The sequence below is a fragment of the Nicotiana tabacum genome, chromosome 20 (assembly GCF_000715075.1).
Source record: "Nicotiana tabacum cultivar K326 chromosome 20, ASM71507v2, whole genome shotgun sequence".
NCBI lineage: Eukaryota > Viridiplantae > Streptophyta > Magnoliopsida > Solanales > Solanaceae > Nicotiana > Nicotiana tabacum.
Genome location: NC_134099.1, coordinates 40,915,804 through 40,987,892, shown reverse-complemented (window position 1 = coordinate 40,987,892; position 72,089 = coordinate 40,915,804). Strand labels below are relative to the sequence as shown.

Here is a 72,089-nt window from a genome sequence, read left to right as displayed (position 1 = left end):
AACTCCAACTATAAAATATTCAGTCTAGCTGAATTGTAACAAAAGAATTTTGCAAGAATGCAAATCTTAAAGGAATAGAAAAATATCAATTAATGTCTATTTAGCTTGTATGATTGCTCTTAGCTTCAGTAAAGAGTGCTCTTCTTGGAATACTGGGTTCAATTTTTGACATTTCCAAAGATGAATTGCCATAACATGCAGTTTGGGACAAATGAGAAGCTTAACAGAAGATGGAGCAGATGAATAATGTACAATAGAATGATTTCACCTTTTTCCTCTTGTTTCTTTTTCTTGTCATAGGTCCCCTCTGCCTTAGCAATACAATCTGACTTTGTTTTAGCATATTGTAACCGCTGCATTATATCAAAAGCTTAGTCACTGACATCCTTCTACTGCTATACACCATATAAAGTGATCAACAGCAAACCTAAAGAACATTATACAAACATATAGTCCCGGAGAAAATTAAAGAAAAAAAAGTGTATCTTTCTAAAGATAGTAGTCCATAAAGTGTCTCATGTGCACTTGTATACAGGTTTTTGAGAGGCAACTAGAGGACACACTTTGTGACCGTACAAACACCAAGCACAGAGACAGTTAGGACATGCTCCAAAATGTTGAATATTAAAACCAAGCAATAAGTTGATACAGCTCTCCAGATAAACTATTCTAAAGGGATGCATATTTGAGACTTCTATTTGTTTTACAAAAGTTAGTAAATTTCCTTCCAATCAAGCATATGGTCATAAGGATTTACACAAAAATGAGGAACAGGTACAGAGCTTTACTCTGTTTAATTATTTCACAACCTCCACCTACCTTTTCCATTTTAACAATTGCTGATAAACCTCGGGTTACACCTAATTAATCTGATATTCTTTTATCACCCTATTAAACAGTTCCTATGTCTTCTTTTGCCTGTAAGGTTAAGCAGATTGTTGTGGAGCTTAGTCCATATTTTCATTTTCCTATCTATGTAGAGCATATAGATGTCTAGACTCCTGAGAAAATCAAACTTAGTGTCCAAAATATCAATAGCAAACTTTCTCATTCTAACTGGTAGGTAAATCCCCTCCACATAAAACACAAGCATACATGTATCTGATTTTTCTAATGGTGTCATTTTAGGTTTAAGTTCATGTCTCCATGGTCCTTAATTAGAGACATAACTCATGAAAGATCTACGGCCAAAGTCCATCAATATTTAGGCAAGCAGCTATATGTTCACTTAGTTATGCCACCACAACCATAATCAGGAGAAAAATAAATTAAAAGATCAATCAAACAAACTGTAGTTAACGTAGAAAAGGGAGGAATAGCCTAGTGGGAAGGGCTCTCCACCTCCAACCACGCAATTGGGAATAAGAGCAACCATTGAAACAAAAATCTTTGGCTTCTGGGAAGGGTAGTCGGGGGGGGGGGGGGGGGGGTGTTTACTATAATTAGCATACCTTTTTGACAAAAACTATTTTTTAGAGTATAGCTCCTCCATTCCAACTTGGTATACCTTTTTGATGATGCACAGGTATTTAGCAAGAAATTGAAATGCTTTAATCTTCTAAGCATAAAGTGGATTCAGAAATATATTTCCAAAATCCATATTTTGATAGATTATATTATTTAGGGACACATTATAAAACCAGAAAGGGCAGTCCAAGCTGAAAGACACATTTTAGAAGACTATAATACAGTACACAGAGTAGTAGCTTTTTCTGATAGGACAAAGGATGTCACAAGACATAACAAGTTGATAAGGATCATATAAACATAACATTAGCATATGCTTCTCAAGGTTCCGGCTCATCAGATACTTCAGCAGATAGCTAGAGAAAATAAGGAAAGAACGAAGCAAGACATATCTGAACAGTTATGCCACAACAGCCATGTGAGTGCAGAAAACACACAAAAGAAAACATACTACAGTCCCAACTGTCATTACACTCACCATAGGTTTGTCATAAAAAGGGAAGTTTTGCATTTGCCGCACAGCATTACTGGCAGCAGTTACTTCACTAAACACAACCCATGCTTGTCCTCTAAGTTTGGGGGTCTTCAGCGCCACTATATCCGCAATCCTCCCATACTGAGAGAACAAGCAATAAAGAGACCTCTTTAGCTCTGCAAAACAAGAAGAAATCATTAGCATAAAGCAAAGGTCATACACCCACCCTTCTGGAAACAGCTGTAGTAATACCCACTAAAAAAACAATGTAAGAACAAATATATATTATTTATTTTAAGGAAAATTGATGGAAGGAGGTAAACATAAGAACTAATAATTGTATTCTTTATTAATTTCTAATATACAAAAGACAAGCCAGAGGATGTTTGGCATTTTCAGTAATTAGAAAAGAGAATCCGTTCAAAATGGCTCCACCATCAGTATACATAACAAACTCCAGGCACACCATAAACAAACAGAAAATAGCATTTGAAAGCATAACGAGCAAAAGAAAAATAGACAATCAATGATGTAATTATTAGAAGACCATTTCTTGATGCAGTATTACATAAGAGTTACATGTTTCATTACTCGATAGAGCACTCACAGAGCAAATCGTGAAGCTTTCTCCTTGATAATTGCATATCTTGCTTGCCAAGTTTAACCCTCAAAGCAGAGATTATAATATAGGCTTTGTGACGAATATGTAAAAAAACTAAAAAAAAAATGATCACCAGAAAGCTGGATGAACATCTAAGAGTATTTTGCCCTGATGTTCATGAAAGGACTTTGGGGAGAAAAAAAAAAAGAGAATATCATGCAGGATTCATGAATGTTGCAAATCAAGTAGAAAACCAATAAGAATAAAAGTAACTACTTATCACACATTTTAAAGCCAAAAGAACCTGTAAATACCAAAAAATTCAATCTAACTACCTCTAAGTATGCATAATCAAATAACAACAGTCAGTGTGATTCCCTCCTAACAAAAACACTTGCATTAACGGCCAAACTTTTTCAGTAAAGCACATGCCAGAGTGTCAAAGTAAACCATACCTACATGCTTTTATATCATCCATCGATAATAGAACACATTACAGTTTGGAGAACCGCAAGTTTCTAATCGTGTAGTCAAGAGACGGCAAATTCATTGAGCATAATTTGATCAAATTACATTGTCTTTCAACTGATGCAACTACTGAACTAATATATTAACATTGTAATTACCGAGTTCTAGTAGTTCACATCTATATAGTGTGTCCTCTAACACATTCTATTCCAATACTGCAGAAATTTGTGTTTTTAAGGCAAAATTGGAGTTCTGTAAACCTCACACTTATCCCCACCGCTAACATACTAGGGTTCAAAATATCAGCTAACAAACAGCTGAAATTTTGCAGCTTTTACAATTACTGATTTCTTAACAAATGTATAATTTTGCTAAACCCTAGCTTCAATCTTGAAATAATAAGAGAAAAAGAAAAAAGTTACCTTCTTTCTTGACTTTCTCATTTAAGTTCTTAATGTAAATAGTTTGATTCGGTGGTATGTCTCCTGTAAGCATCATTACCGGAGTACCTTTCTCTAGCTGTATCACCTGCTGTTTTTGTGAATGTGCGCGAGAAAATTCGAAGAGGTTGGAGCTGCAAGAGAGAATACAATGTGGGTTGTGGATTTATTGGTCTGGATCAAACGTGTGGGCTTGAATTGTAGACCGGCCCAATAGAAAAATCGATTCAGGTGGCCAGGGGAGGAATTTGGACAAATGTCCCTTTTTAGACCACTATTTAAATTATTATATTCCCCTTTAATGTAACAACACAACAACAACAACCCAGTATAATCCCACTTAGTGGGGTCTGGGGAGGGTAGTGTGTACGCAGACCTTACCCCTACCCTAGGACTAGGGTAGAGAAACTGTTTCCAAATAGACCCCCGGCATCCTTCCCTCCCAGAACTTCCCACCTTGCTCTTGTTATATTCCCCTTTAATGTAATAGGCTAAATTGTCAGCAAAAAACAACAGATACCGAACTTCTATTACTCTCTATTTGTATTTGCAAAAGAGTGACATGAAATGAGATTAAATTGAGTAACATGGTCAATAAAAGACTCATAATTGATTTCAAATTATTTGTGATTGAGTCACAGTTGTTATTGGAGTCCAAGGACATAATTTAAAGACTGGCCATAAATAGCCATACAATACAATAATTTGTCAATGGGTACTTCAATCGCATTTTATTACATAAAAACTTTATGTCGATTAACCCAATCGAGTTAAATTAATATATTGATAATGTAAATTGCTTTAACACTAACAATGCAATTTAATCGCTTTAGTAGATTATAATTCTTTTTATTCAAGTTATCATATCAGATGCTTGACATGAAGAGTTATATTTTGTTTTAGGTTATCTTCACCTGACAATATATTCGGAAAAATCTCTCTATCTTCCAGGATAGGGGTAAGATCTGCGTACACATTACCTTCCCTAGATCCCACATAGAGGTGGCAAAATGGTTAAAAGAAACAGATCCACCCATATTATCCATCAAAAATGGATTGAATAATGAACCATTTAAAAACGGGTCGTATATGGATAAAGAACCATATTATCCACTTAGAAAATTGTTAACCAATTGATAACTAATGTGTTTAACTTTTACATTTGTAAAGCCTCAAATTGGGGTTCCTCAAGTTTGGAAGACTAGGAATCCTCTCATAAGTGAACATATTTAAGAAGTTATGGATAATATGGATGTCCATATTATCCACCGGATAAACCCGTTTTTATTCGTCTCAAATATAGGTCGGGTCAGATAATTTATTCATTTTTTAAATTACAAATTTTGACCCACCCATATTCGGTCCGACCCGCCCGTTTGTCACCTCTAATCCCACTTGTGGGATTCCACTGGGTAGGGATTCCACCCGCCCGTCTAGGTAGACTACCACGAACTGATCAAGGTAGGGATGAAAAATCTTGTTCATAAGGGTGCAAAATGTGGCTGGTGCATTGGTTAAGCCGAAGGGCATCACCAACCACTCAAAGGCTCCATATCTCGTCACACATGATGTCTTTGGCTCATCCCCTTCCGCAATGCGAACTTGGTAGTAGCCCTTTCGAAGATCCACCTTGGTAAAGTACTTGGCTTGACCAAGTCTATCAAACAAATCAGCAATAAGCGGGATCAGATACTTATTCTTCATTGTAACCTTATTAAGTGCTTGGTAGTCTATGCACAGGCGCAGCGATCCATCCTTCTTCTTCTAGAACAATACTGGTGCGTCGAAAGGTGCCTTTGATGGGCGAATGTGACCAGTATCTAGCAGCTCCTTCAATTGTTTCCTGAGCTCCTCTAGCTCGGGAGGTGCCATACGATATGGGGCAAATGCGGGTGGCTTAGCCCCTGGCTCCAACTCAATCTTATGATCCACCTCTCGCCTAGGCGGCAGGTGCTTAGGCAACTCCTCAGGCATGACATTTTTGTTTTCCTCAAGCAACTTCTCTATGCAAGGCGGCACTATCTCTTGAAAATTCTTGTCTTCCTCTAGACTTGCAATGGTTGCCACGAACGTCGGCTCCCCCTTCTTGATCCCCTTAACAACTTGCATAGCTGAGAGTTGTGCTTGGATCTGTCCGTGTGGCATAGTCATTGTAGGTACCATGCAAGCTCCTTCTCTCTCCATTACCAAGAGACGTTGGAGGTAGGGGTCGATCAAAGTATGACAATGTCTAAAGAACTATTGCTCCGGTATGATGTCAAAGATATCCATAGCGGTTACGGTAAAGTTTGTCATACCTTTCCAAGCTCCCAATTTGACACCATCTCCATTAGCTACCCCGCAAGCATTTTGTACTTTGGCATTCACGGTCTTGACGCGAGAGTTGGTTGGAGCAAGCTTCAATTCTAGTCTCTTTGTGGCAGCCTCAGTCACGAAATTATGAGTTGCTCCAGTATCCACCATTACACGAACGGGCTTGTTGTTGATGGTGAGATCCACGTACTGATTGTCATTCTCGGTAGGTTGGATCGCTTGCTTTATGACAGCACCACATAATCCGATCATACCCAATTGTGCGGTTCCCAAACTCTCTCCTTGTGGTTGCTCCTTCCGTTTACGGAGCATGGCACTGAGGCTCTTGAGGTCGGGACAATTCCTGAAGCCGTGTGGCCCTCCACCTATGTAGCATCCCTTCTTCTCGGCCTGTGCCTTCTGCTCGGCGTAACCCTGACGACCACTCGACTTTTTGGAATCTTGAGTCTTGGAGTATTGTTGTTGTATCTCCTTTCCTTTGCCACGATATCCCCCACCTTTTACATTGTTAACCTTTGACTCCTTGCAATTTCCTTTGTCGTGCTTGTCATGCCTGAAATCCATCAATGATTCGGCCTCCACCATGGCTTGGTTTATATCAGTGACTTGTCGGTGTTGCAACTCCTGCTTAGCCCAATTTTTCAACCCATCCATGAAGTGGAACAACAAGTCATTGTGAGCACGTGATTTTTGCCCTACATATCAATTACTCCCATAACTTCAAAATAAAATAATTTCTTTCAGTGTTTGCAATTTTGTGAATTTTTGTGGTATTTTCTGTTAATTGTTTGCATTTTTGTTTATGCATTTTAATTAGTGAAAAATACAAAAAAATGCATTGCATGTGCATTTAGGAGTTAATTTTTCATTTTAAGAATTATTTAGTAATTAAATTATTTTATAAAAAGGGAAAATCACAAAAATAGTTTAATTTGCACCTTTGGATTTTTACTTTGATTTTGAGTAGTTTTTCTTTTAGTTTGTTTTTAATTAAATGTGATAATTTTTATTAGTATTTTTCAGGTCAATTGGAATTAATTCAGGTTTTAATTACGAAAAGAAGAAGAAAAAGAAAAGAATTTTGAAGAAAATGAATTAATGAGAAAAGGAAAGAATTGAGAGGAGCTGATTTTGGGCCACTTATATTAATTCTTTCCATGCCTAATGTGAAACCCGTCCAAACCACCCAAAACCCGGCCCAAACCCGCGCCCCAACCCGGTCTGGTTCCCTCTTCACTAGAAACGACGTCGTTTTGTCATCCTTTGATCTCGACCGTCGAGGTTAGTTGATCTGACGGTCCAGAACTAACCTCATCGTGATATATAAGTGTCCAAACAGCCCCCCACCCCCTCTCATCTCCTTCACCAGACCTCATTGCCTCTGCCGGAACCACATGTCGGAAATCATCTCCGCCGACGGCGGTACTCCAATCGACCCCAAATTAACGCCATACACTCCCCTCCTTCTCCTCTTCCCAAATCTCCAAAACCCCTCCCTCGAATCCTAACAGAACTCTTCGAATCTTGAATCGAAGAGTAAGACCAAAACTTCAAACCACCCAAATCACTCCAAAATAACACCCTGTAACCCCCATGACCCCCTCATACCAAATCCACAACTACTTTCCTTCAAATCTGCCGGGAGCTCTGCGAATCTGGAATCTGAGTTCAACCCCCAAAAGTTCAAAGACATTTTTCACATGCACGTTCGGGGAGCGCTATTCTTTCAGACTTTGAGATTTGGACTCGGTGAAACTGATGTCGTTCAGTTGTTCTTGACAAAGATCAAGGGATCGACATAAGTTTGGCTAAGTTCTTTGTCCCCGTTTGGTTTCGAGGTTCGATTTGGTGAGTCCTTTTCCCTCTCCGGTTTCCTTTCTGTCATCCTCATCTGTCCTTTTCTTAAAACTAGTTTTCTTATAATAATTTGGTTGAAAATTCAATTCATCTTCTGAGTCCAATTTGTTATTCCGTTCGTTATTTTCCCTTTTCTCTCTTTTTCTTCGTGAATTCCGTTTTGTGACATTTTTAGTTGTTAAGCATGTTAAGTTTCTGGTTTGTTAAATCACTTAATTAGGTCTTAATTTAGTCGATTTCCTGTTAATTAGCTCATTCATCTTTGTCTTTGCTTGATTGCATTTTAAGGAAGGGGTTCTAGGTTTCTTATAGGGAATCCTTGATGGATTTTAATTGGAATCCAAAAATCAGAATAGCCCAAGAAGGATTTGAATTGGGTCTAGTTCAGACCCATTCACTTGGGTCATTTGGACCCGGGTTCTGCTAGGCTGGGAGGGTAAATAATTAGGGTTCGAGGGGTAGTCTAGGGGATTTGCCTAAGGAATCTTGAGTGTAACTGAATAGGAAGCTTCCAGAAAGCTGGGGGTAGGGATTAAAGTGAATTTCTGGAAATTAAGCTAGGGACACTTAAGCAAAAAAACAAAATTCAAAAGGGGGCAAAGTGCAAAGAATGACACCTTTCAACAGCCTAATGCCTTGCCTATAAAGGCATCGTTACTTGATATTCAAGTCAGATTTTGAAGACAAAAATTCCTAAAAAAAGCTGAAACAGCTGAATTCTTTTAAAAAGTTCCGAAATTCCTATATTCCATTGTGGAGGAACTATCAAAATCCTGCCTGTTTGGATTTCTGATTTCTCTTTATTAGCTAAAGTACTTAAAGTTTGCCCTAGCTACACTTCTGGTTGAGAAATGGCTTGAGCTTTTGGTTTGAAGCTGGTTTTGCATTTGTTATTCCCCTACTGTTCCATCGTTTGTTCTTGAATTGATTCCACTGTTTCATTGACTGAATCTGGGCTCTTTTTCTGCTGTTGCTCTGCTGATTCTGCACTGCTCTTGTTTCCCTTTTTGCCAGGTACACGTTCTTGAATCTTGTACAATGTGGTGCACAAGTTGAGGAATGAAATGGAAATGGAAATTTTGAAGCATAACATTAAGTTTCTTGTCTCTGAAATGTTGGTACTGTTTTTCTTGGAAATCATCAGATGTTATAGATTAGTTTTGATTTTCCCTTCGTCATGTTTACTCTTTGTTGTTTAGCCTTAAGTCTGCTTTGTAATATTGGGCGAACCATGGACTTTAGCCATTTAATGAATTTTAATTCGTGTTAAGGGTTCTTTAAGGCTATAGTTGCAGAAGTTTCATGTCAATTTATTATGTATTTTAGACCCTATTTAGTTTTGGCTGAGATTTGCGTTGCTTTCTAGTGTTAAATTATATTTAAGCTTGTTGTAAATGACAAGTTGTTGGTTCGCTTGTATAGAATAGGTTCTATTAGTATGAGATTTATTTGAGGTTTAAATTCTCGTGTCTTTATTTCGAGTTAATTTAAGGCTTTGAAAGTTGAAGTTGCCTACTGCATAGTTATTAAAATTGGATCTTCAATTGCTCTCCAAATGCATGTCATATAAATTGGAAGCTTAGTTAGTAATTAAAACTCAGAATTGAATGCCCATGTAATTTCATATGTTCATATGGTTTTTTTGTTTGATTGGTATTTAATTGATTTTGCATAAGTTTGGTTCTGAAAATTGGGCTTAAAGTTGGCCCAGTTTTGGCGTTCAAAAAAAAAATCAGAACCGATTTGCATACAACTTGCTCTTGGACGTCCTTTTCACCAAAAGTTGGGCTCATCTTGGGCCCAAGCTTGAAGGCCTCTGCAATCAGACTGCTTACCTCTTGGCTACTTGAGCCCATGGCATTTTGTCAAATTCAGCACTTCATTATCATGTACGTTTGAGTGGTTAGTTAAAATCTCTTTAATTTTTCTCTTAATTGACTAGTCTTCTTAAAATGAATTGAGGTGAGCCATATCATATAACACAAATAGCTTATGGCCTTCCGAAACTTAGTTTGAGCTTCCCTCTAAAATTAGAAATCGAGGCGTGCCATTTAGCGAATTTTTCATGGCCCTCGCAAAGTCGCAAATGCGTAGTTGCTTTAGGCCCGTTATTTTAATAATTTATCTTCCTAAAATCGGGTGCACATTTATGTGACCCAAATCCAAATTTTAACAATGTTAGATAAAATATGTCGAGAGCTGCGGGTACATTTATGTGACGTGATTTGAGACGTATTTTAAACGACGTTGCAATTTTCCTTAAAAATAATTAAAGCGGTTAATAAGTTAAAATATACCATAGTCTAAAACATGTATTAAAATCAGATAATAGGCCAATTATAACAGTTGAGCGACCGTGCTAGAACCACGAAACTCGGGAATGCCTAACACCTTCTCCCGGGTTAACAGAATTCCTTACCCGAATTTTTGTGTTCGCGGACTGTTAAACAGAGTCAATCTTTTCCTCAATTCGGGATTGGAACCGGTGACTTGGGACACCATAAATCTCCCAAGTGGCGACTCTGAATCTTTTAATAACAAATCCCGTTTCGATTGTCCTTTAATTGGAAAAACTCCCTTATACACCCTTTTATCGGGGTGTAGGAAAAAGGAGGTGTGATAGTCGTCATTGGTCAGGTTGGGGATTTGAAGCATAAGGGTAGTGAACTCCTTGACATAGTTACGTATGCTCCCTATTTGCTTCAATTCCCTAAGCTTGCGCCTTTCCTCATACAAGACATTGTTTGGAAAGAACTATCGCTTGAACTCCGCTTTGAACTGATCCCATGTGCTAATAGTATGTATACCTTTATCCACGTCGGCCATCTTCCTTCTCCACCATAGCATGGCAGTCTCTAAGAGGTATAATACTGCAGTGTTGATCTTGGCCTCGTCGTCCCTCACTTTGTCGTACATGAAGTAGTTCTCCAAGTGCCAAAGGAAATTTTCCACTTCTTGTACATCACGAACACCTTTGAACACCGGGGGTTTGGGAGCCTCGATCTTGGCCTCCCTCATCACCACAACATTGCTGGCTACCTCGGTCATGCCAGCATGGACATGCTCCTCTAGTGACTCTATCTTTAACTTCATAGCATCGATAGTACTCAAAGCCTCCATGAGTCTGCACTCTAGGTAGTGATGGTTTGCCTTAGTTCCATCTCAGTTTGTGTACGTCCCTCCAAGTCATTTCGGATACTCTCAATCTCTTCAAGAGTGTGCCCCTCAAGAACGTTAAGGGTGCCTTCCACCTTCCCCAAGCGTTGGCCAAAGACCTCCACGGCGTCCATCCCCGCGTTCATCTTCATCCTCGCTCGCCTCAGTAGCAGATGGTTCTTGGGATGTAAGTGCTTCGTTTGACACAACCTCAGGTGGCACCTCCTGGCTCTTGTTGGTGGCATTCCTCTTTTTGTTACGGCCGCTCTTGCCAGCAACATCCTGGATGACGTTGGCAGCGTTAATTTCTCCGTCGTTTGCCATTCCCTTAGTTGAGACCTTCGCTCTGATACCACGTTGTCACGACCTTAGTCTTAAACTAAGTACACGTGCGGCACTTGGCAACTCGCTCACGATCCTACACAACTTGCTCACGTTCTTGCTACACCAAGTTAGCCTTACTACACTCAAGATCGCTAAGAGAATGGAAGAAAGAACACAAGAGAATTGTTAAAGGAAGCTTTGTATTAGAGAGAACTTGAATTGTGTGCTTGATGAATTACAATTGAATCGCCCCTTTATATACTAGTCTCCTAGGGGCTAGTGTATAAATATTAATTATTACACAAGTCCTTAATATTTACAAGATAAGGGCTTTCTCTAGAATTATCTACAAGCTTAGAAGATTCCAAGGACTTTCCTAGCAAATCCATAAGGATCTAGGTTCTTCCTAAGGAAATGTCCAAATTTCTCTAGAATCCTCTTACAAATGCTAGCCTTTTTCTTATGCAAGCTTCCACATGGCATTCATATATGCCAAATGGTGCCTATGTGGCATGATGACATGGTGGGTCATCACATATACCTCCACAAATAATGCACATAGACAGCATGACTCATGCACAGTTAAGGTCTAAATTCAGATCTTATGCATGGTATCTAAGTGACAACAGCAGAATCATATTTATTATATGACTCAGAAAAGAAGTCCGAATCAGGCTTGCCTATTGATTCTAACAGTTTATAATTAAGCAGCATACATAAAGAAGCATGTTTCCAGTTTTGACAAATTTAGCACCCAAGGCTTGCCTAGGTGTAAAACAGTGTTCCAGCTAGCAAGATTACTTAATGAGGACTATTTGAATTGTATTACTAAACATGTTGTTCTAAATGTTCAGAATTCCTGAATTATTACTAGCTGGGTTAATCTATTTTTTTTAATTAAACTAGAGATGCCTAAGCGGATGTGAATGCAATTCTAAAGGCATGATATCTAATGCACAAAAAATGCAGAGTGATGTATATGCACGACCTGAGCAGGATTTTTTTAGAATATGCAGAAGATATGAAAATGACCTGTTTATTAGCATTGTTTTTATCCTAAGGCAGGATCTCTAAGTGTACATGGCAGTGCATAACATAATGGCAAAGTGCTAGTCATTAGAAGATTTTAACATATGATTTTGTAGGGATACACATGCTGAAACAATAAACATGGGACCTAAGAGCATGATTTCTAATGCATGTATGAATCCTAAGCGTGGTTTCTATTGCGCAATTAGTAATATAAACCTAATAACATATTTTCTACCCTTAACGGCTCTGGCATGCATATTTACCCTACCCCTTTTCACTAGTCAACCCCAATACTTGTTTACAACAGATTATTACAAACTAATACTGAAATTACATAATAAAAGTTACATTATAGAGAGCCTGAAAACATGCTCAAACTTTCAGCACCTGATTAGGACTTCCTCCCTGAGTTATGTAATAAATCACCTCAAGTGCCATAATTATTCCATAGCCTTTCTCATATCTGGGTGTGTCAGAGTTCCCTAAGGACCTCAAGGGATCCCGGGCAGTGATCACACCCAGATTTCATAGCCAAGACATAGTAAGTGCAGTGTGGAAAGGGCAGCTTTTGTGTGTCCAAGTTTAGAGGGAGCTCAAGGGTCCCAAGGCAAGGCTCACACAAAATGGGCAGAACCTAGTGGTCTAAGAGTAAAGTGAGAGTGCTTGACATAAGTTTAAAAGAGTTGAGTTGGAAAAAGTTTTGACAGTGATTAGTTTGAAATAAGTTTTGGAAAAAAGCAATAGAAGAATTTGCCTTAGTGAAAAACCAGTTTGGAGAAGAAAAGAAACAGGGCAATCAGCAACTCAAGACCAAACCAACATACATAGTTCAAACACAAACAGGGAAAGGAGGAATTAGGGACAAGTAGTTCATATGTGAAAGCATATTTGCACACAGATTAGCACCAGAGAAACACTACAGAACTTAAATAGCCACAACAATAGTCTATCACAAAGTGTTCATGCCAGGAGCTTAACAGTATTAGATCAAGGGGTGCTAAACAGAATTACTCATTAGTTTTAGGGGGAAGGGTTCAGGATCACATAGTGATTGGGTGTCACAAACACATGCTTAATGTGCATTGGGGATTAGGGGGTTAGGGTAGAATAGTAGTAGAAAAATATAAGAAGGCAGTAGACATGTTGAATTACAGTGAAGGGGTCTATTACACAGAGTTAGTCATGCTACTTAGTGTTAATCAAGTACATTAGGAGTCTATGATGCTAACATGAGCATACTAGTTAAGGGAAATAAACAAGAACTCAAGTAAACATGCTGGCCCAATATCATACAAGACAAGTGAGACCCACACATGTTGATTACACACTTGAACAAGAAAGGGCAAAACTTAAGCATACTGAATAAAGCAATAAACATGAAGGGCAATTAAATACATAAACCATTAAATTAGTGCAGGAAGGGACATGGATTAACAGACAGGGTGCACATAGAGTTGAGTTTTAGAATTGAACAAGGAACATACTAGTTAAGGAAGCAAAAATGCATAAATTAAAGCAAGTAGAGTTCCACAGTCTAGCCTTGGCTTTTAGCCGGCTAGACAAGCAGTTAGCACAAGTAGCAGAGAAAGAAGAGAGAGTTTGAGTGTGTGTGTGTGTATTCTCAACTATTGTTCGTGTCTTAAGACTGTAGAAGAGAGTCATTTATATAGTAGTTCGAAAACTGGTTAAAATAGGCAAAAATCCATTATTCAGTAATTATAGAACTCAGTATAAAAAATGGTTCGAATCTCCCTTTGATTAAGGGAGTCAATGTAAATGGTAAAGAGTAGGTGACAAGTAAGGAAAGAAATCATACACAGCTGGAGTATAACAAATAAGGAAAGATTTCAAAATACTACCAGTATAGAACAAGTAATTAAGGCTAGGTTCAGAAAGTTTTCAAACTAATGAAACAATTAGTAAGAATTAAGTAGCAATGCAGACAAGGCAAGAGAGAATTAATTAAGGCAAACAACTAATCAAATTAAGTAGAGAGGTAAGAGTCCGGGGGTCCAAAGGAAAATGTTCAAATCACACCAAGTAATAAGGAATTCAGAATCAATCAAAGAGAAAGTCATACAAAAGAGTGAGCATGTTTAACATATAAATAGAGCAAGACATAGGTAGTCAAGAATTGGCACACAACTCCAACAAAACATGAATCAGTGAGAAAGATGCAAGATGAATACAAATACATAGAATTGGTGTAAGCCTAGGCTGAGAAACTTAGTAGAAGCACATCAAGGCAAGGCAGTCACAAGAAATCACAAGAACTCAAAAGAAACATGAGAATCAGTAAGTCATGCTAATACACAGAAAACAAACGAAGAACCCTAAAAATTAGGGTTTTTGACATAGGCTAGTTAGGGTCAAGGAAGAACTCAACAAAATCAGTTAAAACACATAGACGCAGGGGATTAAGCACTTAAAACCAGAAAGCGTTTCGAAGAAAAAGATTTTCAGAAACTCTAGTTTAGGAAGATGACAAGCCACTCGAAAATCAAGAGATTTTCCATAAAATAATAGTAAAAATAAGTTTGACCCTTCTCAGATATGTACAAATCTGAGAATTTGAAGAGACTAAATTAGGGTTTTCAGCAGAATAACTCGAATAGAGGAGAGAACTTAAACAAACGTTTTAAACATACTAAAATCAAAAGAAAGAAGCGTTCTGAAAAGGTGTTTAGGAACCCTAGTTTGAAGACGAAGAGTTACTTTAGAAAATTGGAATAATCTTTGCGGAAAACAACAAAAGTTCATAATATACATAGATCTAAGACAGATCTAAAAGAAATCGGAAAATCTTAAGAGTTAGGGTTTCAGAGAACCTAGAGAAGATGAGAGAACCTTAGAGGGTTACCGGTTTTAGCCGGAAAAGTCATAGATCTTACTCGAACGGCCTGAGCTGGCCGAAAAATGGCATGAAGGGTCATGGGTAGGAGTTGAACCACTCCAGGTTCACCTGAGGACCTTAGGGTAGTGTCAAACCGGCGTGGGATGAAGCAGGGGCCAGGAGATGATGAGAGGCCATGGTTTTCGGCGAGGGTGGTAGCCGGAGAAGGTGGACAAGGTCCATCGGAGAGGAGGGGAGAGGAAAAGGTTCTACAGAAAACAGAGATAGAGAGAGGGAGATAGAGAGACCGGTTGAGAGAGAATGAGAGGGGGGAAATGAGAGATGGGGGTAGTCATTAGGGTTTAATATGGTGTGGGAGGATCTGGACCGTTGATTGGAATTGACCAACGGTCCAGATTGGACTGGGGATTGGGTCGGGTATGGTTTGGGTTTGGGCTTGAGTCTGGTGGGTTATTTAATTGGGTTAGGGTTTCGGTTGGATTTAGGCTAGAATTTAAATAGGGAGTGGCTAATTGTTAAATTCCTAATTAAAATTAGATAAATAATTAATAAAAATAGCTAATAATTAGATAAAAATGAAATTAAAGCTAAATAAGTAAAATTAAGGTAATTAACTAATATTTAAAATACAAAAGGACCGATTATTAAATTAAAACACCATAAAGTGTACAATTAGGCTATAATTGCAAAATTATTGTAATTATAGCCATGTCAAATTGGTTAATCTGTAAAATAATTAAATTTTAATAGTATTAAAAATGATATATTAACTAAGAGATACTTTGAAATTACTTGTAATGTAATTTATGAATAATTATTGGATATAAAATACTGAATAAATTAGAAAATAAATAAATTAATAATATGGAAAATTATGGAAAAATACCAATTATTATAAAAAGTTAGTTTGAAGGTATATATGCAAATTTAAAAAATATTTTGAGAAAAAATTGGGTATCAACAGCTGCCCCTCTTTACCCGGAAAGGATGAAAGAGTTGTCGGGTAAAGATATGATGACCAATTTTGACCGAGCAAAATAGCTTGAAGAGGTTTGTCGCACCTCCTTTTTCCGCCCCCACGAGGGTGCAAGGGAGTTTTCTCCAATTAAAGGACAGTCGAAACGGGATTTGTTTGTTTGTTTCAGAGTCGCCACCTGGGAATTTTAAGGCGTCCCAAGTCACCAATTTTAATCCCTGAATCGAGGAGAATATGACTCTGTTTATTATTCTGCGAACCAGAGATCCGGATAAGGAATTCTGTTAACCCGGGAGAAGGTGTTAGGCATTTTCGAGTTCCGTGGTTCTAGCACGGTCGCTCAACTGTTATATTTGGCTTGATTATTTTGATTTGTTAAATACATTTTTATTGCATGATTTTATTATTACCGCTTCTATTTAGATTGTTTATAATTAAAAACCCTTCTTCGAATCGAATCACGCGTACGTGTATTCGTTTTATATATTAATATTTTTTAACGTGAAAATCGTGTCAGGCGTACGTATACACAATGATAATATAATAATTATTATTTTTTTTCGAAATTTTTTATTATATAAAAAAAGAAGACTTAAGTTCAAAATTGTGCTAAAAATAAAATTAAGAACGTTCGTCGCTCTTGTATAATTAAATATTGAACCGCACATTTCGAGTTATATGAAATTAATATTGATATTCTCCGAAGAGCCCCCTTTTTATTAAATGTTCGTTCGAAGTTGCGCGAACGCATAATCCGAATTGCTTTTAGAAATATAATCAGGTTACGCGAACGCATCCCTAATCACGCAAAAGATTCTTAATAGTAGTATAGATTTTCCATAAATGTTTATTGCATCCATCTATTTTTAAATGTAAGAATCGTGGAGAATTACCGATTGGGATGCCACCAAATTTCTTGACAAAGAATTCAAAATTTATTAGGCGTTGCTACAAGTCTTATTTTACGCGTATGAATTATATACCTCAAAACTATTCAAATTTTAAAGAATTAATGATATGAAAAAGAAACAAACAACATGTAACTAAAAATACTACCATTTTTATCGTGGATACAACATTAACATATCCAAAAATCGAATCGCATATAAAACTGGAAAAAGAATTAATTTGATAAACAAATTAATAGTTTCTGAAGAATTTTGATTGTTATATTTAATGTGAATTCTATTTCTACATATCCTTGACATAAAATGTTGCAATTCGTGCTTGTAAATCCCATATCCTTCTCATATACTTGTTTTTAGTCCAAAGTTATAATTGTTTGGTTAATTTATTTACAAAGATTGAGTTTGAGATAAATAAACCAATTCTTATTCTCTGCCTATGCGACTATTTGCAAACACTTAACTCTATATTTTGTAAAAAATTCATTGACATTATTTCATATATTAAAAGAAATGAGTTGATCGCGTTCCTAAAATAACTAAGCCATTAGTTATTAAGAAAGAGAACTAATCTACTAATTGATTTAATACTATATTAACCAACTAAAACAAAACTGAAATTTAAACTAATAAAATTTAAATGAGTAGAAGACATCCTTATAATTCCAAACTTCATTTACTTGCCATGTTGAAGCTCTTCACAACATGAGTTTAAAAGATATGTACCTGATATTGGAAGCAAAAGAAAATGAAGATGAAAATCAGCAACAGTAATAACAGTGCAACAGCAACAACTGCCCAGCAACAGTAACAAACCGGTAACAGACCGGTGGAGTAGTAATCCCAAAAACAAAAGCTTTAAGCTTTAAATGAAACAACAACCATTAATACTAATTTCAAACAAAGAAAGAAAACAGTAGATTTTTTAGCTTTTATTTTTATTTTGAAAGCTTAAATATTTTTTTTCGGAATTTTTCTCTCTTCTATTCTCTGTCCGTTTTTTTCTCTCTATCTGTGTGTGTATTTTTTCTCGTCTGTATGTGTTCTCTCTCTATTTCTGTTCTCTATATCTTGTCTTGTGTTCAAGACTTCATATATATAATCCCATCCCATAAATCTTTTAATCAATTAAATCAATACTTTTTCTCTACCCAACCTATTATCTTTCCACTCATCCCCATTACATTAAATAAACATATCACACCACCCCATTTCATTTTGTCCCCCATGCTTCATTTAAAATAATGCAAGATTCCCCCTTTAATTTAAATCTTGTCCCCCCTTTATATTAAATAATCATATCACAACCCACCCCATTTCATTTTGTCCCTCATGCTTCAAATAAACAATTACAAAATGTACAATTCCTAAACTACCCCCTCCGACCTTACTGAAATTACCATTCTACCCCCGAATGCAATGCAATTTACCAAATTACCCCTCTGCTCTAAACAATCAATTAATCATAACTCAACCAAAATATAGTCAAGATGACCAATTCTTCAACAATCTTCAACAACAATTTATATGAACATGATGAACAATACAAACTCCAAATTAATGGAAATAAATCAACCATATCGGGAACCAATCCTTGTTAATTTAGATCATCAATGGATGAACAAAGATACAACAATACCAACAACAATATGCATGATTCAAATTAAATCAACAAATCACGAACAAACATAAACTCACATTAAATCACTGGATTTAAACATGAACTTCAAACCAAGACGAACATGAATTAAATCTATCTTTAAGCAACAAAACATGACAGATTCAATGATTCAAACAACATTACTAATTTTCGGAAAATACATAACAACATGAGACAAATTGAAGAGATAATTAATTAAATTCCAATTTGAATCTAACAAACATTAAACTAACAAATATTCACTTAAACAACAATACAAACATGAAATAAACATAAAAAATAACTAATTAATCTTTCATTTGGAATCTGAAAAATTAATTTAACAAACAACACATGAACATGAACTAAAAATTAATTCAAACGATAAACAAAACAAACCTTTGCCGATTTTAGATTCGAAAATATCAAAACGAAATGCGGACAAAATAAAATTCAAAAATCTACTAACCGGAGATGAACGACGAACAAACGACTAAACCAACAACGAACTTGACGAGCCTCGACCAAAGCTCGAACCAACGATGACGAACGCGATTAAGAAGTAACTGAAGAAACGGGACAGTATGCAAAATCTGGACGATGAAGCAGTAGCAAACGGGATGACGAAGGAGGCAGAAGCAGCTAATGACGATGCTGCCATGGCCAGCGAATTCAACTACCAGAAACGCGAGCAGCAGTAGTTCGGAGACTGAAGCAGTTGTTCGTGTGTTTGGCTAGCGACGGAGTAAGCAGCGACGAGCCGCATCCATGGAATCCATGGTGTTTCAGAAACAAGGGCAGCAGCGAGAGACAAAAGCAGTAGCGCGAGCTTGGAGTAGCCATGGACGCTCGTCGCAGCTGGACATGGGCAGCAGCGTGACACAGTGGCGTCGACTTGTTCGGCTTAAGGACATCGAAGGAGAAGGACGCAGCAACCTGAGCAGCTGGTCGACGATGAGCTTGGCCATGGAAGCGACTGGGTGTAACAGTGGAAGGAGGCGACGGAACAGTAGGGTCGACGGGCCAAGCGACTGGGTGTAACAGTGGTGTTTGGTGGTGGTCGACGCGTGGGTGCCGGACTGGACGAAGGGAGCTGGTTTGGGCAGCCATGGATGGGGTGTTTTTGGAGTTTGGAGGAGATGAAAGTAAGGAAGGGGGCGGATGTTTAGTTTAGGGTTTTTTGTTTTTGTTATTTTTGTTTTGTTTTGTAAAATGTAAGACAAAGGGGTTTGGGTCTTTTGGGTTATGGACTGGGTCTACCCAGTTCGAAATGGACTGGGTCGTAGGGAAGATTGGGCCGTTTTTTGGGCCTGTGGCTTGAAATTGAAGAAGAGGCCCAATTCCGACTTTCTTTATATTTTCGCTCTTTTTTCTTCTTTTATTTCTCTAAAACTAAATTATAAAAATACTTAAACTATTATTAAGAACTAAGTTAAGTTATAAAGGCGCAAATTAACTCCCAATAACAATTAACGCACAATTAAGTATTAATTAAGCATAAAATTGTATATTTGGACATTAAATGCTAAAAATGCAAACGATGCCTATTTTTGTAATTTTTAATTTTTGTAAAACAATTTTAATTACTAACAATTGTAGAATTAAATCCTACATGCAAAATGCGACATATTTTTGTATTTTTTATTAATTTAGCGAATAAACACGCACAGACAAATACAAATAATTCTTCAAAATATCACAAAATTGCACATCAAAGAAAAATCATTTTATTTTTGAATTTTTTGGGAGTAATTCTCATATAGGGCAAAAATCACGTGCTTACAAGGTTTAGGTCGCACCCTGGTTTCTGAGCTGCCTACATATCCCTGGTTTCACAGTAATTAGGCTGTATGTAGTTCCAAATCCATCAGCGGAGTATATCGATGGAGTCATTTCAAGAACGGGCGCAACATCTAGGGCTAGGTGAGTGAACGGTTTATGGGAATGATTAGGTTTGATATGGCTTGAGGGAACTGGAGCGGGATCGTTCCTGCTGGGATAGCCGTTGCTTGCCATCTTACCTGCAAATGGAAGTAACACAAGCATATGTTGTGCATAAATTTAAACATGATACAAATTTCCGTCGGACCATGAATGTTGTCTTCGAATGATGAGGATAATATCCTTAGGCCATGATGTCCTGGGCCATAAAGCCTATGATAAGGGATTCGCAGGCCATGGAATAATGTTCTTGGGATATGAGGATGGTGCCTCCGAACCATGACGCCTTTGAATAATGATATGCAAAAGATTGAAAGAGATCCTCAGGCCATGACATGGTGTTCTCGGGATATGAAGATGGTGCCTCCGAACGATGACGCCTTTGGATGAGTTGGCGATGTTTCAGCCCATGAAGGGTGCAGTAGTATGATGCGGACAAGACAGTGCTTAGTCTTGCGAATTGAAGGGCAGAGCTTAGCCCGTAGGAGAAGCGAGATAAATAGTGCTTGGGATAGCGCTTAGTTTCGAAGAAAATTGGAGGCAGAGCTTAGCCTCGAAAGGCAGGAGAGTAGCCTTATGCAAAGATGCGAATGCAGATGGAGGTAGAGCTTAACCTCGGAAGGCAGAATGGTAGCCTTATGCAGATTGGAAGGCAGAATGGTAGCTTTATGCAATGCAGATGCAGATGGAGACAACGTTTAGTCTCGGAAGGCAGAATGGTAGCCTTATGCAATGCAGATGCAGATAGAGACAGCGTTTAGTCTCAGAAGGCAGAATGGTAGCCTTATGCAATGCAAATGCAGATGGAGGTAGAGCTTAACCTCGGAAGGCATAATGATAGCCTTATGCAGATTGGAAGGTAGAATAGTAGCCTTATACAATGCAGATGCAGATGGAGACAACATTTAGTCTCGGAAGGCAGAATGGTAGCCTTATGCAATAAAAATGCAGATGGAGGTAGAGCTTAACCTCGAAAGGAATAATGGTAGCCTTATACAGATTGGAAGGTAGAATAGTAGCCTTATGCAATGCAAATGCAGATGGAGACAACGTTTAGTCTCGGAAGGCAGAATGGTAGCCTTATACGAGAAATAAGATAACAAATGACATTAGAGTTTTCTTAGCTGATAGCAGATTGCGGCGTTGTGATTATTGGGAGCATTGTGACATACGGAACATCACTAGTGTGTGCTGATAGCAAATGTTGGTAAGTGCAACGGTTCTGAGAATCATATTTTTTGAACAATGTTTGTCCCTTGGGCGTACAGTATGTTTAAGTATTTCTCAATCCTAGTGCCTGCATCCAAAGAAAAATCATAAGTTTTGTAAGGGGGAGGTTAGTTTGTATCCCCGTCGGCTTTTCTTGACTCGTTTGGCTTTGATCTGGTGATACTGTCTGTATTATTGGGGTAGCGTTGCTAAACAAAGCAGTCTTAACAATAAACATGCATGATTTTGTAAAAGTATGACATAAATGTATAGTTAAAAATAACTTTTAGATGAACTGACGACTGTGACGTAGTTCAGGACATTGCAACCACTCTTGCTAACAAAATTTTGAGGGTCCTCCTTAAAATTCTGCCCCAGTTTGATGGGTCGATATTTCTGACTGCTGCTCATGCGACGATTGTCTGAAATTACTTCGGAATTTTGAGGGTCCTCCTCAAAATTCTGCCCCAGTTTCCAATAACGGGGAGAAATGAAATTTTTATTGAATTGTGATCGAACCCATAGGGCTGCCTACATATGCTCTCTTAAATGGGAATCATGTCAGGCGTAGTTCAAATTACATCATAAAGGAAAGCATAAGGGTTACATATAGTATCGCTTGACTGCATCTGAATTGATCGGCTTTGGTCAGACTTCTCCGTCCATTTCTGCAAGTATAAGGGCTCCTCCTGTCAAACCCCGGTGAACCATGTACGGACCTTTCCAGTTGGGAGAGAACTTCCCTTTGGCTTCATCTTGATGCAGAAAAATTTTCTTCAACACCAGTTGCCCCAGTGTGAACTGTTTTGGCTTGACTCTTTGTTGAAGGCTCTAGACATTCTGTTCTGATAGAGTTGACCATGGCAGACTACATTCATTCTCTTTCCGTCTATAAGGGCTAGTTACTCATAACGACTTTTTACCCACTTTGCGTCGTCAAGCTCAACTTCTTGTATGATTATTAGGGAAGGAATTTCCACCTCATCGGGGATGACAACCTCTGTACTGTAAACCAGCATATAGGGGGTTACCTCGGTTGATGTGCGAACTATGGTGCGATACCCCAGTAGAGCAAATGATAACTTCTCGTGCCACTGTTTATGCTTCCTTATCATTTTCCTCAATATCTTCTTGATATTCTTATTGGCATCTTCTACAACTCCATTCATCTGAGGCATGTAGGCTGTGGAATTCTTGTGTCTGATCTTGAAAGTTCCGAACATAGCTTTCATCAAGTCGATGTTGAGGTTGGAGCCATTATCACTAACGGTTGACTCTGGAATCCCGAATCGACAAACAATGCGGTCGCGGATAAAGTCTGCCACGACTTTCTTAGTCACTGCTTTTTATGATTCTGTTTCAACCCATTTGGTGAAATAGTCTATGGCTACCAGGATAAACCTATGTCCATTGGAAGCAGCAGGCTCGATTGGTCCAATAACATCCATCGTTGTGTTAAGCTCTCTTGGAGGTACCTTTATCATGTCTGCATGTATCTGACAGCGGTGGCATTTTCGGACATACTGGATGTAGTCCATTTCCATAGTCATCCAAAAGTAACCAGCACAGTGTATCTTCTTTACTAAGACAAAACCGTTCATATGCGGACAGCAGGTTCCAGCATGAATTTCCTCTAGTATCCTAGATGCTTCCTTTGTATCGACACATCTTAATAATCCTAAATCGGGAGTCCTCCTATACAAGATTCCTCCGCTATGAAAGAAGTTGTTGGACAATCTCCGAAGTGTGTGTTTTTTGTAGGATTCGCAAGCTCCGGGTACTCTCCTTTTGCCAAATATTCCTTGATATCATGAAACCAAGGCTTTCCGTCTACTTCCTCTTCGACATGGGCACAGTAAGCTGGCTAACTATGGATTTTCACCAGAATAAGATCAATGAAATTATTGTCTGGATGCTGTATCATAGATGATAGGGTAACCAATGCATTGGCAAACTCATTCTGGACTCTGGGAATATACTGGAATTCCGTCTTCGTGAACCTCTTTCTCAATTCCTGTACATGATGTAGATATGGGAATATCTTAGAGTTCTTGGTCGTCCATTCTCCTCGTACCTGATGTATAAGCAAGTCTGAATGTCCAATCACTATCAACTCTTGAACGTTCATGTCAATGACCATTTTGAGTCCTAAGATGCTGGCTTCATACTCGGCCATATTATTGGTACAGGGGAACCTAAGTTTGGAAGACACTGGATATTGCTGACCGGTTTCTAATATTATGACTGCTCCTATGCCACCTCCTTTGAAGTTTGTTGCTCCATCAAAGAACATTCTCCAACTATCATAGGATTCTGCAATGTCTTCTCCTATGCATTATACCTCTTCATCAAGAAAATACGTTTTCAGGGGTTCGTATCCTCCATCCACGGGGTTTTCGGCAAGGTGGTTTGCCAGTGCCTGTCCCTAGACCGCTTTCTGAGTTATGTAAATAATGTCGAACTCTCTTAACAGGATTTGCCACTTGGCTAGCTTGCCGGTGGGCATGGGCTTCTGAAAGATGTACGTCAAGGGATCCATCCTCGATATGAGATATGGAGTATAGGCATAGAAGTAATGTCTCAGCTTTTGAGCTACCCAAGTCAAAGCACAGCAGGTGCGTTCCAATAAAGATTACCGGGCCTCATACGGGGTGAACTTCTTACTGAGATAATAAATGGCTTGTTCCTTCCTCCCTATTTCATCGTGCTGCCTCAGAACGCAGCCGAAAACTCCATTTAACACTGCAAGGTAGAGCAATAAGGGTCTACCTGGCTCGGGCGGGACTAAAACTTGTGGTGTTGACAGGTACTCCTTGTTTTTGTCGAAGGCTTTTTGGTAGTCATCGGCCCATTTGGTGGTGGCGTCCTTCTTTAACATCTTAAATATTGTCTCACAGATAACTGTAGATTGTGCTATGAATTGGCTGATGTAGTTAAGTCTTACCAAGAAACTCATCACATCCTTCTTGTTCTTTGGCGGTGTTAGTTCCTGAATGGCTTTGACTTTTGATGGATCCAGTTCTATTCCTCGATGGCTCACAACAAACCCAAGCAATTTTCCAGCAGGAACCCCAAATGTGCACTTTGTGTGGTTTAGTTTCAGGTTGTATCTCCGCAGTCTATTGAAGAACTTCCTCAGATCTTCTATGTGGTCAGTGGCTTTCTTGGATTTGATAATAACATCATCTATATATACCTCTATTTCCTTTTGTATCATATCATGGAAGATGATAGTCATGACCCTCATGTAGGTGGCCCCTGCATTCTTCAGGCCGAATGACATCATCTTGTAACATTACACTCCCCAGGGTGTAATGAAAACTGTTTTCTCAGCATCTTCCTCATCCATCCAGATCTGATGATAACCAGCGAAGCAATCCACGAATGACTATAGCTCATGCTTGGCGCAATTGTCAATCAGGATGTGTATATTTGGCAAAAGGGAAGTCATCTTTCGGACTGGTCCGATTGAGATCCCGATAGTCGACACAGACTCTGACCTTTCCATCCTTCTTTGGCACTGGCACAATATTGGCTAACCATGTAGGGTATTCTACTACCCTGAGAACCTTAGCGTTGATCTTCTTGGTGACTTCTTCCTCGATTTTCAAACTCATATCAAGCTTGAACTTTTTGAGCTTTTGCTTTACCGGTGGACACATTGGATCGGTTGGCAGTTTGTGAGCCACAATAGACGTACTTAGACCAGTCATGTCATTATATGACCAGGCAAATATGTCCTCATACTCCTTTAGAAATTCTGTATATTCTTTCTTTTTTGATGGCGATAGGTGAATGTTAATTCGTGTTTCCTTGATGTTTTCTGCATCTCCTAGGTTGACAATCTCGGTCTCATCTAGGTTGGACTTAGGTTTGTTCTCAAATTTCTCAACTTTTTTGACAATTTCGTCAGGTATGTCATCTTCTTCTGAATCCATGTCCGTTTGTTGCGTTGTCTTATTGCATGTCATAGTCATTGGTTCATCAAGACAAGTAATAGTAATGTTGTATTGGTAAAGCAAGGAGAGAAAATGATAGCAATAAATATTAATTCATAAGAAAAATCAGAATATTTTTGATAGATTGAGTAACAGTTTTGAACACTGAAGATCTTATTGCGGGAATTGAAAATGCAAAAAGAAAATCATTTAGTAAAAGCATTGAACAATGCTTGTTTTAGCCTTGCTACCCCGAGGCACGTTGGGCTTTAGTTGCCCTAATGGTCCAATTTTTGAGATGTGCCCCTCTACTCACAGCCTGTACGGAAGGGCCTTCCTCCCCATCCTCCTCAAGAATAATGCAATAGTCTATATCATTGTCCTCTAGAAACAAGTTCTTCACTGCTGTAAGTGCCTCTTCTTCATCTGACCCATAAATAATGTCAGCCTGTTGGAAAGTCTGCTTCAGATATGGTATTGGCTGCTCTAGTGGATAGTAAGGGCGCCGCCATGGTGGCGCCCAGTTATTGAATTATTCCCAGGTGTATTCATATCCCAAATCGAAGGTAGTGCCATGTCTCTTGAGTTTTATGGGTTTAGAGATTCCCTAAAGGTTCTTGCCGAGCCTTTTGCCAGGTTTGTACCCACTCCAACTTAGTATACTCTCGATTTTGCCATCCCACCATTTGTCTTTGTCGATAGCATTAACCCGCTCAATGTGGTTGTAAGTTTCTCCACCCAGTTTCCTTCTTCCCTCGATTGCCGGAATGGTCTGGCGACTGTATATAGGGTTGCTACCATCGCCGTGAATGATCACTTCCTGGTGATTCTATTCAACTTTTGCTACCTGATGCAGTGTTGATACTACGGCCCCAGCATCATAGATCCATGGCCGTCCCAGCAGCAAGTTGTAAGATGCTGTTACATCTATCACCTGGAAATCGACCTCAAACCAAGTTGGTCCCATCTACATGTATAGGATAATCTCACCAATGGTTGACCTCTGAGAACCATCGAAGGCTTTCACATTGATTGCTCCATCTTTTATCTTATGCAGCCCTTTATCCAGCTTCTTGAGTGTTACCAGCGGACAAATATTAAGTCTGGAACCTCCATCGATCAGGATTCTGGTGATGAAATAATCTTCGCATTGCACGGTGATGTGCAATGCTTTGTTGTGCCCCAGCCCTTCAGGTGGCAGCTCGTCCTCATGAAAGGTGATCTTATGGCTTTCCAGCACTTGTCCTATCATATTAGCCACTTCCCTGCTAGTGATGTTACTTGGTACGTATGCTTTATTTAGCACCTTTAACAGAGCATTCTTGTACGTCTCAGAATTTTGCAGCAAAGAGAGAATGGATATTTGCATTGCCGTCTTGTTTAACTAGTCGATGACCAAATATTCCTTGTCCTGTATTTTCCTCCAAAGGTCGTCTGGACCTGTCTCAATGAGGGGTAGCCGATTGGAGGCCTGCTTGCTTGATTCAGCTAGATGTTCAGGGGTATAGACTCTACCAATTCTTTCCATACCCTGTGCTGTGACAGTTTCTTCAATCCTGACCTTGCCCTTCCTTCTCGCCTCGGCTGTATAGTCCCAGGGTACAACATTTGTATAGAAGGGTGGCATGGTTGACATCACCACTGGGATCGGCGTAGCTATCCTCACTTCGAATGGAACATGTGCCTTGGGTGGCAAGACTGCAACCTCAAATGGTGTGGTGCATTTGCTGGAGACACAAATTCAACCTCAATTGGTACCGATGTATTTGCGGATGGCGCTGCTTCAAACTCAAGAGGTACAAACATATTCACCTCAACATCCTCGAAGGTTGGATCTGGACTATGATTGGATTGAGAGTAATTGTTAGTTTCTTTGGGTTATCACCTTCTGCTATCAACCCGATTGATCCCTTAGGATCCCAGTCATCTTCTACATCAATCATGTGGATACCTCCACCCTTATGGTCTGGCAGAGGGTTGTTGTGGACGTTTGGAGCGTCATTCATCGATGGTGTGCCCTTTTATGCCGTAGTGGTACGCACAAGACTTGTTTGGGTTAACCCACTGAGAAAGATTCTCAGGGGTTGCAGCAGGGATGGGGGTGACATAACCAGCAGCTTTGAGCCTCTTATATAGCTGGTCGATTGGTTTAGCAATGGCTGTATATTGTTTTGGAGGTCTGCGATCAAAATTAGGTCGGGGTCTAGGGAAATTTTGGCGTACATGCGGTGATTGATAATGGGACGGTTGAGCATTATAGGTTTGGTAGACATGAGCGGGTCGGGAGTATCTGGGTGAAGTAGGTTGATATGTAGGAGGTGGAGATGACTGATAAGTTGGTGGCGGAGCTTGGTATGAGGGTGATGGTGCTTGGTAATTTGGGGTTGGCTGGTAGTATTTGAGGGGAGACTTGGTCCTTTGTGCAACCATCACATCCCCGACGTCCCTTTTCTTGGACACACCACCGGACTGTAAAGCCTTATTTGTAGCTTACAAGGCCTCGAAATTTGTAACCATAACACTTTTAATACCTTCTTCAATTCTTTCACCTAATTTGATAATGTCGGAGAACTTGTGGTTCTCAATCATCATCAATCGTTCATAGTATTGCAGGTCCTGAGCCCGGACAAAGAACTTATTCATTTGCTCCTCTTCTAAGGCGTGTTTGACCTTAACAACTTCGGACCTCCAGCGAGTAGCATACTCGTGAAACGTCTTTGTGGGCTTTTTCTTCAAATTTTGGATATAGAACACGTCTGGTGTGTTCTCTGTATTAAACCTGAATCTGTCCATAAAGTCATATGCCATGCCCACCCAGCTTAACCACTTCTTGGGATCTTGGCTGATGTACCAAGATAATGCATCTCCTTTCAAACTCCTCATGAACAATTTCATACAGATCTTTTCATCCTTCCCTACTCCAACCAGTTTGTCGCAAAATGTCCTCAGATGGACCCTTGGATCACTCGTACCATCAAAAATTTCGAACTTAGGAAGTTGTTACCCCTCGGGCAGCTCGACATCAGGCTGTAAGCAAAGATCCTCATAGTTCAGCCCCTCGATTCCTTTGCTTCCCTCAATGCCCTGAATTTGGCTAGTCAATTTCTTAAGTTCCTCAGCCAAGTTCCTGATAAGCAGATCCTTTTCATCAGACTTAGGTGTGCATGAGATAGGTTGGGTGGGGGTGTGGCATGGTCTCCACGTAGATAGGATTGTTATGCTGGCCTAGTGTATGGGTGTGGAAATGGTCATTTGGGGAGTTCTCAGGTTCTGGGATGAGTAGTGAAGTGTTGTTTGGGGTATGGCAGGTGTTATATTGGTTCTTTGGTGGAGCAGCATGATAATGAGGTGCGGGATGATTCTGCTTTTTTGGGATATTTTGAGGAGGTGTGGGGTTTTGAGTGTTGGGGAAGTTGATATCTAGGGTGTTAAAGGAAAATGACAGGTTTGCCAGATTCCGAACCTGATCGAGCTCTTCCTAGAATTTCAACAGTTTCTGTTCAAACTGTGACACATTCTCGTTAGGAACCCGAATACCCTAGCCATCAGTGGCCTCTACCCATTCAGTTGTGTTCTCCTTCCTGATGTTGTTTAAATCTTCCATTTTGCCTTTGTTTTTGCCTTTAATGAGACTAAGAGGAGGAGTGGTTGGAGGTCCCCTGGATCTTGTGAAATAAGATGATGATGCCAGAGTGCATAAACTAATCTTTGGGGAGGGGAATACTAAAACAAAAATAAAACAAAAGGTAATCAAGTCAGTGAGGATTATAAAATATATTGCAATATTTAAACACATAGTGCGGGAATGTAAAACGTGTCCTAATCTGGGAACCTCTTTTGTGCCCGAGGTAGGCCTAGAGACAAATAGACTTGGAGAACTTAAAATTCTAAATGGCTTATTTTATTGATAAAAAATAAACGAATCCCAAAGTGACACTAAATAAGCAAGAAATAAAAGTCACTAATGGCTATTGGCCTTATTACATTCCTAAAGCGAAAAGGTAAATTCCTATCTATTTGGTCCCAGAAGGACCTTCCCCAGATTCGGCATCCTTGGCTCCGTCGAACAACTTCCCCAATTCACGAAGTCCCAACAACATGTATGCCCTGGCTAGATGTCCACCTTCGGTCCCTTCAGTATTTTGACAGTCTCCAACCCTTTTGAGAAATTTTCCCTCTAGTTCTACTATGCCTCGCTCCAAGTATCCTAGCCTTTTGTTGGCACTGATAGCCATGTCTTTCCATTCCTCAATCAACTTCTTGTTGGACTCTTGTATCTTGCGGTGTTCGCTCTCGCATTCACGGATCCTTTTGCGCAGCTGGTTGTACTTGACCTGTGCCTCGGCCTTTTCATCTATAATTTTGTGACCTTGAACGAACCCTGGCTGGCCCAGACCATCCCAATTGTCTTCCAACCAACCCGAATAGAAAGGGGTACAACCGACATGATATCTGTTTGGCTCGATGGTGTCTTTCCCCATTACGATCTTGCAGTGCCACATATGCTGGGCTTGGCACTTGTGGGGACAATCATCATTTTGAAAGTCAGCTCGAAGATGGCTCATCTTGTCGACCCTGGGTATGACTTGCTTCCTACCTGCTTGCCTCATAACTCAAAGAAGGACGTAAGGGTATGTTCCTCTTAGACCAATCAGTATCAAGAAAAGTGCATCTCTGGATCGGGCGATGAACTCCTCTGTCGGAAACCACTCGAACATCCATTGAACCTGTTCTTCAGTTTGATTATCAAAGAGCTCAACCCATACTTTGGCATTCTTAGGCTGAGCGAACATGTCAGGGATGTAATTCATTTGCTTTGGATGGTGGAAAGCGATGTGATCATCCCAGGCCCTTCGCTGAATTTCTTGTCGGTATTCGCCATTTTGGAGATGTTCCATGAGCCAAAGCTGAAGTAATAGATTGCAACCTTCAAAGTGTCTCGCTCCTCGTTAGCACTTCTTTAAGGCTCAGTATATGTCTGCGATTATCATGGGTACAATACTGAATGTCTGCCCACCAATCCCCTCTATTAGAGTCTTGGTTACCATAGCCAACCTAGTATAGATTCTCCATTTCTTCATGGGAAACACGATTAGACCTAGGAAGTAAAGCATGAAGACGAATACCCTACGATAGATATGTCCTAAGGACGTGATGGCAAACTCGTCATGGTAGGTATGGTATGATTTGTTGTGATCGTACCTTTCATAAAGGTAGTCAAAAGGGATATACGATTCCTTTAGGTATGCTAATTCTGCATTCTTATTCAAACCCATCATTTTTAGGAAACCCTTGCCTATGCGATTCTCAAGCATTAGCAAACCCGAGGTTTCCCACACTAGACCGGTCAGTCCTCATATCCCCTCTAGCAAAAGGGTCATTTCGATGTCCCCAAAGCGGAACATGGCCCTTTCACAATCCCAAAACAAGGTAGCATCTTCTATTATCATGTTGTTAGGGTGGACCTCCAGGAGGGATGTAGATTGCCCAGATATCTTCTGATGAGGGTTTTGTCACTAGAACGTAAATCTTCCCACCAGTTTAGCAATCTTGGGTAGATATTGGTGACCATGCCAATCTGGGGACTTCGTGCCTCATATTTCTGCAAGTTAAACAAGGTTAGGCCCTCACCCTCACCAGACTCAACTATTTAATATTAACAATTAGCATGAAGCATTTAGTTCTCCAAATAAATGCACAGAAATGTGATGATGTCCGTTTGGGTTTAGGGAAACCCAGTGGACCTTTGGACAAGGATATCTTAAAGGATCATTATATGGACAACATAACTGACCCGGCTAGGTTTGACCATGATGCATGCGCAATTTAAGCAGAGTAAGGTTTCTATGGGGTTTTAGACTGGTACCCTTGAGTGGACAATTCAAGGGGGAAGGCACGAAACTATCGACTGCACCGCTGATCGATTAGTTTTACCGCAAATAAGCCTTTCCGAATTTAGGGGTAATGATATAGGAAGGGCGCAACCACTCATCAAGCGTTGCTATAATATTTGTTTGGACGAGTGAAGTATGATGTTGAGCATGATTATGCAATAATTAAAAGCACGTTGACATGTATTGGCACGTTAAAAGAAGCGATAAATACAGCAGTTTCATAATTTAAAGAAGCTATAAAGGAAGAAAACAAGAAAGATATGTCAGTTTCGCTTTTGAAGAAGAAATTAAACGCTTAAAGAAATTAAACAAATAGTTTCACATAGGGAGGGGTACAAATTCACAAAAAATGGTATGAAATGGTAAAAGCCTGAATATCCCCAACAGAGTCGTCATGCTGTGGCGCCCCTTTTTTCCTTCGCGGAATCGGGTTTATGACATTTTGGTATAGGACAACTCTTTCCTTTTGGGAAAAGGGGTTTGCATTTTGGAGAGTCGCCACCTAACGATTTTTAAGGTGCATTAGGGCACCTGTAGGGTTCATTTATAACTATGTTCGATAACTAGAGATAGGGTAAGAGCTTGAAATTATCCTAACGGGAAGGTGTTAGGCACCTCTCAGGATCCACTAGTGTGGTTCCCGGCCAAACAGTTTTTGTGAATTTGTACAATTAGTAAATAAACAAGTATGGCTCAAATAGTATGGGATTTAAGTTTAAATACACAGGTGTAAGAAAACAACTAATAAAAAGCTAGATTTGAAAAGAATTATAATCTAAGCATGTTTATGAATGTAAATGGGGGGGGGTGTCGTAGGTTTGTTTGTAATATGGATCACATCAATACAATACCCGGTATGACACTCCTCAAAGAGGGACTACACGTGGTATTAACGCACCGGTCATCATATCCATAACTACCATTTCCCGCCCCGTGAAGGTAATTAAAGCGAGGGTTGGTTTCGACCCCTATTACATGTTGTTACCCGTCCCTTCCTATCAGCCTCGGAGGAATTTAGGACTCTTATCCTATAAAGGGGGGTGCTACGCAGACCCTCAGGTTTAAAGGCAAAATACTAGGCGACAAATAAGAATACATAGGACTGTATTTATGGGGGGGAAACACAGAAAATAGATAGAAAGCTCATATATACCTCCACAAGTAATGCACATAGACAACATGACTCATACACAGTTAAGGTCTAAATTTAGATCTTATGCATGGTATCTAAGTGACACCAACAGAATCAGATTTATTATATGACTCAGAAAAGAAGTCTGAATCAGGCTTGCCTACTAATTCTAACAATTGATAATTAAACAGCATACATAAAGAAGCATGTTTTCAGTTTTGACAAATTTAGCACCCAAGGCTTGCCTAGGTGTAAAACAGTGTTCCAGCTATCAGAATTATTTGGATAGGGCTGTTTGAATTGTATTACAAAACATGTTGTTCTAAATGTTTAGAATTCCTGAATTATTACCAGCTGGGCTAATCTATTTTTTTAATTAAACTAGAGAAGCCCAAGAGGATGTGAATACAATTCTAAAGGCATGATATCTAATGCACAAAAAATGCAGAGTGATGTATATGCAGACCTGAGCAGGATTTTTTTTAGAATACGCAGAAGATATGGAAATAACCTGTTTATTAGCGTTGTTTTTATCCTAAGCCAGGATCTCTAAGTGTACATGGCAGCGCATAACATAATGGCAAAGTGCTAGTCATTAGCAGATTTTAACACATGATTTTGTAGGGATGCACATGCTGAAACAATAAACATGGGACCTAAGAGCATGATTTCTAATGCATGTATGAATCCTAAGCATAGTCTCTATTGCGCAATTAGTAATATAAACCTAATAACATGGTTTCTACCCTTAACAGCTATGGCATGCATATTTACCCTACTCCTTTTCACTAGCCAACCCCAATACTTGTATACAACAGATTATTACAAACCAATACTGAAATTACATAATAAAAGTTACACTACAGAGAGCCTGAAAACATGCCCAAACTTTTAGCACCTGATTAGGACTTCCTCCCTAAGTAATGTAATAAATCACCTCAAGTACCAAGATTGTTCCATAGCATTTCTCATATCTGTATGTGTCAGAGTTCCTTAAGGACCTCAAGGGATCCCGGATAATGCTTACACCCAGATTTTATAGCCAAGATAGAGTAAGTACAGTGTGGAAAAGCCGTCTTTTGTGTGTCCAAGTTAAGAGGGAGCTCAAGGGTCCCAAGGCAAGGCTCACACAAAAGGAGCAGAACATAATGGTCTAAGAGTAAGGTGAGAGTGTTTGACATAAGTTTAAAAGAGTCGAGTTGGAAACAGTTTTGACAATGAATAGTTTGAAATAAGTTTTGGAAAAAAACAATAGAAGTATTTGCCTTAGTGAAAACCCAGTTTGGAGAAGAAAAGAAATAGGGCAATCAACAACTCAAGACCAAACCAACATACATAGTTCAAACACAAACAAGGAAAGGAGGAATTGTGGACAAGTAGTTCATATGTGAAAGCATATTTGCACACAAGTTAGCACCAGAGAAACACTACAGAACTTAAATCACAGTAATAGTCTATCACAAAGTGTTCATGCTAGGAACTTAACAGTATTAGATCAAGGGAAGCTAAACAGAATTACTCATTAGTTTTAGGGGGAAGGGTTCAGGATCACATAGTGATTGAGTGTCATAAACACATGCTTACAATGTATTAGCGGTTAGGGGGGTAGGGCAGAATAGTAGTAAAAAAATGTAAGAAGTCAGTAAACATGCTGAATTACAGGGAAGGGGTCTATTACACAGAGTTAGTCATGCTACTTAGTGTTAATAAAGTACGTTAGGAGTCTATGATGCTAATATGAGCATAGTAGTTAAGGGAAATAAACAAGAACTCAAGTAAACATGCTGGCCCGGTATCATACAAGACAAGTGATACCCAGACATGCTGATTACACACTTGAACAAGAGAGGGCAAAACTTAAGCATGCTGAATAAAGCAATAAACAAGAAAGGTAATTAAATACATAAGCCATTAAATTAGTGCAGGAGGGGACATGGATTTACAGACAGGGTGCACATAGAGTTGAGTTTCAGAATTGAACTAGGAATATACTAGTTAAGGAAGCAAAAATGTATAAATTAAAGCAAGTAGAGTTCCACAATCTAGTCTTGGCTTTTAGCCGGCTAGACAAGCACTTAGCACAAGTAGCAGAGAAAGAAGAGAGAGTTTGTGTGCATGTGTGTGTGTGTATTCTCAACTATTGTTCGTGTCTTAAGACTATAGAAGAGAGTCATTTATATAGTAGTTTGAAAACTGGTTAAAATAGGCAAGAATCAATTCTTCAGTAATTATAGAACTCCGTATAAAAAATGGTTCGAATCTCCCTTTGATTAAGGGAGTCAATGTAAATGGTAAAGAGTAGGTGACAAGTAAGGAAAGAAATCATACACGGTTGGAGTATAACAAATAAGGAAAGATTTCAAAATAGTACCAGTATAGAACATGTAATTAAGGCTAGGTTCAGAAAGTTTTCAAACTAAGAAAACAATTAGTAAGAATTAAGTAGCAATGCAGACAAGGCAAGGGAGAATTAATTAAGGCAAGTAATAATCAAATTAAGTAGGAAGGTAGGAGTCGGGGGGTCCAAAGGAAAATGTTCAAATCACACCAAGTAATAAGGAATTCAGAATCAATCAAAGAGAAAGTCATGCAAAAGAGTCAGCATGTTTAACATATAAATAGTGCAAGACATGGGTAGTCAAGAATTGGCACATAACTCCAGCAAAACATGAATCAATGAGAAAGATGCAAGATGAATACAAACACATAGAATTGGTGTAAGTCTAGGTTGAGAAACTCAGTAGAAGCACATCAAGGCAAGGCAGTCACAAGAAATCACAAGAACTCAAAAGAAATATGAGAATCAGTAAGTCATGCTAATACACAGAAAACAAACGAAGAACCCTAAAAATTAGGATTTTTGACATAGGCTAGTTAGGGTCAAGGAAGAACTCCACAAAATAAGTCAAAATACATAGACGTAGGGGATTAAGCACTTAAAACCATAAAGCGTTTCGAAGAAAAATATTTTCTGAAACTCTAGTTTAGGAAGATGACAAGGCACTCGAAAATCAAGAGATTTCCCATAAAATAGTAAAAATAAGTTCGACCCTTCTCAGATCTGTACAGATCTGAGAAGTTTAAGAGACGAAATTAGGGTTTTCAGTAGAATAACTCGAATAGAGGAGAAAAATTAGACAAACATTTTAAACATACAAAAATCAAAAGAAAGAAGCGTTCTGAAAAGGCGTTTAGGAACCTTGGTTCGAAGACGAAGAGTTACTTTAGAAATATCGGAAAATACTTTGAGCAAAACAACAAAAGTTCAAAATATACACAGATTTAAGACAGATCTAAAAGAAATCGGAAAATATTAAGAGTTAGGGTTTCAAAGAACCCAGAGAAGATGAGAAAACCTTAAAGGGTTACCGGTTTTAGCCAGAAAGGTCATAGATCTTACTCGAACGACCTGAGGTGGCCAAAAAATGGCATGAAGGGCCATGGGTAGGAGTAAACCACTCCAGGTTCACATGAGGACCTTAGGGTAGTATTAAACCGACGTGGGGTGAAGCAGGGGCCAGGAGATGATGAGAGGCCATGGTTTCCGGCGAGGGAGGTGGCCGGAGAAGGTGAACAAGGTCCATCGGAGAGGAGGGGAGAGGAGAAGGTTCTAGAGAGAATCAGAGATAGAGAAAAAGAGATAGAGAGACTGGTTGAGAGAGAATGAGCGGGGGAAATGAGAGATGGAGGGTAGTCATTAGGGTTTAATATGGTATAGGGAGATCTGGACCGTTGATTGGAATTGATCAATGGTCCAGATTGGACCGGGGATTGGGTCGGGTATGGTTTGGGTTTGGGCTTGGGTTTGGTGGGTTATTTAATTGGGTTAGGGGCCCGGTTGGATTTAGGCTAGAATTTAAATAGGGAGTGACTAATTGTTAAATACCCAATTAAAATTAGATAAATAATTAATAAAAATAGCTAATAATTAGATAAAAATAAAATTAAAGCTAAATAGCTGAAATTAAGGTAATTAACTAATATTTAAAATACAAAAGAATCTATTATTGCATTAAAATAGCATAAAGTGTATAATTAGGCTATAGTTGCAAAATTATTGTAATTATAGTCAAACAATGCCAAATTGACTAATTTGTAAAATAATTAAATCCTAGTAGGATTAAAAATGATATGTTGAGCTAAGAGATACTTTGAAATTACTTGTAATGTAATTTATGAATAATTATTGGATATAAAATACTGAATAAATTAGAAAATAAATAAATTAATAATATGGAAAAATATCAATTATTATAAAAAGTGATTTTGAAGGTATATATGCAAATTTAAAAAATTGTTTGAGGAAAAATTGGGTATCAACAGTAACTGTCGAACTTCAACTCTAGAGCTGAAGTTCTTATTTTTGTAACTGGCGAACTTCAGCTCTAGAGCTGAAGTTTTTGTTTTGTAACTGGCGAACTTCAACTCTAGAGCTTAAGTTTTTGTTTTGTAACTGGCGAACTTAAGCTCTATAGCTGAAGTTATTTAGTTCATTTGTAAAAACTTCAACACTATTTATGTTTGTTTGGGATCTTGGTCATCTGTATTTTGTTTGTAATTATGCAACAAGAAAAGAAAACAAGAGTATGCACAAATCTAATAACTCATCATCATTCACTAATCAGTAAAGTCACCAATTTCAACAAAAATCTTGCAACTGAAACTAACGTGACTCTGAACTAATTGGTTACATCAACAAGTAACGTAGTCTAAATTTACTATTACATAGCTTTGAAAGAAGAAAAAAGGGAATGATAATATAAGGGTCAAAATACAAATGACCAAGATCCCAAACAAACATATACACCAAGAATCTACTAATCTAATATAGTTACAGCTAGTTATTTAGTTCATTTGTAATTATTTATAATTTATTTTTAAATAATTTGATAAACATATTTATGGAAATCATCCCATGAACTGAAGTTCTATAGTAGCACCAACAGCAGCAGAAGAAAGAAGAAAAAGAAGAAAAAGAAGAAGAAAACGAAGGAGGAGGAGTAAGGGGGCTGAAGTTATTTAAAAAGTGAGTACAAGTTAAAAAATTTTAAAAAAAATAGGTATAGATTAAATGGGGGCAACCAAATAGGCCTCCGTGCAATTTTTACATTTTACAATGCTAGCTTAAAGAACATAAACTCGACCAAGCATAAATAGGGTGATGTGCATAGATAACCATTAATAGCATATGTCTTTATTTTTAAGCCTTTATTTTAAATGTATTTAGTCTTTAGCCACTGCTTTAATAAACTTTTACCCGCCTAGACGAAAATACCCTTCTGTTATAAGCTTATACCTACGCTCCTTATTAACGAATGTAAGAGGTAATTCACACTTTTAAACTATGAATGGCTTTCACTTTGTTTTCCATTCAACTCAAGCTCTTTTCTAATGAATAATACAAGCCAATTTTCTAGATATAGTGTCAGATTATTGAACAAATTTTGGGCAGGTTTTCGAAAAAATTGCATTTTGTTTATGCATACTGATTTAGCGAGTTGTCCTATTTGATTGATATGATTTGACTTCTTAATATGATGTTTTCCCTCTGAATGATTGCCCTCTTTTCTTATCTATTTGGTGTTTTTTGTGTTCGTTATTCAAACCATTCTATGCTTTGAAGTTAATAGAATAGTCTTCTAGCCAAATAATTGTTCTGGATTTAATTTACATGTGTTGCCCTTACAACAAGGGCTTGAATCACCAAACTAGAGTAGAGGATGGAAATCAGCAAAAGCACCAATGAAGGTCCTTAACTTAGAGTTCCAAGTTCAAAAATTAAGGACACTTGGTCCTGAACTTCAAGTTTCAAGTTCAAAAGTTAAGGACACTTGGTCCTGAACTTCAAGTTTAAAGTTTTGGTCCTGAACTTTGACTTACAAGTTCAAAAGTTAAGGACGCTTGGTCCTGAAGTTTGAGTTACAAATTCAAAAGTTAAGGACAGTTGGTCCTGAAGTTTGAGTTACAAATTCAAAAGTTAAAGACACTTGGTCCTGAACTTATAGTTACAAGTTCAAAAGTTCAGGACCAAGTGTCCTTAACTTTTGAACTTGTAACTCTAAGTACAGGACTTCAGGACTACATGTCCTTAACTTTTGAACTCTAAGTTCAGGACTTCAGGACTACATGTTCTTAACTTTTGAACTTTAACTTCAGGACTACATGTCCTTAACTTTTGAACTTGTAACTGTAAGTTCAGGACTAAAGTGTCCTTAACTTTTGGCTTCTTAACCTAAGTTCAGAACCTATTGTCCTTAATTTTTGAGCTTGTTAGTCTAAGTTAAGGACTTCAGAACCTATTGTCCTTAACTTTTGAACTTGTAACTGTAAGTTCAGGACCAAGTGTCCTTAACTTTTGAGCTTGTTAGTCTAAGTTTAGGACCTATTGTCCTTAACTTTTGGGCTTCTTAGCCTAAGTTCAGGACTTATTGTCCTTAACTTTTGAGCTTGTTAGTCTAAGTTCAGGACTTCAGAACCTATTGTCCTTAACTTTTGAACTTGTAACTGTAAGTTCAGGATGCAAGTGTATGTTTGGAGAGGCTTGTCGTTCTTAGTTATCATGCTTGACTCATTTTTTATTTGTAACTTGTATAGAGTACTAGAATATAAAAATCAATTACGAAAAATAAAGAGTACTCCATACTGAATGGTACACTCTATATTAGTCTTTATCAAGTAGTACTAATATATTAGAAAATTACTGTGCTAAATGTCCAACATCCAGTCATTTCGACTCTTAATGTATATCCCACAAAATTGACCAAAAAAACCAGGCTTTTTCCGATGCAAAGAATGTGGTTGATATGCTTACTACAAGATTAGCAACAAAGCCTCTCCAAACGCACAATTCACAACCCCTGAATTTTGTCTCCAAAGAAACTAGTGAATGATACAGTCCAGTATTTCCAATGTATTTGATGCAGAGAGAGAAGCGAGGGTTTGGGAAGAAAAGCAAAGGAAGAAAGGGCAACAATATCTTTTCATATTAATTTTAATAGAGTAGTGACTATTTTTGCTCAACATTAAAATTGCTTGATAAAAAATAAATACCACCTTAAATAGTGGCTACCCCATGCCATTTCTACGCATAAACATCTTGTAACGAAAACGTTTATAGCTAATTCGAGCTATTTATCAGCCTATGAGGCCCAGCTCCTAAATGGACCTTAAAATTGGGCTTACCCACACTTTCCTGGCACATGACCAAAATACCCTCATAAAATTTTCAAATTTCCAAAACCCATCAAATGCAACAGCAACACTGAACACACGTGGCTTTCGTCCCCTAAACCCTCAAGCTCCAAAACCCTGAAGAAATGCTCCGATCAATTCTCTGAACAGCCGCTACGGCGGCGAAATCCCACCCCACCACCTCCGACATCCTCATACCCGCTGCAATCGCAGCACCTTCCAAACTCTCTTCTTCTAGAACCTTCGCAAAAGGCCCACACCCGAACAAACCCAATTTTAGACCCGACTTGAAACCCGACAATGCCGCTACCGGAGCCAAAGGCGCTGAATCGCTCAATAAGGATCTTCGTGCACGCGCTCTCAAAGAAGACGAGAAGGATGAATCCCTTAATATCGGTCCAAATGTTCGTCCCTTATTCACTTCCGCAGCTTCTATTTCACAATTCACCAAAAAAGACACGTGTACTTACCTGAAATTCAGGTATATTTAGCTCAAATTGTATACTTTTGATATGTGTTTATACTAAATTGCTTCCAATTATAACAAGGATTTAAGTTATATACACTGCAATTGTTTTTACACTGTAAATGAATTTTAACATGTGATAGCAGGTTAGGTACCATTTAATCATATTACCAATTAATGCTTATGAAGAGATTTACATGTAATTATCTAATAAGTAACCTGATTGTGTTAATATTTTTCACACAGTTGGTGCACAAAATTTAAACTCTTGTAACAAAGGTATAGTAGGTGCAGTGGTACTTGGTACACGTGGAATAAAGCTTTGGATTCACTTTGTTAGTAAGTTGGTTTGTGTTTGTACTAATGAAAATGGTTGTTTTAGGCGGGAGGAACTGGAAAGTGTTTTGCAGAAGGATTACCAAATGGGATGTTGAAGGAATTTGGTGACTCAATGAGAGATGCATTGCTAATACGGTAGAGTTTTCTGGATCTTCGAGATAATTTTAGAAGTATTGTTGATCCTACAATGCAGTCTAATGCTAAAGGTGCCTTATTTATCTTTTTGGTGTAACATATGTTCAAGGGTTTATTATCTGTGTTACTTGAATTATGATTGCGAAGAGTTGTATTTGTAAGGACTGATGCGTAGTTTGGTTTAATAGAGTAAGCACACTTGCTTCTGTAGAGTTATTAGTTTGCTTTAAATATTTAGTTTTGAATTTGGATCAAAAGAGACCAGAATGGTTACACATGATTTATATAGCTGAACCCAACTAGTTTCAGATCGAGGCATAGTTGATTGATTGATGCAAATTTAGGGTTCACGAGTTTGTTAATTTACTGTCACCGTTGCAAAAAATTTGTTGATTTACTTTCAGTACTAAGTGTTTAGTGGAAGCTTTGGTTGAATGAGTATTGCTGAACTGATTGAAGACGGTAAATTGGAGATATCAGCATCAATTTGTAAGGGTACCTTCGGTAATATAAACTCCTTAAGAAATCAGAATCAGATGGTTGCACAAATTGGTTTTATGTGATGGAAATATTCACTTTAAAGTCTTTCTTAACAGTTTCCTTTAGTGTGAAGATTTTTTGATGACTTGATCTACCAAGAACCTAGCTTTCCACATTGCTTTTCATATTTTTCAAATTAAATGCTTTTCATTTTTCTTAATGTAGGAGCAAAATTCAATGTCCTCAAATTTGAAAAACGAGTACACGAGTAGGAATTTACATCACAGTTATCACTCATTCTTTTTCTCTTCCTCAATATCTGCACTAGTCTACAACTAAAGCTGCCATTATGTCCCTTCTTTTGCTTCCTGAAGTGCTTACTGAAGCATCAAAATGTATTTGATTTCTGTCATTTCAGAGCTAAATCTGAGTCTCTGTCATGGAACTCATAGATCATGTTGCAGAATAAAACTGCCCTTATGGTTACCAGATTTCATGATTTCCCTAATAAACTGTACATATTAGCTTCAGTTGCTTTTCTTACTTCTCTATTCCCTGGACATAGTTTCTTCCCCTCTGGAAATCCTCCCTAAAGTTGTCAAAAGACTATGCAGAGACCTGGTGAGAGGAGCGTTGTGTTGCTGACACCCTTCAACTTGTTTATGTATCTGAACAGTGAGTCACCATTAGGAGAAATAATTCACGAAGTTCCTCAACTTGCAGGTCACAAAGCTCGAAAGCAAGTTGTACTAGATGGGCCTGTAAGTTGTGGAAAGAGTATTGCCCTTGCAATGCTTGTTCATTGGGCGCGTGATGAAGGTTGGCTAGTTCTTTACGTTCCAAAAGGCCGAGAATGGACTCATGGAGGCTTTTTCTATAAAAATCCTAAAACAGGATTATGGGATACTCCTGTGCAAGCAGCAAATATTCTCCAGGCAAGAATACTGTACTTTTTCTAATATATGAGACTTATGATTAGATGAATTCCATGTGGTAATTAATATTATCATACCTTGTGGATAGTTAAGTAACTAAAAATGAACCCAAGTTTTTTACGCTCATTGTTTGAAATTTTAGATCACAAAATGCAGAAACAGTTTTACTTGAGTCCATGAGGAAGTGGAAAAGATCTGCTAGTAGGCTATATTTGGAAATTGTTTAACTTGGCACTGCGATGTATATACAGTTGATCTTTATATGCTCTTTATATGCTGCTTTAGAAAAGGAAAGTCATTCTTCAATATCATGTAGCAAATATGGATCACGCCGTCACAATATCTGCATGTTTTCCCGTGACTTTACTATTGCGCTATCTCCTCGATCAAGTGCTTGAGTTGGTTGTGCTAATAATAACTTCCCTATTTGTCCTATTCCATAAACATGAAGGTTGTGAAAAATTAAAGTATAATACATGTGCAGGTCTAGCGCAATTTTCATATTCAATAAAGATACATTTGATAACCAACTCCCTATATTTTTCATATATTATCTTGAACTTGTCGTTTCTGGAGAGAGTAATTTCCTCTATTGACTGAATTCATTTACAAGTCAAAGAATCAAACTTTGGGATACTTAATTCCTTTCTCTTCTCAATTTAGGATTTTTTGAAGTATAATAAGGATCACCTCCAAAAGTTGCCCTGCAAGATTTTTGAACCTATTCCATTGGGAGAAGGAGCTGGTGTTGGATGGATGAAGGGTGCTGATGTGGTACAAATACCAGAAGATTATACTCTGCTTGACCTGGTTCAGGTCGGACTTAGTTCCATGCACGCCGCTGTTGGGGTGGTAGTTCGTTTAAGGGAAGAATTATCACTTGTGAAGGACGTGCCTATTCTTATTGCAGTTGATCAAGTGAGAAAAAAATTCTCTTCACTGTGATTGTGTCTCTTGTTTCTGCCCTTTGAATCATTCCCGGGATAGGGCTAATTTCATTTTTTTAATTGATATTGATCACACCTTCCTTTTTCCTGATTTGTCTTTTGTTAATCGACAGTACAACAGTAGGTTCACGTTCAACGAGTATGAGGAGCCAGTAACTGTTCGGTCTTGCCGACCTATTCATGCTAAGGAACTTGCAACTGTAAGATGTGCTTGAAGTGTTCTTGAATGTTGCTTCATTAATCATTTACACAGTTCTCCTGCCTTCATTTTCTTCGCGATCTTTATGATTTTTGAGCAATGAGACTCTGTGTTTAATATAAAGATGTTAGGCTGCTTAATTGGATCTAGGATGTCCTTGGTTCAAGTTTATATCGTGTAGGCATCCTCTTTCTGATTCCACGTTTTTGGATCATTTTGGTTTGGAAAACTGAGAATATAAAAACTGAATGTTAAGAAAAGTTTGGTGGAATATCTGGGAAATTGTGTTCAATAATATGCACGCTCTATGGAATTATATTGATCTAGAGCAATCCTGTTCTTGTGTCTGGAGCATCCATGGAAGCTTTAATGAAAATCCTAGTGTTGTAACTTATCTTTTGCATAATTTGGGTTGGTTTATAAAGATTATCTGTCACATATAATGATGTGAAATGACATCTAAAAGTATTTATCTATGCTGCCTACCTGGTATTAACCAGACATACTTTTCAACTGATTCACATGCATACAATGTTGATAAATCTGTCGTAAGAAATTATTGCATAAAATTTGAGGGCCTGAGAAACTCTCTCTTTCTTTCTCAAGCATGTTTAATGCTGCTGATATCAATAAAACTTGAGTTCACAATCTTGAAGACTAGCACTGCTTCGATAACTTTACTTAGATCGTGAAGCGGTAAAAGCTAGTGAAGTACTGTAACCATGAGATGCAGCACTTACTCGAGATGGAAAGCAAATCTTTTTGTGACATACTTCCTGTAGTGCCATCCTTGTAGTTGAAACATATGGAAAATGAGGGTTTTTAGTGTGATTATAGGCTCTTTCTATTCTGAATTATTAGGATATGCTTTTAGTGTAGACAATGTTTTGAAAGGAAATGGATGGCTGAGCAAAGGCAAAAAGATGATGTTTGGAAGTCCCCATTTTGCCTCATGTTATTGATTCGGAAGGGGTGAAGCAAGAATCTCTCCGAATTCATGAGAGGTCTGTTTCGCTGACAGCAGCTCTGAACCTCATGTACATTTGATGCAAGGGGCTACACCACAATGAATAGATTGCCAAGGTCTGTTTTTTGGAGCTTGGTGACTTTGTTGGCCTGACAATACCTTCAATTTTTTGGTGGCACACTCGCACCATCTTGTAGCTATTAAGTCACACTGATTCACCAAAAATAAGAACCAGCAAATGAAATTATTCAATGTTCTGGATTTTATCAGTGTTTTAGAGGTTCTTAGCCTTTCTCAGCTCAATATGCCTTCAAATCTTTCGTGCACTGATAATTTATGTTGATTTTTTTTAAAAAACAAAACTGTAAGAGCAAGAATTGGAAGCAAATTTTGTCTTAATTCTGTTGCGCCATAAATTCTGACATGTACTCTTATGGATTGCCTCGTTCCAATAATTTCAATACACTTTACTACTAATAACTTCTTGGTTAATTGCAAGAGATTTAATTGTTGATAAACAACTAAGGATGCATCTGGTTTTTGTTTGTCATGGCTGTGAAAAATCTTAATGAATTATTACATTTTCTTAAAATTCTCTTCTTACTGTAGCTTACTTGTTTAAGTGTGGTTACTGATATAGTCCCATCATATGCAGGTGAATGCATTTAGATCTATGATTCACGACAATATGATGGTGGGTGCTTTCTCACATTCAACTGCCGTAGGGAAGCTGCGTAAAGACTTACCAGGTGTTCCTGCAGATGCTCGCATCAACTTCCCACGATATAGTGTGGATGAAGTTGCGGTCGTTTGTCATTACTACCTTAGGTATGCTCGTAGCTTGTAAAACCTAAGAAAGAGTGAATACTGAGGGTACTCGATCAAAAATAATAAAAGAGTGAATACTGAGGATCCTGTTCTCACCATTCACTCACGTAAATACTGAAGAAAAGACAACTTAACAAAAAAGAGGGAAAAGAAAAAGGAGAACACTTGAATTATTAACAAGGAGAAAAGGAGTGAACAACTGAATTAGGCTAACTTAAAGTTATTTTCTATTGATTACCGTGGTCAGAGTTAAAAGAGGTATAAACAATCCGAAGTCAATATGCAGATGACCCATTATTAGAATTTTGATTATAACTAAAATGAGCCATTGAATCTTATGTGGCCATGGAAGATCACTGTTTAGTACTAACTTGTGTGAAATTTTCTGATTGTGGCAGACAAAGACTCATCCAACGTGAGCCATTTACAGAAGAAAACTGGAAGAAAATCTATTATCTGTCACATGGAAATGGCGCACAAATGAGATGGCTGGTTCCTTTCATGCGATGAGCAGTGTAAACTCACCTCCGAGAGATAACATTGAGATTTTAACAGGGAAATTATTGAATCTGTTAATGCTCTGCGATTCTAGTCATTCTGGCTGCTCTATTGACCAAATCTCTGGAGATAACAGTGAGGTTTTACTTCTGGAAATTTGCTCTGTATTCTAGGCTAGTTATATAGCCTGTGTTTGTATGCTTTCATATCCAGAACATTGTCAGCGATTCATATATAAATCTTCACACTAGCTATTCTTCTTTCGTTTTATTTTACGACTTGTTTTCCTCATCGGGTGTTTGTATTCAATAATGTTGTAACTGCACCACATATTTTACCTTCTGAAGTTCAGGTTTTATCCTTTAAACTTGCATTATAGCGAAGTCCCTTCGAACCGCAAAGATGACATTTCTTTACTCAAGGTTTCCGCGATGCTATATCTTCTTATCCGAACAAACTTTTTGCTTATCTTTTGATTTTTTATGTAGGAAAAATATAAAATCGCACTCCTAACATTGGAATTTAATGAAATTATTTGCATTGAAATGAAAAAAAGGAGTTAGAGCACATCAAATTACCCATAAGTTTTAATTCTTTGTTACACAACCATCTACCTTGCTGTGATATTGATAAGCAGTGCTCCTCCTAGTCTTGGATTAACACACGGTTAAGAGAGCATACAATGACAACCAAGAATAACAGGTATTGATGTAAAGCAAAAATACCAATAAAAAGAAATTTTAATTCACTGTAACCGTTGGACTACAAACGCTTGTTGTGATATACTTCCTCAAAATATTAATTGAACAAATAACATTTCACTCCTTTTAAGACTGGTTTCAGTTGACAAAATCGGTGCAGCGGCTGGGGATGACAAGGTGTGTGTGAGGATGAGGCGAATTCGCATCTCCGGCGGCGGCAACTCTGCTTTGCTTGGAACATCTTTTCCCTTCTCCAATTACACTAAATGTTCGTTAAAACCCAAATCTTTTCTAAAGCTGTTTCCTTCAACAACAACACCCATCTTCACCACTCTCCATTATCGTTTAATTACGTCGGCTCAACATTCTTCTCCCTCCTCTCATGCTCATCCAACACCTCAAACTGAACTTCTTATATCTTCTGGTAACTACCCTTTACAGAAACAAACATGCATTCACTTATTCTTGTCTCTGTTTGTTTGTTTGTTTTATGTATTCACTTTGTTCTGTGTCTTTTTCCATATAGGAGGTGATGGCCCAAATGGGTATCCTATGAAGGACTCAAAAGTGGTTTTGAAAGGAATGAGGTATGCTGAACTTGAGGTATGTGTATATCAGTTGTTGGTGTTGTATCTTAGTTAGCCTTGTATAAATTTGAGTAAAGTTGCAATCCTGGTAGTTATTTAATCTTCTTTACTTATTTAAAGATTCAAACTTGTTTTTTTTTTAAATTAGGGTCACTCACGTGGTAAGTGTATTTCGGTTGGTGAGGTCCTAGTGTATATTTTAGTTATCCAGGTTTGTAATTTAGGAAAGTTTTGGCACCAAAGCTTTTCTCTAGTGGTAAGAGCGCAACTTGTGATGTGTGGGTTAGACACACATCACCTGCCACAAACCAAAGCCTAGTATTTAACCGGAGAAGATAGAGGGATGGGCCAATTATCCGACGAGCTTCGAACCGTACCCTCGGTTATTAAAAAAATAAGAATGTTTGAGGAAAGTTACAAATTGCAATCTTGATAGTGATTTAGTCTTGTTTACGACTTAAGGACTCAAACTTGTTTTGTGTTCTTGAGATTAAGCTCTGTCTTATGGCACGTGTATTAGGGTTGTTTTATTTCGTTGAAATTTCAGGAAAGTTGCAATCTTGATAGGGATTTAGTCCTTTTTAGTATTTACTGCTTAAAGGTTCAAACTTGTTTAGCGTTTTTGAGATTAAGCTCTGTCTCATGGTATTTGTAGTTCGGTTGTTCCTTCCGTTTATTTTAAGTTAACCTTGTGGATTTTTGAGGAAAGTTCCAAGATTGAGAATGTCTTATCTTGTTCTTGGTTTAAGAACCAATCTTGTTTCAGAATTTTGACATTGATTCTACTGTTGAATGCAACTATGGTTACTAATGGTGCTTTGCTTTCCTGTTTAACAGAAATGGGTTCAGTCACATGGTTATAGGCCTGCTCAGGCTCTAATGTTGTGGAAACGTCTTTACGGGAACAACATTAATATTTGGGCGCTGTCACAGAAAAATAACACAAAATTCACAACAATTGCAAACAGTCAAAAAATTGTTTTATTTTTGGAATTTTTTGGGAGTAATTCTCATATAGGGCAAAAATCACGTGCTCAGAGGCGCAATGCAGTGAGGAACTAGAAGGTTTATTTGCTTTCCCATGCATTTAGTCTTGCTGTCAAAATTTCTGTGCTGAAAGTGTTGATGATTTTATTGTGTTTGGAAAGAAAAGGGTTCTGAATTTTTCGCTTGGATCTTCCTTTATATGCACTTTGCAGTGTTTACCTATAACTTTCTAAATTTTCAGTTGTTGATGGTAGTTACAGCTGCCTTTGCTCAATGTTCCATTATCAGGTTTGAATAAAGATTTCAGGAAAATGTTGAGTGAACATGCTGAATTTAAGACGTTAAACTTGAAGGATATTTTGACAGCGTCTGATGGAACTAAAAAGGTGGACATAGCTTGTGCCATATGTAGAATTTGAAATATTTTCATACTTATACTATCTGTGGTGCCATTTGCTTGGTTTAGATTCATCACTTAATGCATAGAACTCACAGGATCTTACAGATGTTATTCAAGTTGGAAGATGGTCTTGTAATAGAAACTGTTGTGATACCTTGTGAGAGCGGCATGAACACCGTCTGTATATCTAGTCAAGTAGGTGGTGCCATGAATTGTCAGTTTTGCTACACTGGCAGGTAAGCTTTAGCATCCTTTTAGCCTTTTGGTTGTTTTTCCAATTTACAGCTCCTGAAGTGGCTCCCTTCATTTAAGTACATGAATCTACTTTGCAGAATGGGTCTGAAGAGAAACTTATCTACATCTGAGATAGTTGAACAGGCTGTTTTAGCTCGGAAGTTATTATCCAGTGAAGTCGGCCCAATTAGCAATGTCGTGTTTATGGTATGTGTATGATATATTGATTTGCTGCACTGAACATGTTCTTATTTTTCTATACGTACCTCCTAAAATGTTACCAGTTTTATCTTTTATTAACTTCTGGAATGCTAAATACTCTTGCTTGATGCAATGTGGCCGGCTTTGCTAATTTTCCAAATCCTAGCCACTTCACTAATATTGCCAAACCCTGCCTTCTTTGCGGCCTTTCCTAGGCCTATTATTCATTTTGCTCCCTGTGTTCAACTATGCAACATGGTTGACTGGAGCTAGTCCTTCTCTTCCACACTAATATTACAAAATCTTGCCTGAGATATTGGCTCTATGTTAACAAGATGCCAGAATAAAAGACCTTTCGTCCCTTCTTCCTTAATTCTTTTCCTGTTTTCCTAAACAACCAAGCAAGTGTTTCTTTTAAAAAAAGTATGATCAAATAATTGACTACAGGGAATAGGAGAACCACTTCACAACATTGAGAATGTCATAAAAGCGGCAGACATATTGGTAGATGAACAAGGGCTGCATTTTAGTCCTCGGAAGGTCACCGTTTCTACAAGTGGGCTTGTGCCCCAGCTTAAGCGCTTTCTTCGCGAGTCTAATTGTGCTTTGGCAGTCAGTTTGAATGCTACAACTGATGAGGTATTTCCCTTGAGCAATTTAATTCTTGGGATGAAAATGGATAAACAAATAGCTTCATGTTTTGATTCACACTAATGAAATATTGCAGGTCAGAAGCTGGATCATGCCAATTAATCGCAAATTTAACTTGAACTTGCTTCTTGGAACACTAAGAGAAGAGCTTCAGTCAAAACATAAATACAAAGTTCTGTTTGAGTATGTAATGCTTGCCGGAGTTAATGAAAGGTACATACCTTTTCATTTCTACAAGAAAAAAACCTAAGTAGTACCTGATATATAGCGATTGACTTACTTTAGTCCCTAGTGTATCTCTTGAACATAAATTGTCCTTTATCTTTGTAAAAAAGGGTCACTTTTGATCCTGTCATTTGGGACACACTTAAACTAACCGAACTATAAAATGGTATCTGGGCAAACTAAACAAATAAAGAAAAGACAAAAAGCATATTCTTCTTCAAGCTTTCTACTGAAATATGCTATAATTTCTTCTATTTGTTTGGTGTCAAAATCAGTCTTCCAAATCTTCACCATGGTTGTTTCTTAGGTTACCAGTTGATCCATCAGGAAGAATTTTCCCTCAAATTTTAAACTTAGATCCATTTTTAAAGCTCCCAAAAATATCCAGATATCTAGAATACGAATGCATTCGCATCCACCTTTAACTAAAGATAAGCTGCCAACTTCCGAACACAACAAGACTTTTCTTCAACTTTTTTGCAATTTTTTAACTCGTCACCCCTTCCCTGGTCTTCCAATAGTGACCGACAATTTTGTCAGTTCCGAACTCTCGCCCCTTTCATGTTAGAAATTCTTTGAGTTTCTTTTGAGATTTGAAAACTGCGTGTCTTTTTGATGTTTCCAATTTGTGGTTGAAGAGAAACACGGATGTTGGTTTACTTCCATAGCCCCCTCTCCCCAGCCACATCTTTTTTTTCAGAATCAGTTGGCTTGCTCAATGAAGTAGAATATGAGACTATCTTTGTTTTCTGTATCCTTTAGATTCTCATGGTTGAAATCTTATTGCAGTATTGAGGATGCAAAGAGACTAATCAATCTTGTCCAGGGTATTCCATGCAAGATTAACCTGATTTCTTTTAACCCTTATTCTGGATCCTTCTTCAAACCTACCAAAAAGGAGAAGATAATTGAGTTCAGAAACATTCTTGCTGAAGCAGGATGTGTTGTGCTTCTGCGATTGAGTAGAGCAGACGATCAAATGGCCGCTTGTGGTCAGCTAGGTAAACCAGGCGAAATCCAAGCTCCCTAGCTTCGAGTGCCTCCTCTGTTTAAAGCAGTACTGGAAGCTGTAGCGTGATTTGGCTGCTATTTTGCATGCATGCTCATTCTGGTCCGTCCAATATGTGACACAGTTTCAATGGTGCATGCCCCCTCTGGAATCCAATCTATTGAATCTAGTCTTAAACATGCTTGTGCTCATGAAATCAACCACTCTTGTCCAAGTTAGAGAGTTTATACACGTACTTATAGGCTATGTAACCTCTATAATTTTGTTTTTAACTCGGATTTTTGAATTTGCAATCCAGCAGGTTACGAGGGTTTGGGGTTAGAAGTAGCTTTTTAAATTTTTTGAGTGCAAAAATTTAAAGTAGGCAGTCAAACATTATTCCGTTGAAGTTAAAAAAAGAAAAAAGAAATTGAAATCGTGAGGGTACCATGAGCCATGTTTCCATGGTTCCTCATGACATATGGTTTATAAATATTTTTATTATTAAATCATTATTACTTAAATGTATATTTTGATCTCAATAATCACGTGTGGTTTGATATAAATATCTTGGGACCACCATATCACTACCAAAACACTCAATTCTCAACTGCCATCAGTAAAACAGGAACCATATAGTCCTTTTCTTGTAGCGTCAATCAACCACATCGATCATTTCTTTCTCCCACGACTTTGCTTTCTTTTTGTAGTTTGTCTTAACCAATACGCAAATATAGAGAAGTTTTATTTTGTGTCTCATGCAACTGACATTAATTGTATGAAACTCTTCTTGTCTCACAAATTTGTAGATTCCAATCCTACACTTCTGAGTTCACAAAAGTTGCCTCATGAGACACAAAATAAAATTTTCCCGCGAACATCCCTTCCAATGATCCCAAATCTTTTGCTTCCTTATTCCAAGTCATTATTTCTGTCAGCTCCTTTTTCATTTTGTTCTAGTTTTCCCTAATTATAGCATGGGTTTTCTTTCTTAATTTTGAGAGAAGGAAAGAATTTTATATTCAGCACTCACTGATTTAATTAATCCTATTTCGCGTTGCATGTGGCCCATTTAAAAGAGAAATACTCTTGATAAAAATAAAAACTCATTCTTAGAACTCGAATTCTTAAAAATTCATCCTATTTCTGCCTTTATAACTCAAACTTCTTATTTCATCGTTGAATAACTACTGGAACAACCTGTTGTGCGGAAATAAACTAAAAGAGTAACAATATGAAAACATGAGTAAATTATTTATAGGAAAAACAAGAAAACTTTTCTTATTTCTTTAAGTATATCCGGTACGACTTATGAGGTCTCGATTAACTAGATAAACACTAAAAGGGTGTCATAAATATGAAATTACTCATTTTGTATTATAAAAATGAAAACTTGTGAGAGTTATGAATATGAAAGGGTAGGAGTTGTTCTTCTTGGAGGCATAAATACCACAGATTAATATATTCATAACCACCCATTATTATGGTTCGAGTCACCAAAGGAGCAATAGCTCCAACAAATGGGGATCAAAGAGGATTCAATGGGGAGAGAAATAAAAAAAGCTTTAAAATAAAATAAAATGAAGAGCTCGGGTTTGAGACTTAATTATGAGAAAATTGATGGAAAACACTTTTACTTTAGCAAGTCTTATGTGATATAAATTCAAATTAGTCGGAAATTCATGCAGGTATTGAACGGAGAGAAAAAATTCATAGCAGAACCATCCCTTTGTTGTCATTTGAAATGCATTGTCTAACACGAAAATACAAAAGAAAAAGTAAATAAAGTCGAGGTTCTAGCACGCTCTTCCGCCGCGCGTAGACTAAGAAATTTATTTTATTTGGCGGCATCACTTCACCACCACTGCAAATATTCCTGTACCTGACGCCTTTCCCTCTCCGCTCTCCCCCCTATAAAAGCAAGCAGAAACGCTAACACAACCAAATTCTCTCAATCGAAACCTTTACACTAACAACCAAAGTACTATCTCCGGAATTCTCCAGAAGTTTCTACAACACTATATACCTGAAACAGCTACCAATGGGAGATTGTAACAACGATGACTTCCGGACCTACACCTCCGCCACTTCTTTCGTCGACGATCGGCGATTCTCCAAACACGTTCATGACAATGTCCACGGCAACATCTATCTCGATCGTGTACGGTTTCTAACTCTGCTTTGCTTCTTATCAAAATCGGAGTTCGTTTTTGCTTATCAGAAATTTTAGTTCATTTTTACTCTTTTTTGCTTTCGAAATGAACAAATTTGTTTCGGCAATTTAAGTTTCCTTTTCCTGTTTGAGTTGAAATTTCATAGCATATGCTTTCTAATTCCGTTATTCTGCTTTGCATGTTATGATCGTGTTTGCTTTTCAGCACGTTAATTTCTGCTCTTTTTGCTTTTGAAATTAGGTAATTGACTTTATAATTTGAATCTAGAAAGGTTAAGTTTCAAAGCCTATGCTTTCTGATTCCGTTATTCTTCTTCGCATGTTGTAATGCTTATCAAAATCGGAGTACGTGTTTGCTTTTCAGAATACTTATATTTACTTCTTCTGTTTTCGCTTGATTTGATAATTTTATATTTCCTGTTCGAGCGTGAAGTTTCGTAGCGTATGGTTTATAACTCTGTTGTAATGCTTTGCACGCTGTTGTTGTTTCCGAACACGGTGTATATCTTTGCTTTTTCTAAAAGTATACTTAATTTATGCTTTTCAATTGATTCGATGATTTGAAGTGTTTTGCTTTTTAGAAAAAAATTTAAATTATAGTATTAAATATTTTTTTGGCTTCAATTGAAGATATTGAATCGATGATTTGAAGTGTTTTTCTATTCAAGTTCCGTGGCTTATAGTTGGTTGTATGCTATGCGTGTACGCCAAAATATGTGTAGTAGTTTGTAAAGAAGGAAACACTTTCCTTTTCTGGTTAGAAAACAGAGGAGCCGCTGATAGTCAAGTCTCTATTTGGGCCTATAAACGGCTAATGTTACCATGCTTAGCGTAGCAAGGCATATGGAATAGGGGCTAAATATGTTTTTTATTTTATTTATTTCTCGCTAAATATGATTACGACCAGTGTGACTATCTCTTTTCATAGTCGTAGACACTTATTTAGTGGATAGGTAATTATTTTTTGAGCAATAGTTTTTTCTTCACAAAAAGCTGAAAATAGAGTTTGTTAAAGTAACATAGAGTATATATATGCATGCATGATATATGGTTTCCCTGATATATGCACTTAATTGATTAAGATATCAGATTTACTATATTCTTAGTAATATTTAACAACATTTCTGCTCTTTAATTGCAGCTATCTCTGAAGTTCATTGACACCGAACAATTTCAGAGGCAAGCTTAATTTGTTTTTTCCTGCTCCAGATATTTTTGATTGGCTGGAAATAATTCCAATTGTGCTTTCTTGTGTATGTTACAGGCTTCGTGATTTGAAGCAGCTAGGTAAGCATATTCTTTATTTCTTTTATTCGTTTTAAGTTTTTTTTGTGCATTCGTAAGGCTGATTAGAAAACTCTCTAATGTTTAGGATAATGATTACTGGTGAAATTAAGTTTTTAAAGATTTGCAAATGTACATCTTTCAGGCTTGTACAATAGAATTGGTTGTGTGCTTACATTTTGTGTTTCAAACGGTTGTTGAACAAATTGCCACTGGTGTATCCACTTTATGTCCTTCTATATTAGGGATTCTTAATAGGTTTCTAAGTATCTGGTATGATAAATTAGCTAAACTTGACTTTCATGGACAATTAGCCGCATGATGGTGCGGGCATCTGGACTACCATTAGCTTGACTCTCTGACTTTGTTATTTTAGTGTCAACTTGCACTTATTTTGAAAGGACAAAATCTTCCGAAGAATATTTTTTTTCAGAGAAAGGCTAAAATAAAGTAAGAAACAAGATTTCTATAGATGGTGCCATGCACCATCAACTATCATGTGTTTCAGACGACTTCATCATGTCGTCATCTATTTTTGCACATCATAACTGCAAGTTGTCTTTTACTAACCTTCTTTTAGGAAAGGCGGATAGCTAAGTTCTGGTATATTATCAATTAAAGTTACTGTTAGCAATTTGGTTCTTTTGGGTTAACAAATGTCACTTTGATCAAATTGTAAAGCCACTAAACTTATAAAGGAAGATTTGTTTTTTGTTCTGTGTTGATGTTCATATCCGATATAAGTAATGTGGTTAGAACATTTTCAGGAAGTTTATGCGCTCTCTATCATTTGTGAACTTTTTATTTTCGTGGCTTTACCATCATTTGGGACATAAACTTGTAATTTTGACTCTGTCGCAATTTCTCTCCTAGGTCTTACATACATGGTCTATCCTGGGGCTGTGCACTCTCGATTTGAGCATTCCCTAGGGGTCTATTGGCTGGCCAGTGATGCTGTAAACAGACTTAGGACCTGTCAAGTAGGACTATATCCTAATGGCATAATTTACATTATCCCTATATTTGATAAGATCTTTTTGATGGACATGCCATGGCTGTAGGGACGGGAGCTTGGCATTGAATCTTTTGATGTACAGACCGTGAAACTTGCTGGTGAGTGAAATATACCAACTAAGGTTCATTTTTCTCAACAGCATCTGGCCATTGTTCTTACTTGAGTTCATTTAGGATTACTACATGATGTGGGTCAAGGACCATTCAGTCACATGTTTGAGCGTGAATTTCTTCCTCGGGTTCGTGACGGCCTTAAGTGGTAATTGTTAATTAAAACTTATTCTCTCATTTTCATCAGTCAGAACTCAAAGATTTGATACAATGAACTTTATTCTACATTTATCATGATATGACTACTTCAATATATAATTCTCTTCAATTTGTTAAAAAAGAGAACTCCTATAGTGCTCCCCTAAGGAGATATTTGGTCCGTTTGGGACTATAAGTATTTCCTAGAACTCTTATACTTGTTGTGCATCAATGCATGATTATGGTGTTTTATTCTTCTACCAATCTGGTGCCCTCTCTTCCATCTTGAGTGAAAATACTCCTCTGTCCTCTCATCCAAAAATTAGTCAATGACTGAAGGAGTCTGTTTGACATTGCCACAACAATCACTGTATTCATGGGTTATCCTTTATAACCCCCCCCCCCCCCCCCGGGATTATTGCGGTATTTCTGACTTCAAAAGAATTCCATAACTAATGTAAGATTTGACATTTATGAACGGCCATCCATATTTCAAAGCAGTGTGTATGGTATGCTTATTTATGTACAAGTGCGATTCTTTTTCTCTTTGTTGCTATGATAAGAAGACTGACAACGCCACTCTTTCACTTTTCTTGGTTTACCATAACTTTATACTACCCCCTGTATATGTTTGGAGCTGTCAATGTATCTTTTCAAACATATGACAACTTGTACTATGAGCAGCAGATAGATTGAGATGATTATCTGTGACTCATACGGTCCTGTGAGTTCTTTTTTCATTGTGGAAAGATCTGTCGATGAATGTTCTCACTGGCAACATTTCCATAATTTCATTTGATTCTCTTCCAAAGTTTAGGTGAACCAGAGATTATCTGAATTAGTCATTCAAAGATTTCTCCTCCCATGTTTTGGAGCCTCTTAACAGATCTTGTTTAAAATTTCTTTATATTTCTTTTTTGATTCTCTTCTGCATGGCAATGCTACTTTTTCACCTGTCACAAATCAGCTGTCACTTTATATGTATGGTCAATTTTTTGTGTATCTAATTTAGCTTCTTTCTATCTCATGCACAGTTTTCTGTTAAGTATAAACTGATGCAGGCTCCCAGGGTTGAATTAGATTTGTAGTCTTTATCTTAGTCAACTCTTCTAACTACATACTGGAATTAATTAAAAAATTTCAGGTCCCACGAAGATATGTCTTTGAAGATGATAGACTACATTGTTGATGAGCATGGCATTGATATTGATTCTGACTGTCTGAAGAAAGTGAAGGTCAAATGAATATTTTATCTCATGATGCGTTTTTACATTAAAATTTAATGCACTCTTAGATCAGATATTCTCTCCCCATAAAGATGCAATCTCAGCACTAAAAAATTTCAGGCTAGGATAAATTACCCCAAGGTTGTCTTTCTTCATGGCATAATTTACTACGGTTTGGAATTTTTTCTTGAGCTGTGCCTTGTGCTTTCAAAATTATATTATGTAAGATTGACAAATTTCATGTTGTTTATTGTTTCAAGATCTTTATTTTCAGTTTGTTGTGGAGCTTTATTTTGGATTCAAGGGTAGTTCTCCTTTCCAGCTCCATCTTTGACTTTCCTTTGAATCGTATTAGATCTTTTTTCTTTGAATGATATTAAAACTCTTTTCTTTTCTACACAGGAAATGATAGTTGCTTCTGAGGAAGGTAATTCAGTGGTAAGTATTCTGATGGGAAGATTTGAGTGAATATGTTCCAATGCTAAAATTGCTATGATATGAAAACAGTACTGAATCTTTTTGCTTCATGACATACTATATAGAGCTCGAAGGAGAAGCAGTTCTTGTATGACATTGTTGCTAATGGGCGAAATGGAATAGATGTTGACAAGTAACTGGCCCCCTCCCCTTTTACTTTCTTCAGATGAAACTTAAATTATGCACTTGCAGCTGCATTACATGAATCAATCTTTTTGCAGATTCGATTACATAGAGCGTGACACCAGAGCTTGTGGTCTTGGGTGCAATTTTCAGTTCCAGAGGCATGATCTTCATATTCTATTTGGTCCTTTTCTGTAAAACTGAAGAATTTGTCCCAAATCATTACTAACTATGGAAAAGACAATACTATCTTTTCGTTACTTGCAGGCTACTGGAAACAATGCGTGTTATAGACAATGAAATATGTTATCGCGCGAAGGAATGTTAGTACTCTTGAAACTATTATGTTACATGAAAGAGTAACATCTCCAGATATATAAACAGTTTTTACATTACCTTTGATGAATTTTGTTAGATCTTACAATCCACAAGCTATTTTCCACACGTGCTGATTTGCATCGTACGGTCTATATGCATCCAAAAGTGAAGGTGCAAAGAATTTTACTTAACTGGGTTCTTTATTTCAAAAAGTTTCCACTTTCTACTGCATAAATCTCATTACGAGTGCTTCCTTTCTTTTCTTTTTTCATCTTATAATTTTTAGGCAATAGAGCTCATGGTTGTAGATGCCTTGATAAAAGCCAATGACCATCTTCAAATTGCTTCGTACATAGACGAACCAGCTCAATACTGGATGGTTGGATAATCTTTTCACTGATACAACGCAAAATACCATGCCTGTCTGAAGTTTAAACCATTGGTTAATTAATAATGTGCAGTTAGATGATACAATAGTCAAAAGAATTGAAACTTCTACTGATCGAGAGCTAGAGGAATCCAGAAATCTGATTCGTCGAATTCGAAGGAGGGATATATACCAGGTATATAGTTGGAAAACATCTATAGCTTCAAGTTATTTCCTATTATACATGACCTAACGATCTTGTTATTCTCGTTCTTAAAAAGTTGAATGATATCAACTATCAAGCTATTTAAAGCAAGGAAACAATATCTAAAATATTTCTGTATCAATATTCTGACAGTTCTGTAATGAGTTTGCTGTGCCCAAGGAGAAGCTGGAGCATTTCAAGAATGTGACAGCTCAAGATATAACTTGTTCCCAGGTCCTTCAGATAACTCTAATGGCCTCTTTTGCTTACCTGATAGTAATGAACATTCCCTCATAGAGTAGCTTTTTTGGCCAGAATTCTGATGCTCATTTGAATGAGGAAGATGTCATTGTTACTAATGTCAAAATTGATTTGGCTAGTGGAAGGAATAATCCATTGGAAAGGTAATTTTAGATCTTGGGGTTACTGCTGCTGACGATCTCATGTTTGTGTGATGACTAAACTGCTTTTCTTTTCCTCTGTTCATGTGCTCCATTCTCGTCCAGGATCAGCTTCTTCCAGGTATTATAATATCCTTTGCCTTGTATGCTTTCAAGAAATTGGCACATTAAAATAGATAAACAAATAAATTCTTTCAGGTTTACTTAACTTCTTTCCCTGAACTTACGGAGATGGAAATTTGAGTTAATATGAACAAGTTTTAGTGAATGCTCTTTGTCAATGTGCTCCGACAGTTAGAAATTAACCTTGTAATATAATGGTATTCTTCATGCTAGTTATAGAATATCCTTTGCAACTATCAATTAAATTTGCCTAGATTGCCCAGCGATTTTGTTGAGCTATACTGAACTACTGAAAACACTGATGTGTATCAGTTAAATGGAAGAGGCTGTATAGCACAGAAATTAAACTTCCTTAGTACCTTAGCAGGATAAACCCCGTCGGTTAACTCTGGAAAGTTCTTATCTCTGGTTCTCAAAAGGTCAATTCAAAATCTCATTCCCCTTGAGATGTTGTCTGGAAAAGATGTCACTTTTATATGGTAGTTTTCTTTTTTTGGGGGACATGTCATTTTTCCTCCCGCTTCTCTAATGTGTTACTGTTTACAGGATTATGATAGCTTTGAGAAATTCCCTATAAAGGATGACCGCATCAGTCACTTGTTGCCTGCATGTTACCAGGATATGATTGTTAGAGTTTATACCAGGAAATCTGAACTGGTCAGTGAGATACAACCCACATTCCTTTTACTTTGTGCCTATTTTACTTTCTACTACCTGCTTCTCTGTCTCAAGCAGACAAGCACACTTCAAACCTCCATTTCCCTTAGAAGTGGGAAAAGAATCACATTTAAAAGTAAAAAAAAATTATACTGAGTACTGTATATGCTTTTGTAATGTTGGTAACATCTTACAGGTAGAAGCTGTTTCTGAAGCATTCGAGAATTTTCAGATGAAGACTTATGGGAAGAAAACAAGTACATGCAACTCCTGAAAAGAAGAAACGCCTGAAGTACTAGGATCAATGAAAATGGCTTTTGTTGGCTTCTAGCCAGATGTACATACTCGGTATACACATGAACAGTAGATTGTCACTTTCCTCTGATATGAGAAGGTATAGATGTAAAGTCCGTGAATATGGTTAAACTGATATCACTCTGGTTGATCTTGTTAGTCTAGCTGCATGAAGTCTGATCCTGCAAGTATAGGTTCTATAATGGCATCGGTAGAATGATGTTAGTCACATGTAAAGAATAAAGATTGGTACCAAATAAAGGGTAGTCCTTTCGCCAATGGTGCATAAGCTCCTGTGAATTCTTTTACAAGGTTTGATTGAATGACTGAATTCACTGCTTGCTCACATTGCCTATTGCCGATGGGCTTGTAACCAAAAGGTATCTCAGTGGCAGCCTTAGCCTCAAGTAGGGGTGGCAAACGGGTGGGTCGGGACGGATATGAGCGGGTCAAAACGGATAAATTATCCGACCGACCCATATTTGAGACGGGTAAAAACGGCTTTATCCGGCGGATAATATGGATATCCATATTATCCATGGCTTCTTAAATATAGTCACTTATGAGAGAACTAATAGTCTTCCAAACTTGAGGAACTCCAATTTGAGGCTTTACAAATGTAAAAGTTAGAACACATTAGTTATCCATTTGGTTAACCATTTTCTAAGTGGATAATATGGTTCTCTTTATCCATATTCGACCCGTTTTTAAATGGTTCACTATGCAACCCATTTTTTTATGGATAATATGAATGAATAATTATTAATTTAACCATTTTGTCACCTTGATCTAGCCTCAAGTTGTATTAATGTGTTGAGTTTGACAAAAGCCAAAATAGAGACGGTATTTTACCTGAAATTGTTGATCTCCACGTTAGACTATCATATTTTTTCTTTCCTTCAAACTTCTTAAGTGCCTTACGAGTTTCATGGAGCACTTGCAATGGAGAGATTATTAGAGTGACAGATGGGAGAAAGGGTTGCCTTGTTTCTATGAAAATGGAATGATAAACAGTTATCTGGAGAAAGAAAATGAATTACACATCTGAGTAACAATAGTAGAAAGCAGCAGACAATCCTGCGAATTATAATGTATCATGTATGCGTTCAGTCAGTACAGATACTTGGTAAATACAAAATAGGGGGATACCTTTCCTAAAAGCAATTGTATCATTAAAACTACTATATTATGAAGTTTAATAAAATAAGCAAAGAATATAAACTGAAACTACTTCAGCACAGAATCAATTATAAACTGAAACTATTTCAGCATCTCGGGTTTCCTCGTGGGATTTGTATATCGGGAGAGTGGAGAGACCTTCAACCTTCTCCTTTCCTCACCTTTACAATGCTTGTGCATGACGATTGAAACCAAACCTGAGAAAGATTGATGGCCAAGTACAGGTTCTGTGAGATCTCAACCATAGACATGTGAATTTTGCAGGACTAAAGTCAACGACTCGATGCAAACAAATCATGGACCAGGATAAGTCAGTAAGCCTCTAGTTGAATGTGCAGGGCTACCCCTTAAGAAAGAACCATATCGCTATAATGCTATGCATTAAGGGAAGGTCCAAGTTTTGCCCATCAGCTTTTAACTACAATTTAAAATTAACCTCAAGTTGAGCTCGATGGCGGAGCTAGGATTTTTATTAAGGGGTGTTAATGTCACGACTCGGATTTTCCACCCTTGGGAGTTGTGATGGCGCATACTCGAGAAAGCTAAACAAGCCAACTATTTCGATTAATTTACCCTTTTCATTTTTAACCTTTTAACAATTGCAAGTTAACATATTATACACAGCGGAAATAATAATGTGGAAGAAAGAGATTTGACAATTAAGCTAATACCAATATGAATCCATAAACATAAATTACCCAGAACTGGTGTCACAATCTCGTTCTTCTGCATTATTATTTCCGTTGTGTATAATATGTTAACTTGCAATTGTAAAAAGGTTAAAAATGAAAAGGGTAAATTAATAGGAATAGTTGGCTTGCCTAGCTTTCTCGAGTAGGCGCCGTCACGACTCCCGAGGGTGAAAAATCCGGGTCGTGACAAGTTGGTATCAGAGCTCTAGGTTGCGTAGGTCTCACAATTCATGGATAAGCTTGGTAGAGTCTGAGGGATCGGTACGGAGACGTCTGTGCTTATCCCCTAGAGGCTACAAAGTTAGGAACAGTTTCACTTCTATTCTTCTCTATCGTGCGATTTGGTTTCTCAATGCTAATTGAACTTCTACTCTGTTCTTCGCAGATGGCGAGAACACGTGCTTCTTCATCCGCTGATCAGCATCCCGAGCCCCAGCAGCAGCTCCCACGAGGGGCAAAGGATGAGGCCGAGGCCGTGCTAGGGGCCGAGGCAAGGGCAGAGCTCAGCCCAGAGCAACAGCACCAGCGGCGGAGCCTCAGGTAGAGTTTGATGATGAGGTTCCGGCCCAACAGTTCCGGTGGGCCCAGCTCAGGTCCTAGAGGGGTTCATTGCTACCCCAGTACTCCAGGATGCTCTGATTTGTCTAGTGGACCTTATGGAGAGTGTCACCCAGGCATGCTTACTTCTTGTAGCACCAACCGTCTCTTAGGCTGGGGGAGGAGCACAGACTCTCGCTACCTGCACTCTGGAGCAGATGGCTCCCCAGTTTCAGACTCCAGTAGCTCAGCCAGTTGGAGCAGTTCAGCCGGGTGTAGTAGCTCAGACCGGTGATGGAGCAGCTATGTCTGCCGATGCTTTGTGGAGATTGGACAGGTTCACCAAGCTGTTCACTACTACTTATGGTGGTACATCTTCATAGGATCCCTAGGATTACTTAGACAACTGTCATAAGGTTCTTCAGAACATAGGGATAATTGAGACCAATGGGGTCGACTTTGCTGCTTTCCGTCTGTTAGGTTCCGCCAAGAAATGGTGGAGAGATTATTGTTTGGCCAGACCAGCTGGATCACCAGCTCTCACTCGGGACCAGTTCTTGCAGCTATTTCTCGAGAAGTCTCTTCCCGTCACTCAGAGAGAGGAGTACCGCAGGCGGTTCGAGCATCTCCAGCAGGGTTCTATGACTGTCACCTAGTACGAGACGAGGTTTATTAATTTGGATCGTCATGCTCTTTTGATACTCCCCACTGAGAGAGAGAGAGGGTGATGAGGTTTATTGAGGGACTCGCTCAGCCTATTAGATTGCATATGGTTAAGGAGACAGGTAGCGAGATATCTTTCCAGGATGCGGCCAATGTGGCCAGGCGAGTTGAGATGGTTTTGGCTCAAGGGAGCGGTCAGGGGTCCGATAAGAGGCCTCGTTATTCTGGTAAATTCAGTGGTGCCTCATCTGGAGGCAGGGATTCTTTTGGTAGAGGTCATCCTCCTAGGCCATTTCAGTCAGCACTTCAGGTTTCTTACGGTGCTCTAGGTGGTCGTGGTTCTCATATGCAGTATTCTGATCAGTTGCCCTACAGTGCACCACCAGCTCCTATCAGTGTACCTCCGCTCCACAGTTTTTAGGGTAGTTATCCAGGCCGTCAGGGTCAGTTTCAGGGTCAACATTCTCAGCAGCCGAAGTCTTGCTATACTTGCGGCGAATACGAGGCACATTGCTAGGTTTTGCCCTTGAGCCTCGAGCAGTTCTCAGCACCAGGGTTCTCATGCTATGGTTCCACCGCCCGCTTAGCCAGCTAGAGGTAGGGGTAGAGGTGTTAGAGGTGGAGGCCAGACAACTAGAGGTGGAGGCCAGCTGGCAGGAGGCCGTCATAGGGATGCAGTTCATAGTGGTGGGGCCCAGCCCTATTTTTATGCTATGCCAGGCAGACCTGAGGCTGAGGCCTCCGATGCAGTTATCATAGGTACGTTTTCAGTGTGCAGTAGAGATGGCTCAGTTCTATTTGATCCAGGGTCCACATATTCTTATGTATCATCTTATTTTGCCCTTTATCTGGTTGTGCCTCGTGATTCTTTGAGTGCTGCTGTATATGTGTCTACACCGGCGGGTGATTCTATTGTGGTATATCGTATTTATCGTGCTTGCATGGTCATTATTGGGGGTCTCGAGACCCATGTAGATCATCAACTTTTCGATATGGTAGATTTCGATGTCATTCTGGAGATGGATTGGTTATCCCCTTATCATGTTATATTAGATTGTCATGCCAAGACCGTGACCTTAGCGCTACCGGGGTTTCCTCGTTTGGAGTGGAGAGGGACTCATGGTTATTTTACCAGCAGTGTTATCTCATATATGAAGTCTCGGCGTATGGTTGATAAGGGATGTTTGGCCTATTTGGCGTATGTTCGTGATTCTAGTGCTGAGGTTCCTTCTATGGATTCTGTGCCCGTTGTTCGTGAGTTTCCAGAGGTTTTTCCTTCAGACCTGCCGGGGATGCCACCCGACAGGGACATTGACTTTTGCATTGATTTGGCTCCGAGAACTCAGCCCATTTCTATTCTGCCATATCGTATAACCCCACCAGAGTTGAAAGAATTAAAAGAACAGTTATAGGACTTGCTGGATAAAGGCTTTATTATACCGAGTGTCTCGCCTTGGGGTGCGCCGGTGTTGTTTGTTAAGAAGAAGGATGGGTTGATGAGGATGTGTATAGATTATCGGCAGTTGAACAAAGTCACCATCAAGAACAAGTATCCATTATCGATGATTGATAATTTGTTTGATCAGCTTCAGGGTGCCAAGGTATTTTCGAAGATTGATTTGAGATCTGGCTACCATCAGTTGAGTATTAGGGCATCCGATGTCCCTAATACAGCTTTTCGCACTCGGTACGGGCATTATGAGTTCTTAGTGATGACATTCGGGGTGACAAATGCCCCAGCAGCTTTCATGGATTTAATGAACCGAGTGTTTAAGCCTTATTTGGATTCCTTCGTGATTGTCTTCATTGATGACATTTTGATTTATTCCCTCAACCGGGAGGAGCACGAGCAGCATCTTCGAGTCATTCTTCAACTCTGAGGGATAGTTAGTTGTATGCTAAGTTTTTGAAGTATGAGTTTTGGTTGAGTTCGGTTGCATTCTTGGGTCATATTGTATCAATAGAGGGTATTCAGATGGATCCTAAGAAGATTGCGGCAGTCAAGGACTGGCCTAGACCCACATCAACTATAGAGATCCAGAGTTTCTTGGGTTTGGCAGGTTATTACCATCGGTTTGTGGAGGGGTTTTCATCTATTGCAGCCCCGATAACCAGGTTGACCCAAAAGGGTACCCAGTTCAGGTGGTCGGATGAGTGTGAGGCAAGTTTTCATAAGCTCAAGACACATTTGACTACGGCACCAATGTTGGTTTTTCCCACAGGTTCAGGGCTATATACACTGTATTGTGATGCATCGCGTATTGGACTTGGTGTGGTATTGATGCAGAATGGCAAGGTTATTGCATATACTTCACGACAGTTGAAGATCCACGAGAAGAATTATATGGTTCATGATTTGGAGCTAGCAGCCATTGTTCACGCGCTGAAGATTTGGAGACATTATTTATATGATGTGTCATGTGAGGTGTTCGCAGATCACAAGAGTTTGCAATACTTGTTCAAGCAGAAAGAGATAAATTTGAGGCAGAGGAGGTGGTTGGAGCTGTTGAAAGACTATGATATCACCATCTTGTATCATCCGGGGAAAGCTAATGTAGTGGTCGATGCTTTGAGTAGGAAGTTAGCCAGTATGGGTAGCCTTGCGTATATTCCGGTCGGTGAGAGACCTCTTGCTTTGAATGTTCAGGATTAGGCCAATCAGTTCGTGAGGTTGGATGTTTCTGAGCCTAGCCGTGTTCTAGCTTACACAATCGCTCGTTCTTCCTTATTTGAGCGTATCCAAGATCGGTAGTATGATGATCCTCATTTGCTTATCCTTAAAGAAACAGTGTGGCACGGAGGTGCCAAGCAGGTTACAGTTGGAGATGATGGAGTCTTGAGGATACATGGTCGTATTTGTGTGCCTAATATGGATAGACTTCGTGAGTTGATTCTAGAGGAGGCCCATAGTTCCTGATATTCTATTCACCCGAACGCCGCTAAGATGTATCAGGACTTGCAGCAACATTATTGGTTGAAGAGAATGAAGAAGAACATTGTTGCCTATGTAGCTCGGTGTTTGAATTGTCATCAGGTAAAGTACGAGCATTAGAGACCTGGTGGTTCGTTTCAGAAGATTGATATTCCTGAGTGGAAGTGGGAGTGTATCAATATGGACTTCATTATTGGACTCCCACGGACTCAGAGGAAGTTCGATGCAGTATGGATTATTGTGGATAGGCTGACCAAGTCAGTGCATTTCATTCCTGTGACAGTTTCCTATTCCTCGGAGTGGTTGTCTGAGATCTATATCCGAGAGATTGTTCGTCTTCATGGCGTGCCCATGTCTATCATTTCTGATTAGGGTACGCAGTTTACCTCGCATTTCTGGAGGGCAGTACAGCGTGAGTTGGGTACACTGGTCGAGTTGAGCACAACATTTCATCCTCAGACGGACGGACAGTCCGAGCGTACTATTTAGATTTTGGGATTAGTTCTTGCCATTAGCAGAGTTTGCCTACAACAATAGCTACTAGTCGAGCATTCAAATGTCTCCCTATGAGGCATTATATGGTATGCGGTGTCGGTCGCCGGTTGGGTGGTTTGAGCCAGGAGAGGCTCGGTTGTTGGGTACAGATTTAGCTCAGGATGCCTTGGACAAGGTTAAGATCATTCAGGATAGGCTCCGTACAGCTCAGTCCAGGCAAAAGAGTTATGCCGACCGTAAGGTTCGTGATGTGGCATTCATAGTCGGAGAGTGGGTGTTGCTCCGGGTGTCGCCCATGAAGGGCATGATGAGATTTGGGAAGTGATCATAGCCTAAGAACTCGTATTTTAGTTGTTGTAACAACACTTTAATTATTGCATTTTACAAAGGTTTGAGCTTAATTGATAATGAATTGTACTAAATTCATGTTTTATCCCTTGCAGGAAGCTAATCCGACTTAAGAATTAAATTTGGGATGAATTTGATTAATTTGGGGCTTTGAAGTCTGAGTAAAAGATAAATAAATCAAGTCGGGATCGTATTCGGGGGTCGCAAAGCAAGTCGGGATAGCAAAACAAATGAAAAAATGAAGCAGCGCAAAAAATTGCAAAATTCTGCGCTGCATTGTTTTGCTCCGTTAAAATGTATTCTGCCTCTGTCCAATCCATGTACGCGGCGCATGTGGCGTCGCGGACGTGTAAAAATCACAGAACTACTCTATTTCGGTCTAAAAAGGGTATAATTGTCAAAACCCATTCCTACACGATTAAAAAGGGTAAAAGCATCCATTATTGACAGATGAGACCTGTTTTGAGAGAGAAAAAGAGGAGGAGATCCATCTTGGAGGATCAAAATCAAGAGGAGACAACACTTTGGAGCAAGGATTAAAAGAGTTTTTCTAAACCTTTTTCTAGTGTCTATTTATTTTATGTTTAAGACTTATATTGTTGATGTTTGTATAATTATGAGTGGCTAAAAATCCAAATATTCTGGGGTTATTAGTGTTAGATGATTATGTTGTTTGACGCTTAAATTGATGATATTGAATTTATTGTTATGGGTTGTTTATTTGATTCTGTTGTTAATTATTTTACTGCGTAGCTAACAGCGAAATACTATTTACGAATATTGAGTTAAACTTGAAAAAGGAAATTCTTGATTGCATATAGAATCAAATAGAACAAGATCTTGATCCTGGGCATCGGGTGAAAGATTAGCGATTAAGATAGAAATATACTTAATTGCCTTGTTTGGTTGAAAAATAGGAATTGTAAATGCATTTGAGTTAATATTGATGACATAGAAATATAGGTATTAATTTAACTTGAATAGGTGCATAAGAATTCGACAGATTCTGATGGATATTAACAACCCTATAATCAATAACCCAGATAATTCAATAAATTATTTTTAAGCTAAAAGCGTAGCATGATCTCTAGCAAGCCCATAACCCTGGGATATCTCTCTTATTAATTGTTAAAAGAAAACTTCATAAGTGGCGTAGTAACTTTGCGTTGTATTATTGTTTGTCTACTAGTTAAATTGTAAATTGGTTATTTATGTATTTTGTGATGAATTAGCTTGAATCGATAATTGTTTGAGTTTGCATCAGTTGATAAGTTGATCATAAGTCCTCGTGGGAACGATACTTTACTTATTACTATATTACTTGAAGATCGCGTACACTTGCGTGAGAGTTTTGGTCGCAACAAGTTTTTGGCAGCGTTGCCGGAGACTTAGAAATTAGCTACTTGACTGAGTTAAGCTTTTATCAGCTATTGGTTTAAGCATTAATTTTCAGTTCACTCTGTTTGTGTTACGCAGGCTCTTCTCTTGAATGCGGAGGAGTAGAAGCACAGGCAATCTCTTCCCTCTTGATCCTGAAATTGAAAGAACACTTCATAGAGTGAGGAAAGAGTTGGAAGCTAGATACAAAATAGAAAGAGAGTTGGACATCTTAGTTCAACCAAAACCAACAGTGATGGCAGATAATGGAGGGTGTCCAGTGATAGAAGTTGCAAGGCCAAATCTTGCTAATATGACTCAAGCTATTGTGAAACCTGATATCACTGGTCACTTTGATCTTAAACAGTACATGGTACAGCTGATTCAGTCCACTGGAAAATATGTAGGTCTATCTCATGAAGACCCGCAGAGGCACATTTAGAATTTTTTGGAAATCACAGATACTTACAACTATCCAAATGTTTCCAAGGACTATGTCAGGCTGACCTTGTTTCCTTTTTCATTGTTGGGGAAAGCTAAAGAATGGTTGCAGAAGGAGCCTGCTAATTCAATCCATACTTGGGATGACTTAGCAAAGAAATTCTTAATCATGTTTTTCCCCACTAAAAAGACAAAGTCTTTGCGGATCCAGATTCTAGGGTTTCAACAACGAGATGGTGAGACTCTTCGCCAAGCTTGGGAAAGATACAAGAAACTACTTCGAGACTGTCCACATCATTGTCAAACTGATGAGGTATTGGGCCATACTTTTGTTGATGAATTAGATAAGACTTCAAAGATGAATCTTGATTCAGCTTATGGAGGTAGTTGCATGGTGAGACCATATAGTGAAATACAACTTCTGCTAAATAACTTCACTGCTAATGATCATAATTGGCAAGGTGAGGGAGAACCAAGGAGAGCAATGAAACAGAAAGCAGCAGGGGTACTTGAACTTGATGATTTTTCCGCCATGAGAGCAGATATAGCAAAATTGGCAAATCAAATGAATATAATGACAATGAACCAGACACAAAAAATGCAACATGTTCAACAAATGTCGATTTGTTATGAAATATGTGGTGACAATCACATGAGTGATATGTGTCCAACGAATCCTGAATCTATTTATTATGTGGGACAACAAAGCAGAGGTCCGATGAACCAACAGTCATAATATGGGAACACTTAAAATGAAAATTGGAGGAATCATCCTAATTTCTCTTGGGGTGAAAATCAATCAAATCAAAATAAATATAGACCCCAAGGAAATTTTAATCAACCTCAAAGGCCACCCCAGCAGGTAGAAGAAAATACAAATAATTTGTTGAAGAAATTGTTGCATGACAGTCAACAACTCAGAACTAATTTCACAAATCTAGAAAGGCAAATGGGATAGCTAGCTGCAAATCAAAATGCAAGACCTGCAGGTGCTCTTCCAAGTGATACAGAGAAAAATCCGCAAGTTAGTGCAATTACACTTAGAACTGGAAGGGAATTAGAAAAAATTCCAAAGAAGAGAAAAGACAAGCTTATACCTGAAAGTGAATTGATTCCCAAAGCAACACAGGAAGCAAAGAAAGATGATACAGTTTCAACGCCTGTGAATGTTCTAAGGCCACCACAACCTTTTCCACAAAGATTGCAGAAAAAGAATGATGATCGCATGTTCAACAAATTTCTCTCTATGTTGAGTCAGATTCAATTGAATATTCCGTTGGTAGATGCGATTCATGAAATTCCAAAGTATTCCAAGTACATAAAAGATATTGTGGCTAACAAGAGGAGATTGACTTAATTTGAAACAGTTGCACTTACTAAGGAGTGCACTTCAAGGGTCCAAAATAAGCTTCCTCAAAAGCTTAAGGATCCTGGCAGCTTTACTATCCCTGTGAGAATAGGTAATGTTGATGTAGGCCATGCACTTTGTGATTTGGCAGCGAGCATAAATTCGATGCCATTGTCTTTGTACAAAAAAATTGGGTCAGGGAGCTCCAAAAACCCACCACGGTGATGTTGCAACTAGCAGACAGGTCCATAGCTTACCCGGAAGGGGTGATTGAAGATGTATGCTGAAAATTGGGAAATTTATTTTCCTGGCTGATTTCATTATCTTAGATTTTGAAGCAGATGAAAAAGTTCCTATTATATTGGGAAGACCTCTTTTGGCTACAGGTGATGCTATAATTAAAGTAAGAGAAGGAAAAATGATCATGAGAGTTGACAATGAGGAAGCTATTTTTAATGTATACAAAGCAATTCAACTTCCTCGCCATTATGAAGAATTGTCTATGATATCTGTCATGGAGATGGATGAGCAACTTATTGCCCCAAGTGTATATTTGAAGGATTCTTTATAGAAAGCAATTGTGTTGTTCGAGAGTTTGGAGATTAATGATGAGGTTGAAGAGATGAAGCATATTTTGAATGCATCATGTGAATATATGAAAGGTTTAAATCCCTTTGAACCTTTGAACAGGCCAAATGATCCTCCTCCAAATCCATCAATTGAAGAATCTCCAAAATTGGAACTAAAGCCTTTACCTTCTTACCTTCATTATGCTTATTTGGGTAGTTCTGATATGTTACCTATTATTATTTCTTCTGACTTGTCTAAATTGCAGGAGGAAAAATTGTTGAGAGTACTACGTGAGCATGAAAAAGCAATTGGGTGGACAATGCCTGACATAAGAGGTATTAGTCCAGCTTTTTGCATGCATAAAATTCTCATGGAGGAAGGACACAAGCCGAGCATAGAACAACAACGCCGCCTAAATCCCAACATGAAAGAGGTGGTAAGAAAAGAAGTGATTAAATTGCTTGATGCAGGTATTGTATTTCCAATCTCTGATAGCAAATGGGTAAGTCCAGTCCAATGTATTCCAAAGAAAGGAGGAATGACTGTAGTGACAAATGAGAACAATGATCTGATTCCCATTCGAACTGTTACTGGGTGGAGGATTTGCATAGATTATAGAAAATTGAATAATGCCACCCGGAAAGACCATTTTCCTCTCCTCTTTATTGACCAAATGCTTGATAGATTAGCTGGACAGGAATACTACTGTTTTTGGATGGCTACTCGGGATACAATCAGATTGTTATAGCCCCAGAGAACCAAGAGAAGAACACATTTACATGTCCCTATGGGACATATGCATTTAAAAGAATGCCATTTGGTTTTTGCAATGCACCTGCGACTTTTCAAAGGTGTATGATGGCTATTTTTACTAATATGTTCGAAAGATTTGTTGAAGTATTTATGGATGATTTTTCTGTATTTGGATGTTCTTTTGATGAATGTTTAATGAATCTTGACAAGGTACTTGCTAGGCATGAAGAAACAAATTTGGTACTGAATTGGGAAAAATGCCATTTCATGGTAAGAGAAGGTATAGTCTTAGGGCATAAAGTGTCCAAGAATGGATTGCAGGTAGATAAAGCCAAGGTGGAAGCAATTGAAAGATTACCTCCACCGACATCAGTTAGAGGCATTCGCAGTTTCTTGGGCCATGCAGGTTTTTATCATCGTTTCATTAAAGATTTTTCAAAAATTTCATCTCCTTTGTGCAGGCTTCTTGAGAAAGATACATCCTTCAAGTTTGATGATGCTTGTCTGAAAGCATTTGATGAGCTGAAAATAAGATTAGTCACTACACCAATTATCATTGCTCCAGATTGGAAACTTCCATTTGAGTTAATGTGTGACACAAATGACATAGCCATTGGAGCTGTTTTGGGGCAGCAGAAGGAGAAAATCTTTTACTTCATTCATTACGCAAGCAGAACTCTTAATCCAGCACAAATGAATTACATTGTTACGGAAAAAGAGTTGCTTGCAGTAGTATGGGCATTTGATAAGTTCAGGTCCTATCTAGTGGGAACCAAAGTCATAGTTTACACAGATCACTCAGCTATCAAGTATTTATTTGCAAAGAAAGATGCCAAACCAAGGTTAATCCGATGGGTTCTTCTTTTTGCAAGAATTTGATTTAGAGATTCGAGATCGAAAAGGAACAGATCAATTGGTAAGAAGGTGTGTCCCTGAGGAGGAGATGAATGCAATATTACATGACTGTCATGCTTCTCTTTATGGAGGTCACCATGGTGGAGACAGAACTGCACAAAAGGTTTTTGCAATCAGGTTTTTACTAGCCAAAATTATTTAAAGATGCACATTCTTTTATTAAAAATTGTGACAGGTGTCAAAGAATAGGTACAATCACGAAGAGGAACGAGATGCCTTTGCAAAATATTTTGGCAGTAGAGCTCTTTGATGTCTGGGGAATTGATTTCATGGGACCATTTCCATACTCTAATGGTCATAGATATATTTTGGTTGCAGTCGATTATGTGTCTACGTGGGTTGAGGCCA

General features: G+C 38.3%; 2 protein-coding genes and 2 pseudogenes across 2 annotated transcripts in view; 3 read left to right on the top strand and 1 right to left on the bottom strand.

Moving 5' to 3' along the window:
* Positions 1–3,600, bottom strand: part of LOC107774892 (U2 small nuclear ribonucleoprotein B'') — a 5,137-nt gene extending 1,537 nt beyond the window's left edge. Inside the window, exons 1-3 of the mRNA XM_016594548.2 lie at positions 3,434–3,600; positions 1,946–2,118; positions 269–353 (exon numbers count right to left, since the gene is read on the bottom strand). Of these exons, the coding sequence (XP_016450034.2) occupies positions 269–353; positions 1,946–2,118; positions 3,434–3,509 (334 nt within the window). The 5' untranslated portion in view covers positions 3,510–3,600. The remainder of the gene's footprint in view (positions 1–268; positions 354–1,945; positions 2,119–3,433) is intronic.
* Positions 3,601–19,275: 15,675 nt separating this feature from the next.
* Positions 19,276–45,897, top strand: LOC107805962 (uncharacterized; annotated as a pseudogene).
* Positions 45,898–46,357: 460 nt separating this feature from the next.
* LOC107805964 (uncharacterized) lies at positions 46,358–50,816 on the top strand (annotated as a pseudogene).
* A 1,627-nt stretch (positions 50,817–52,443) lies between these two features.
* LOC107774595 (uncharacterized) lies at positions 52,444–59,627 on the top strand. Its single transcript, XM_075239969.1, is given in 20 exon segments — positions 52,444–52,741; positions 53,895–53,932; positions 54,018–54,040; positions 54,911–55,017; positions 55,099–55,150; positions 55,226–55,310; positions 56,445–56,535; positions 56,929–56,964; positions 57,069–57,136; positions 57,225–57,287; positions 57,394–57,449; positions 57,542–57,615; positions 57,731–57,823; positions 57,906–58,007; positions 58,170–58,250; positions 58,332–58,420; positions 58,523–58,538; positions 59,087–59,197; positions 59,394–59,449; positions 59,451–59,627. Coding segments are annotated over 20 exon segments (1,407 nt in total). The 5' UTR covers positions 52,444–52,621; the 3' UTR covers positions 59,497–59,627.
* The last annotated feature ends 12,462 nt before the right edge of the window (positions 59,628–72,089 follow it).